The sequence below is a fragment of the Tympanuchus pallidicinctus genome, unplaced genomic scaffold (assembly GCF_026119805.1).
Source record: "Tympanuchus pallidicinctus isolate F22 unplaced genomic scaffold, pur_lepc_1.0 scaffold3, whole genome shotgun sequence".
Classification (NCBI taxonomy): domain Eukaryota; kingdom Metazoa; phylum Chordata; class Aves; order Galliformes; family Phasianidae; genus Tympanuchus; species Tympanuchus pallidicinctus.
This window is the reverse complement of record NW_026294747.1, coordinates 31,426,379-31,498,467: the sequence shown is the minus strand read 5'-3', so window position 1 is coordinate 31,498,467 and position 72,089 is coordinate 31,426,379. Positions and strand designations below refer to the sequence as shown.

General features: G+C 36.6%; 2 protein-coding genes across 2 annotated transcripts; both read right to left on the bottom strand.

The window, feature by feature from the left end:
* Positions 1 to 1,627: 1,627 nt before the first annotated feature.
* ACTC1 (actin alpha cardiac muscle 1) lies at positions 1,628 to 6,482 on the bottom strand. The gene is made up of 7 exons (XM_052693916.1): positions 6,372 to 6,482; positions 5,736 to 5,884; positions 4,560 to 4,884; positions 3,775 to 3,936; positions 3,474 to 3,665; positions 2,300 to 2,481; positions 1,628 to 1,948 (listed from the first exon to the last, which is right to left on the bottom strand). The coding sequence occupies exons 2-7, from the start codon at positions 5,862 to 5,864 to the stop codon at positions 1,805 to 1,807; spliced, it is 1,134 nt and encodes a 377-aa protein (XP_052549876.1). The 5' UTR covers positions 5,865 to 5,884; positions 6,372 to 6,482; the 3' UTR covers positions 1,628 to 1,804.
* Positions 6,483 to 22,248: 15,766 nt separating this feature from the next.
* On the bottom strand, positions 22,249 to 71,869 carry AQR (aquarius intron-binding spliceosomal factor). Its single transcript, XM_052693892.1, has 35 exons — positions 71,667 to 71,869; positions 71,172 to 71,228; positions 70,097 to 70,137; positions 69,203 to 69,238; positions 67,417 to 67,537; positions 66,487 to 66,627; positions 65,597 to 65,665; positions 65,008 to 65,108; positions 64,210 to 64,286; positions 62,298 to 62,362; positions 60,378 to 60,494; positions 59,348 to 59,461; positions 58,490 to 58,593; positions 57,879 to 57,981; positions 56,807 to 56,927; positions 55,767 to 55,908; positions 54,866 to 55,044; positions 50,185 to 50,352; positions 49,593 to 49,762; positions 48,774 to 49,015; positions 47,245 to 47,388; positions 46,537 to 46,606; positions 44,186 to 44,296; positions 43,047 to 43,156; positions 40,230 to 40,365; positions 38,765 to 38,974; positions 38,331 to 38,468; positions 37,337 to 37,408; positions 33,508 to 33,695; positions 32,917 to 33,088; positions 31,681 to 31,851; positions 30,891 to 30,976; positions 29,809 to 29,983; positions 28,671 to 28,784; positions 22,249 to 26,155 (listed from the first exon to the last, which is right to left on the bottom strand). The coding sequence occupies exons 1-35, from the start codon at positions 71,751 to 71,753 to the stop codon at positions 25,916 to 25,918; spliced, it is 4,392 nt and encodes a 1,463-aa protein (XP_052549852.1). The 5' UTR covers positions 71,754 to 71,869; the 3' UTR covers positions 22,249 to 25,915.
* Positions 71,870 to 72,089: the final 220 nt, after the last annotated feature.

The window sequence follows — 72,089 nt, the reverse complement described above, 5'->3', positions numbered from 1 at the left end:
CCTGAGATGACCTCATTGATCAGCCATATCATTCAAATAGTAAGCAAGACTAAGCAAGAAAATCTCATTTAATTTAATTTATGCTTGAACACTTGATTTTCTCTTGTTCAAAAATCTGGTAAAGTTCCTATATTTTCAAAACATATACTATTCCTCAATTATATGAATTTCAGCTTAATGTCCTACTCTGGAAACCTTGAAAACACTAGTAAATGTTGACCTTGCCTTAAGAGATTCACAGATAATTAATCTCTACCGCACTGTGAAAATTTCTGTTTGTAGAAGGATTTCAGTGATATTTTGTGCAGTATATTTCAGATTTATGTTCAAAATTTCATTTACATTTAACAATTCTATCCACCTTCTACGCCTAAAATCAAATAAATAACTAGAAGCAGCTAAATATTTCAGATACATTTCAGTGGTAGGCAACTACAGTAGTACCTAAGCCAACTGGCTTCAACTGCCTTCTATTATTAAGTAAACTAGAGACAGGTAGTAAACATGTCTAAATTAATCAAAAGGTAGGATCAGTTCTGATTAACCTCAGATCACACCAAATGACCAGTTTAAATGCCCTTGCAAAGATTAAGAGGTATGAGGAATAGAAAAAGTTTCTGTTCTTTTCTATCTAAACTGTCTATTATTATATTTTTTTCGATTTGCATTTGAATATAAAATTAGCATTAAATCTCATGTTTTTAACCACCTGCAATGGCCCTTAGCTGAGCATGTGCCTAACGACATGTACTAATTTGATACATACTTTAATTGATTTCTTCAATCAAGTTTGGACTAACTCCAGTCTGTACACAGTTCAAGCTGGGATACTGACTAGTTCCATTATTTTGATGAAAACCTCCCAGGTGATTCTGGTTCTTCGCCTTTTAGGTATTACTTTTTTAAAACAATGAGCACAGTTATAAAAAAGTCATGGTGAGGAACACAAAAGCCCATGGAGAGCATATGTAGGTCAGGTAATAAGAATAGCAAAGATTATGGATTAGAAACTGCCTAAGACATATGAATGATGATGTGCAACTAATCAGGGCAATAACAATTATATATTTACACAGCAACAGTTTGGTTCTTTGCATTAGCACAACTAAGGCTTCTGGCTTTAAGAAGAGGGAAGAAAATGAGTAAATCGTCAATTAGAAATAATGTTTTGTCATAAATATTTATAACCCACAGAAAACAATTGTATGAATCTCAAGTACTGAGTTAATTAGTTATAAATTGCTTTCTAGGTGTATTAGCATAATCCTTCTTGAGAGGCTTTGGCTTTCAGTAAGTTGATATTAATTTATTTGGGTTATAAGCAACGCAATGGAAAAAAAAAAACAAAAAACAAAACAACAATTCTAAGCCCATTCAGTCAGTGTGAGAGGTTTCCTTCTTGTTCCACTCCTTAGGTCTACCCTCAAGGTTACTTTCTTGTAAATGATAGTTCTTTTGTTTCAACTTTAAAACTTAATACTATTAAGTATGAAATATAACCTAACATGTCCACATCACTTAGAAAGATATGCATGACAAATTTGAAGGGAGTTTCCAAATCCCAGGTTATTCACAGACTCTTTTTTTAACCAAATAACACTTACAATAAAACAATCAGAAACATCTGTAGGTTGCAAGTCCCAGATCTTTATTTATAAAGCAATAAATATTAGAAGCACAAATAAATTGCATAAGTGTGTAAACAAACTGTACAATGACGGAGGAGTTCAGGAAGGGTTGCCAGAAGACTCCAAGAAGCATACTGTCATCATCCTGAGTGGGAAGTAAATGTAGGGAAAAGTGCTTAGAAGCACTTGCGGTGGACAATGGATGGACCAGCTTCATCATACTCCTGTTTGCTGATCCACATTTGCTGGAAAGTGGACAAGGATGCTAGAATGGAGCCACCAATCCAGACAGAGTACTTGCGTTCAGGTGGAGCAATGATCTAGGATGAAGAGAAAAAGCAAAATCCTACGTTAACAGTTACATTCCTGCACAACTAATCCAAATCATCAACACACCAAACAGCTAGGAGTTTTTTCAAGTAAGAATGTATGGTAACTTACTGGTCTTCAGCAGCTGGTAACGTAATATTCTTTAAGTAAATCTACAGATCAATTTTCCTGATTTGTAACAATTGATTCTTATTAATGTCATTATGTTAATTAATGACAATACATCTTATTTGCCCATCAGCTGATGGTCTCATTTATGAGTTGTTACTATATCCCAATTTAATGACATGGACATTTTCCCCCACCTTATTCATATTTTATAGTAGAGTCAAAGTCCTCACCTTGATTTTCATTGTGCTAGGAGCAAGTGCAGTGATTTCTTTCTGCATGCGATCAGCAATACCAGGGTACATTGTTGTACCACCTGAGAGGACGTTGTTAGCATACAGATCCTTACGAATATCAATATCACACTTCATGATGCTGTTGTAGGTAGTTTCATGAATACCAGCAGATTCCATACCTTGAGAAAAAAGAAGCTGATCAGTATATCATACAAGAGGTCTTTGTGAAAAGGTCACTATAAATATGAAGTTTTATTGTTTTGTTCTACAATTGCTTACTGATTACCAGTTGTACAGAAAAATACAAAAAAAAAGAAAAAAAAACCCAAACAAACCCAAAGCTATAGGACAAGCTTAGAAAACTAGTATTTTTGTTAGAAAAGCTAAGAATCATAATGCATGTACAAAGAAAAGACAAGACCTACAATAAGAGAAGAGTTAGACACATAAGATAAACTCACTTATTGTGAGTCTATGCCATTTATAAACACAAAGGCAAGACCAAGACATGGATGAAGATGTTACTATTTGGCGATAAGTAAAAAGAAACCAGAAGCAAATGTTCATAGGTTGCATTCCAATTTATAATTTTAACAGGTGCTTCCTGAAAGAACTGACACTAAATCCACAGTAACACATCAGCTGATGAACAACTGCATTTGTTGCTTGGGGCTTAGATTATAAGCATTTGCTGTTATCCGTCAGCTGCATCTACACACAGCAAAACCAGCCATCTTGTCCACAGCAAGATTTAATTTCAGTGTATGTAAATATACACTTCTTCCTTACATCTTTTTCTCTCCCACACACTTTTATTTCTTCATGGAACCAGATAGTGTTTGAAGTAGTGAAGAGTATAGGTGGTACAAATACATCACTGAAAGCTGTTCTTGACATTGGTGACTTGACAATATTGTCAGTGTATATTCCACCACTAAAAATTGTGAACTTAAAAGCTGGCCTAGAAGTAGCAACAGGAGTCCGGAGCTCAGCTAATTACCAGCTAGTAATCACATTAAGCACAGCTAACAGGGAGAAGAGAATCAAACTCCCTATTTATATTTGATTTTGTGCAAAATGTAGATAAACAGGAAGAGGAGTGGGACACCTTCTAGAACTTCTGATTCATTTGCACCTCCTACTGAAAGAAGAATTTCCTGAAAGCACTTACCAATAAAGGATGGCTGGAATAAGGTTTCAGGGCAGCGGAAACGTTCGTTACCAATTGTGATCACTTGACCATCAGGCAATTCATAGCTCTTCTCCAGGGAGGATGATGAAGCAGCTGTGGCCATTTCATTCTCAAAATCCAGTGCAACATAGCACAATTTCTCTTTGATGTCACGAACAATCTCACGTTCAGCTGCAGGTACAGAGAAATCAAATCAAGTTTTGGAGAAGCAAAATACTAGGGAAAGATGGGTTAAGGGAGACATGAGGATATTCAGAAGAGGTCAAGCTGAAGGACTGACCTGTTGTCACAAAGGAATAGCCACGCTCTGTGAGGATCTTCATGAGGTAGTCGGTCAGATCCCTGCCAGCCAGATCCAGGCGCATGATAGCATGAGGCAAAGCATACCCTTCATAAATGGGCACATTGTGGGTGACTCCATCACCGGAGTCAAGAACAATACCTGAAAGAGAAATGCCAGAAACCAGTTGGAATCACCTAATAAACCTTACAACACAGCAGTACCACAGACAACAGAACATTTTCAGGTAGTATAAAGCAGCGTGGTTCTATTTTAGCCAGCTACCAACATGCAGGTCTTGCCAACTCCTTCCGACATTCCCGTTTGGTCAAACAATCCCCACAAAAAACTGTCCCGTACAGACTTTTAATGAATCCATATGAATAGCCTTCCAATGCTACACTGAGCAGGAAGTGTACTGATGTAATTATGGCCTTGATCCAGTAAAGGGCAACTCTTAAGCCCAATTTAAACTCAAACTGGTGTAATACTTGTGTTAACTGCAGTGATGTCTCCTTGTTTGCATCATGACAAGCAGCAGGAAAATCAGTTCCTTAGTGCCTTTCTTTTAAACCAATGCAGACAAATTCATATAGTTCCATCCACAAACTAGCTTTTCTGCTAGTCAGTTACCTTTAATAAGCATAATCTTAAAAAAAAAATAAGCCAACAGAGTAGTTTTCTGTAAACTGGAATGCTGTTTTGTATGTTTGTCTATGTGTGTGTCTTTGGAGTGGGAAGGAGAAAGGGTTTGTGGGTCCTGAAAGGAAAGAAGTCTATTTTACCTGTGGTACGACCGGAGGCATACAGGGACAGGACAGCCTGGATTGCCACGTACATAGCAGGTACATTGAAGGTCTCAAACATTATCTGGGTCATCTTTTCACGATTAGCTTTAGGGTTCAAGGGTGCTTCTGTGAGCAAGGTGGGGTGCTCCTCAGGGGCCACACGGAGTTCATTGTAGAAAGTATGGTGCCAAATCTTTTCCATATCATCCCAATTGGTGATGATGCCATGTTCAATGGGATATTTCAAAGTAAGGATACCTCTTTTGCTCTGTGCTTCATCACCCACATAGGAATCTTTTTGACCCATACCAACCATAACACCCTAAAAGAACAAAATACAGGAACACATGACTTGAGAAAGAGAACATCACAGAACTAGATTTACACCTCGGTCGACTATTCTATTTTCCAGAAAGGTACAAGCAGTAATGCCACTAAAAGGTTGTTAAAGTTGTTTATTAAAATATTAACTCAATAGATCTTGAAGCTCTCTCGTGAAATTAATTTTCCTTTAATCAGATCAAAGGACTTCTCCCACTTTTTTTTTTTTTTTTTTTTTTTTTTTTTAATATATATCCTTCATTTTCAATTACCTCTTTCTGGACCAAAGTTCAATTGATAGTGAAAAGCATGATAAGCTTTTTTGTCACAGCAATTATAGGAGAAAAAGCCTTGTGTTTTCTGTGTTTTGAACAAATTGTGAGAAAATACAAGGAGAATGAAATAGGACCCCAGAAAAAGAGGCTTAGAAGGTGGTAAGAAGGCAGAGACAGACAAAAGCAGCAGAGGAAACGCAAGGGCTTTATATGTGGGACACTGGGTTGGATGGGTGGGATGAGTTCAGCCTATGGAGATGCCTTTGAACCAATACCAGAAGCATGTCTAGCTATCGGAATGGTGTGGGCAGCAGCTCTGGAGGAAAAAGCGTTTCCTATCTCATTATGGGAGAGAGGAGGGATACTGGTGAATTGCAAAGAACTGGTACAAGGGGTGACAGTGACAGAGATAAGACGGCGAGTCAAAGAGGGAAATGTAAGGAAGCAGCACAGACAACAGAAAAGGTGTCAGTAGGGTACAAGCGAAGAGAAGGCTGGGGTGGCAGGAGAAGAACAGAATTAAGGAGTGAGGCTGACTCCTGATGGAGCCTGGTTCTGTTCTTGGGCAGGAATTTACCTGGTGCCTGGGGCGGCCAACGATGGATGGGAACACAGCCCTGGGGGCATCATCCCCAGCAAAGCCCGCCTTGACCAGCCCTGAGCCGTTGTCGCACACCAGCGCGGTGGTCTCCTCGTCGTCACACATCTTGGCTGATAGGCACGGACCTGCAAGACAACGCGGCAGTGCATACAGACCCCTGCGGGAACGCAGGGCACCTGCCGGGTACACAGGAGACGAGTGGCTCGGAGGGTCCCGGCAGGTCCCGCGGGGTTCGGCCACGCTCGGGCATGGCTTCCGACGGGAGCCGTCGGCAGCTGCCTTCGCGCTTCAAAAGGCACCCAGAACTCTAACTTAGGGCATCACTAGCGGAACCATCAGGGCACGGATCAAAATGGATGAGCGAAATGGTATCTCAGAGTCTGCCGAGCGCACTCTGCCACCGGCAGGGCACAGCGCCCCGTCGAGCCGCAGCCACTCCCGAGGGGTGGAGAAGGGCAGAGGGAGGTGTCCCCGTCCCCGTGCTCGCGGCAGGAGCAGGCAGAGCGCCTGTAACACCCGCACAAGCTGAGCCGAGCAGTGCCTCCCGTCGGTGCTCCCCATCCATTCTTCTCTCTTTCCATCCCTTCCGTCCCTCCTTAAAGCACCACTCACCGGAGCAGCGCAGACAGCGAGCGGTTACTGAGGAGCGCCGGGGTGCCGGCGGGGCAAGAAGCTGCCGCTTTATAGCCTGCGGCGGGGCCAGGCGGGCCGCGGGCCGGGGCAGCCACCTTCTCCTTATTTGGCCGGCTCGGCGCCATGCCGGCGCAGCGCGGCCATGAATGGCGCAAGGCGCGGCGCGGCTGCCCGGCCATCTAAGGCAGGTGCGGAGCGGCGCTGTCCCGCCGCCGCATGGCCAAATAGGGAGCCCCCGGACGACGTGGTGGGAGGGAAGGCTTGGAGCTGTCCTGAGGCCCCCCATGGTCAGTCCTAGGCAGCGTGAGCCACCGTGCGTGGCCCCAGGTACCGGGGATCTGCCCGTCCCGGATGGCTCCTCACCGCGGGGCGTCGAAACCGAGGCACTGAGACATGGTGTAGGTGGCGGAGGACGTCGCTGGGTGTCCTTTCCCCCTCTTCTCGTTTTTGTTTCCAGCAAATACAAAAATCCAGTCTATCACCTGTGTAGTCAGTGACCCATGAGGCTCTTTTGGAAGCAGCAACGGAGGCGTCCCTGCTGCGCGTGGACAGCATCTGCACTGCCGCAGGAAGGAGCATTGCATGCCTAACTTCTTTTAAACTTTGATTAGCACATGCGGACCACAATGGGGCTCCTCTCTAATTTGGCTGACAACATCTACAGCACAAAACGGGAGCTGTTCCTTCACATTTATACATATACTGAAACCCCCCATTTTTGCTCTTTTAATGCACACTGGGTCGGTAATGCATAGTGATATGCATAAGGCAGAGGAGAAGAGATGGAGATAGCTCAGACAAAAAAAAAAAAAAAAAAAAAAAAAAAAAAAAAGTGTTATTAATGTAGTGTGGCAGTTGTTTTCCTGCTCAGTTGTTGCACGCTGATAATTTGTTCCAACACTGGAACCCAGAAAATCCATCTAACTTATTATTATTTTGTTGTAGTTAAAAATAGAAGTGTGGAAGAGGCGTCCCTTAAGTGGGCTTGGCATAGTATGTAAGGCAGAGTCCCAGAGGGACTGCACTGAAACAGCAGCGTCCTTTATCCCTCAGGAGCGCTGTGTGTAATGGCTCAGCATTGGCCTGCAAAAGGCACACCAGGAATAAGAATGGAGATCTGGTGCAGAAGGCAAAGAGGGAAGAGGTGAAGGAGGGAACCAAGCCAGCTGCATCAACTGCTTCACACAGGTTTAGATTATTGGTGTCACCTCCATGATATGGCTGTGCCTTCAGAGAGGTGGGAGAAAAAAGCTTGTGAATTCATCCCAGCCAGGAAGTGCTTTGCTGTGAGAGCTGTCTGTGCTGTGACTTGGCTCTGACAAAGGGTACAAAGCCGAGAACAGCCACTCATTGCTGAATCATGTCCAAAGGGGGTGTCAGAGGCTCCTAAACTTTATTTATTCTGAAATCAGAGATAGTGGCATCGATTTTCTCATCTCTAGCACAATTAATGAAGTGGTTAGCTTCACTCCAGCCCTGGTTTGTCTTGAAGTTGTGCCCAGTTGTGAATACAACTCTGAAGCAGATGTAGCAATAAACTTCTCGGCCTTTTCTAGCTCCTGCTTTTCTCTAAGTGCTCTGAGGAAACACAGTCTGTTTCAGATAAGACACTATCTGTGTGTAAAGGTATGTGTGTATTTTCTACATGTATGTACGTAGAAATATATATGTATATTAGCAACATGAGAAGGAGAGGTATAGGGCTGTGAAATACTCTGACCTAAAAAGGTCATAGCAGGAAAGAACTGTATGCCAGTGCTACTGCTTTAGGCAATCTTCAACTCTCAGTCTGTAGGTATAGATGAAAAATCATCCAGAATTAATGGTGATGGGATAAGGACTCCAAGTGAGTATGTATTTATTGAAATTGACATAGCTTAATAAAGAGTTGTAAATATTTTGGTGATGGCAGTGCCTGTTTGTGTAAGAATTCATGTATCTATGCCAGAGTGTATAGTATAGCAAAGGCTATGTGTGCAGAGAGTACCATTTCAAAGAAAAAAATCACACACTGCTTTCAATTAAGAAGAAAGAAAGAGAGGAAGAGAGAAAGAAAGGAAAGAAAGGAAAGAAAGGAAGGACAGGAAAGAAAGGGAATGAATGAATGAATGAATAAAGAAGGAAAGGAGGAAAGGAAGGAAGGAAGGAAGGAAGGAAGGAAGGAAGGAAGGAAGGAAGGAAGGAAGGAAGGAAGGAAGGAAGGAAGGAAGGAAGGAAGGAAGGAAGGAAGGAAGGAAGGAAGGAAGGAAGGAAGGAAGGAAGGAAGGAAGGAAGGAAGGGAGGGAGGGAGGGAGGAAGGAAAGGAGGAAAGGAAGGAAGGAAGGAAGGAAGGAAGGAAGGAAGGAAGGAAGGAAGGAAGGAAGGAAGGAAGGAAGGAAGGAAGGAAGGAAGGAAGGAAGGAAGGAAGGGAGGAAGGAAGGAAGGAAGAGAGGAAGGAAGGAAGGAAGGGAGGAAGGAAGGAAGGAAGAGAGGAAGGGAGGAAGAGAGGAAGAGAGGAAGAGAGGAAGGAAGGAAGGAAGGAAGGAAGGAAGGAAGGAAGGAAGGAAGGAAGGAAGGAAGGAAGGAAGGAAGGAAGGAAGGAAGGAAGGAAGGAAGGAAGGAAGGAAGGAAGGAAGGAAGGAAGGAAGGAAGGAAGGAAGGAAGGAAGGAAGGAAGGAAGGAAGGAAGGAAGGAAGGAAAGAAAGAAAGAAGGAAGGAAAGAAACATTTTACTCTGTTCTAACTTGCCACATCTGCTTCTTTTTTTTTTTTTTTTTTTTTTTCTCTAGCACATCTTTTCTACAGAAACCTTACAGTGTGAGGGATTGGCCAGCTTCACCAGCACTAGAGATTAGTTTACAGTGTTATCTCAGCTGTTCTTCCATGCAGAGGTGTTACAGTATTTACATAGAAGCTTGCTGCTGATAGCTGCATTGAATTCCTTTCCAATCAGACTCTCCTGTCACATCCTGCATTCCCTTTGGCTCGAGAGACTGCTGAAACTGAGACAGAGTAAGCTCTTGGCTGCAAAATCTGCACGAAATAGTCTGTATTTTCTTGCTTCCTTTGTAACTAAATATCGGCTTTCTCTATGCCTTCCTCAAGTTTTGGATTTCTAATCTTGTAGGACTCACATCCAGGATTCTGATGCACTTCAGACCTCATCAGTCTCATTTCTCCCTTCTCTCTCTCTCTCTTTAGTGCATACTGCAAGGTCAAACAAAAAGGGTAGCACACAATGCACATAAATCCAAAATCGCATTTGCTTCTTCACAGCCCTTTGAAAAGTCCCCTGATAAACTTATACCTGTGGCCAAATTCACCTTGTTTGCTGAAGAAAAGTGCTATCAGTGCTTCAAATAAAACAAACAAAGAAGCAAGAACCTACTGAAATGTGTTGCATGCCATCTGGGGCAAAAACACTCTAGCATCTGACTGGCAATGGTCCCACTTGCTGTATGCATTTCTCATGACACAGCTACTGGCAGCACTGCGGTGACAAAGGAATAAGCAGTAGTGTGGAGTGTGCAGGCAAATCTGCAATAAACCTGAGCTGCAAATAACTTGAAACAGCCTGAGTACTTGGGGACTATCTACACTGTATTATTGCTGTAGCATAAATGCTGTCTATGATACCAGGGCAAAGCTGTGTGTGTTCCCCAACTAACAAGACACTGCCAGGACTCAAGGCAGCAGAACATGAACAGGTTCTCTCTGCATACTAAATCCACAAATAAATAAGGTTACACGGTTTTGTGATTCCCTGAAATCCTCTCAATTGCTATTTTTTGGGTTAGAAGCAAACAAACGAACAGAGACGTTTAGCAGAAAGATAAAGCTTTGATTCTTTAAACACTTTGAAGTATCAAACTCCACTACCAATTTCAGATTATTTACAGTAGGTAACACTTCGCTAACTCAGAAAATGGAAACATATAGAATGATTCGTTTTTGTCTTTCACATTGTTCTTTTTTTTATCTGTAGATGTTCCCACAAAAACAATAAACTTTTCATAACACATCAACCATGGCATTATTTTGATTTAAAAGTACAGTGTATGTCTTAGAACGCAAGACTTTTTTTCTCACTTAAAATCCATTTTTTTCCAAATCCAATGAATCATGAGATACAAAATCTTTCCTAGCACAGAGCTGAATGTTACCTCTCTTAAGCCTCAGGCCAATGTAACCTTTGGAAGAAATTTTACTTTTTTAGAAATAAGACACAAATACCATTCTGACAGGTTTTATTTTGTCCCATGACAGCTGTTTGGAGCAATACATGCTTTAGAAATATTAGAAGCATCACAGTAGTCTTACTGATGGGCAGGAGGATGAGATGAGAATGTTAAACATACAACATATATCATGAATACCACTGTCACTACTGAGTCACTGTCACAAAGGTGTCGTGTATGGTTATCTACATCTGTGTAGCTATGAATGTGACTGCATGTGGAGACAGACAAAGAGAAGCATGACTGTTCTGCAGTTGCCAGCAACCTAAAGTTGTTCCCCATTAAGCCCCCAGTAGTACACTTTTACAATCTGAATTTGAAACTCCTACGTGAGAAATCTTTCTCCTCTCATCCTAGATGACAGTCTCCCAATGTAATAACCATACTGTCAGACTGACTTCTTGGGAAGTATCTGATGAATTCTCCTTTTTCTTTTATGTCCCATTCACCCTAGTTCATACTTAATACATTCCCTCAATACCTTCCGTATTGTCTCAGCATTTAAAGCCTTTGCATAGTTGCAGGCTATTGTTATCATCTCTCTGCGTCTCTTTCTCTCACTCACTTGTGCACTGCTGCACATCTATAATTAACCTAAAACATCTCAAGTGTGCTCTGAAATGACAGAGTAATGAGGTGGGCACTGGGAGTGGAAGATGTAGCTAAACCATCATGTTAGGAAGCTGAGAGAAGTAGGCACAGGCAACATCAATGGAGGTGAAAGGAATGTATGCTTGTGAGTTTGACCTTCCATAGTCATTATTTGCCACATGTCACTTGCAAAGAACAGCCAAGTCTCTCACTCCCATTAAATACCCTCTGCAGCAGAAAGAGGGCTCAAGGAGAGCCTAGAGACTCTACAGACGCAAGGCCAGCACAGGAGGAATTTCTCGCTTCCAGAAGTGCTGTTTTTCTCCCACAAGTCACAGCATAGCAGGCATGACAGGGGTAGGATGCCAGATTCCTGTGCTGCAGAGGAAGGCTGCTTGGAAGTTAAATGCAGCTTAGGAAAGCTTCTGTAGCATGGACTCCTCAGGCTGTCATTGGCACTAAGGGACACAGAGCAGTTTAGGAGGACAGAAATATGTCTGGAACACTTCAGCAGTTTCCAGCATCTCCCTATCTTGGTTGCTGATCCTGTGTAGTGTCTCTGAGAGATTACCTGCCTTCCACAAGAATGCTGACAGGCAGTTTCTCTAGCAGGCTCCATGTCTCATTTCAGCTGTTTGGCTTTTTAGTTAGAAAAATATCAGACCTTAACACCAGGAAAGATGGGACATGAAGAACATCTGTGTGTCTGTTTGTTCACTGTCACCCCATCATCATTAGTGAGTGTCTGGCTGTTAGCACAGCACCAACAAATAACAATTCCAAGGGTAATGGGTAATTGCTAGATGTACCAAAGCTGGTTTGAAGATCTTTTATAACAGGTATAATTTAAAACACAAAACGAAACAAACAAAAAAAAAAAAAAACAATGTTCAAGGCTATATTCTACCTAGATAATTTAATTATGTGGTTGTTTTCATTTAAACTACATTCCCTTGTCATATGTGACTCAAATTTGCAGAAAATCCAGCAAGCAGGTGTTTCGCTTACAATATCAGTTATGTAGATTAATGCCTACATACTTAAAGAGGTCAGAGAAGATCAGTTAAAGACAGAAAAAGAGAGAAAGGAAGAAGAGAGAGACTCCAGAAATGGCAGCCAAGTACACTTCACTCTGATTTATGTCTTACTCCACCTTCAGTCTCCTCCACAAGTATACTGTGCTCTTGTTTCTTCGCCATAGATTCTGCACCTGTCCTGGTCTAAAGAAAGTCATCAGAACTTCATAGTCTATCTGTGTATTGCTTTTCAAATTTAGCATCACAACTGCTACCAGACCAGTGCCACTAGCAGAGGCAAATGACCCCTGATATCAATGAGCCCATCTGGTGGCATTTCTAGCACACTACTATTGCCTTTAAATATAATCTGTTTTTCTGCTGTGAGCTACTTGCGAGTCACAATCGCCTATAATGATTTGAGTCAGTCAGCTAAGAACTACTCAGACTGTTGCATACTAGGAATTGGATCTTTTCCCTTCTTTATTGCTTCCCACATTCTCCTTCTTCACGTAGTTCCCTTATTTTACTTATGGTTTACATACATCTCATTTTCTATTTCATCACTCTCCTCATGCAATTCCCATTCTTGTGTACTATTTGTAAGTCTAATTCAAAAGAAACAAGAAACAGCCTTGTTTCCTTCCCCAGATAACATGTAGTTCTAAGAAGATAAAATCTAATGCATCTTTCTTGTCTTCACTGGTATGTCACCTAGGACTCTCCTTGTTTATAAGCCACCCCTTTGCTTTGGTGTCACCAATCTTCATGAGCTCTCATTTGAAATCCACTGCAGTGAGTTCAGTAACCTGAAAGAACCTGAATCTGCCAGCTGCTGCAAAGCCTCGTGTGCTTTTCCAGATTGTTTCTCAGCTGACTTCTGTTTTTCAGAATCAGAGACAGATGTCCCAGAATTATAGGAAAAGGAGCAATTAAGCAATCTATTCTAATTGCATTCTAGCAAAGGAATCAACTTTTAATGAATTTGTTCTCAAATATGAATATGTAGGGCTCTCTGAATCTGTTGTGTACACAGAAACACTTAGTCACAATATATCCTAAGAAGTATCATTTTACAAGACTGGCAGATTCTACTGTTTTTGGTAGGCATACTAAGATACTTGATGAATATGACAAAAATGTAATGACCCCAATCTACAGTTTTGCAAACTTGTAAAACAATTCATATAAAAACATGAATTATTCACAAAAGATAGCTGGACCATACTATGCAGAAAACACCACAGTAGTCAGGGAACTAAAAAGCAGGAGTGGAGTATGTGAGACTGGCTCAGAAGTATTTGGCAAAATTATTTTTCTCCGTTAAAAAACAAACAAACAAACCAACCAACCCAGATATTTCTTTTCAACACAGAAACATTTCACTCAGTTTTTTGAAGAATGTTTTTAAATCAGCTCATCCCATTTTCCTGTGGGCTAAAAGAAGCAGCAAAGAAGGAAAGAAAGAAGGAAGGAAGGAAAGAAAACTATATATTTAGTTTTCAGAAAAAACTGTATCTGAATTATGAACAAAACATTTTAATTGACAGAAATGACACTTTTTTTTCCCCAAACTCTTTGAGTACTTGTAGCAAAATTTATTAGAAAACTGTTTTTATCTAACCTTTTAAAGAATGAAGAAATTCCCTCACACATAGCAGTTTATTAATCAAAGCTAAAACCTTGTCATCAAAATGAAGTTTCTCTGCAATCACTCTGGCCACTAGAATCCCTTGACTGTAAAGAGCTAGACAGAAGTTTGCAGGGGTGGAAAAAGAAACTATATATATTTTTTTTTCCTCAACAAATCAGCTTTAAAACAGACTTTATGCAATATAAAACACACACACAAGGGTAAACATATATATTTTGACTACATATCATGTTGCAGAAGTAAATTTTATCTACTTTTAACAATTTATTTCTTATTTCCAATTGGAATTGAGAGTGCGAAAGCTTCACTGAAAAATCTAGACTTCCCAGTGAAGACAACAGGTGCATATATTGATTAAATGTTCTAGATTTTCATCAGATATTGGACCAAACCCTGTAATGGTGCCTTCATAATATAAATAACATTTTTGTAAATGTAATGGTTGGGATACTTTTCGTCTACAAGTTTTTGTGAATGGTTAGTTGTATTTTGTGTTTATAAAGAACGTACAAATCTTTCCAGAAATAGTTTCCTACAATGTGTTAAATATCAGTAATATCTTCATTTCAATCCAACACTCTCGTAATACATTCCCTACAGTTAAAAGGAGTTCATAACAGACTGACATTTGCCATTTTAGCAATAAAGTATGTGACACAATTACAGTACTAGCATGTGCATAACATACTTTCCAGATCTCTGAGAGTGTTTACTGAGCTAGTTCTACTGCATACACACAAGGTAAAAAAAATACCATACAGACAAAACAGAGTCGAACCAAAATGAAAATAACAAAAACAATATTGAACCATTCTGAAATGCCTGGTGATGGAAAACATTTGAAGCCTTTAGAAGGGAATTACTTCTAGAATTTAATAGTTTTCCAAATAGTATTCTAGAATAACATTGGGGAATATTATTTAATAGTATTATTTTAGCTACTGAAGAAAACAAAGCCAGGGTCTACTTTATTTATTTATATGTTTATTTGTAAAGAAGCTCTGTTTTGACAAGGCTAAGCACTTACCAAGGCATTAATAAGAAGTTTTTACTGTCTCTTACATACATTTCCTGTAAGCAATCAACATATTTCATTCTTTGCTTAAGATGCTTCATTAAAATAACAGAAATGTTTTGTAGCTGCATTTGTGGAATGCTTGATTTCAAATCTATTAAAATACTTCAGTTACTGCCATCCTTAAGATAGGATGTTAATACATAGTAAATACTTATGCTTGATACCAGGGTGGGATCTGGGCTTATTTTGTCTCGCACTCAAGTCCCTTTAGCTTTTCATACTGTCTTACTTAAAATAGAATGACAATTTTCCCTGCCATTCAGCTGACTTTAACAAAGATGCAGTGATGCCAATCAAAAATGTGGACTATGTTCTTTGTGTTACTTGTGAAACATATTCCTTCACAGAACGTTTTGAGAGAAAATGTTTGAAAGATGCTATAAAACAAGAGCACTGTGAGATATTACCAATGTGACAAGAGATACTGAAGAAGATACTGAAGAGATACTGAAACACTGAAACAACGAATCACATTTTCAAGTAATACTCTTGTATGCTTCTCCTGAACAAAGTTTCTCAGCTAACTTTTTTTTTTCAATTTATTTACAGACTTATCCCAACTTACTATTTTTTCTGAATTTGACTAGAAAAACATTCAGTGGATCAGCAGATCAGATTCATAATTTTTCATACTAATTTCTTGATGTTGAAAACAAATTACACAGAATATTTGAATTTCTTCATCCTGACTAATTATACATTTTATTTTAGCATCACATTGTTTGTCTAGTAAATTATTCTTGAGCTATAAATAGACTAGGTAGGTGTTAAGATTGAGTAGGACCTGACATTCAATAAAAAGAAAATAATCCTAAATTGTTTAAAAGTCAAACATAAATTAGCATGTCATATAAAGATGCTCATTGTGTCCCAAAGATAAAATTGGAGTTGTAGATAGCAGCAACATACTCTTGCATTTAAAATACCTTTCAGGCATAGCTATAATTTGTATTTATTGCCATTCTTCCTATAAAGAATGGTCCCGACAGAAACTGTCCTGAATTTGGAAAAACTGTAGGTGTGCGACCAAAATATTAAAAAACCTGAAAGGACTTCTAAAAAGGAAGGTTAGAATTAGAAAGTTAAATGCATATTTAAATGACAGGTCATCTACCTAAAATCTCAGCGATCCAACATCAGAGAAATACCAGATGGCATCAGTGAAACTCTCATAAGCAAAATTTCACCATTTAAGTCAGTTGGGGAGAATGTTGCTGAAAATACAGTTTTAGTCTGTTGTCTGAGGCACAGTAGGTGTTCAGAAGAACAAGTTCATTATGGTGCTTAGGATGCTAACGTAACAGTTGAAAAGAGCACTGAACTTTTATAGAACATCTCAGGAGACTATTCAAGTCTCAGAATTGTAACAAAGGGGGGAAACACTTATTTCCTCTCTACCTTCACCTCCTCTTCCTTATCTCGGTGCACCTAAAAAGACAATCCAACAGAAACAATAAGGAGTAAGTCCTTTTTAGATTCTCAGGAGGAAATGATACAGATTATCTCTTCAAGAATTCCAGGTGCTGACTCCCAAATGAGCAGACTGTAAATGCTAGCTGCACCAATTGATGCAAACTAGCTCCAGAAAAGAATGAGGTTTCAGATGTGTCCCAGAACTTAGTGCTAAAGGTCTAGTCATTACTTCAGCTTTCCTCTGGCATGTTCCAGTGCTTAAATCATTTTATGTACTGATGACTGCTATAAGAATTACCTACACTATTTACCTTACTGCTGTACCCAGCTTTGTGAAGTTTCTAAGTATCCAAACAGAGGAAAGATTGGCATTAACTATAGAAGTCCAGAAAAATTGAAAGAAAGAACTGAGAAGAAAACAAGTATACAAAGGTCACACAGTAACATTTGTAGTTGTTTTCAAAAAGCTTATTTCTATGCAGGAAAAAAATACACGTCCGTAGACAGATATGTCAGTATTGTCAACAAAAATTTTGATTTTTATCTCAAGTTTATTTCAATACTTTTTGATTATGTGGAATGATAAAGAGAAAAAATATTCAAGCAATTCTGTTTGTGCTGAGTCAAACACAAAAGTACTCTTTTGTCCTACCACTTGGAAGGCTCCTGGAGCCCTACATATAGTTTTAGGGTTTGAAATTGCATTTTTTTCTCCTTCACTCTCCATATTCAAAACACATATCATGGTCAGTCTGAATCACATATTTCCAGCTTTTACCTTAAAATGCACATTAGATGTTAAAACTAATTCATACATTTCAGCTATGTATTGTGCCATAGCAGAACTCACAACTTTTGTATTCAATGATGATGCACAGCAGGAGTTAAATGTTTCAGAGAACAAAGTTAGGGGAAAAAAAAAAAAATCAAATCTCCTTAGTCAGCAGTGTTTTTACTCTGATCTTGTCCTCTAACGAAAGAAGTTCTATATATCATCACCTAATTTAGCATAAGATGATGCTAGATATTTGAGGCCAATTGAGGACAAGGGTCTTTATGAAACACTATTCCTGTTCAAACCACAGGTCTTCTTGTTTATTAGCTAAGATTCATACCCTGAAACCATCTTCCAAGGGCTCAAGCCTCTTGCAATTCTGATTGAAAGAAACAAATAAAAAAGACTTCAGTTATTGCAAACTTTACGATGTCTTTTTTTTTTTTTTTTTCCTTTTTTGTTTTTTTTTTAAATTGCAGTAGCTTACTGGTAAACATTATATGTAATCTTCTTCTTTTCTGAAAATAGCAAAAGAAATTATCCATCATAATTACATGTCCCTATGTCAAATTGCAAATGTGTAAATAATGGAAAGATTGGAACTTCTCAACAAATCAGCTGTACTTACATACCCTTACAGCACACATTCTTTTTTTCTGATTTCATTTTCAAAAATAGCTATATAATTTTGGGACTTTCCAAAATATCCAACCTCAGATATCTCAATTTACATTTTACATTAAAAATCTCTGACCAAATGGTTAGAATTTTGCCAAAACTATCTTTTACTGTCAAGGCCACTTTCCAGATGCCACAGAGATCCATGTCATCAATCAAAACTCTTTAAGCTGCCTTCTAGGTTCTATCACCTTATAACACTTGTGGAAACACATAGAAAAATGTAAAAATCACTGTCACACCGTCAGCTGGTCACTATAGTTTATATAATACCTTTTGAAGGAAGAAAGGATACTACCTATGATAAAAGGATAATAACTGGCAAAAAAGAAAAAAAAAGAAAAGAATAAAGTAGGAGATGCTTCAGTAAGTGTGTTTACAGAAGTTCCTTATTTATCTAATGTACTTGAAAATCAGTGCAGTGAACATACATCAGCAAAGTTGTTCCACTGAAAAACCGCTGTTCAAAGGAGATTAATACAAAGTGAGATCATAGAACAAAAGATCACTAAGGTTTTTTTTAAAGGAAAGATAGTAAGAAAGAACGGAAACAGGTAAAAATGAAGAGATATATAGAGACATCAGAATTTCACATCCCTTACTATCGAATAATGTGCACTGTAGAATAAAATATTCACAAAAATAAATTTCCAGTTCAAAATCCACTTTTTTTTTTTTTTAATGGATTCATCAAACCTGTTATCCAACAAGATTATTAATAGTTATCTTCCCCAATGTCTGAGAAGTGTTGTGAGCTGTCTGAGCACTTTGTCTTTGCATTGTTCATTTTTTCAGTTGTCTGGGAAAATACAGATTTAGTTATACATTTAAAAATGGAGTGCAGTCCATAATACAACTTAGCATTTCCAGCTAGCCTTGTGAGATGCAAAGAAGCTGGATAAATCAAGAAGAAAAAAAAGGTAATGAAAAAGATAAATTGACTATAACTAAAACATTGGGCCATTTCTCCTGGTTTTACTTGTAATTATTTTTTAAAATATAAACTGTTTATATACTATGTAAATTCTTTTACAATAAGCATTTACTACCTGCGTTTATAAGAGGATCGCTAATCACCCATATATATGTAGGTGATAAAGTGAATATAACCACAAGTTAGAGTAGTGAAAAGTATTATTATCTGCCTAGTGAGCGATCACTCTGCAGGGGGTAGAGTATTACTGAGTTGGAAAGCTTGCTCTAATTCAGATGCTTATAAAATAAATGAGGAGTACAGCAACAAGCAGTGCTTTCAAACTGTGAAAGAATAAGCAGTGTCATGAGAAATAACCAAAACAGTTCAATTTACTTAGCAATGTTTTGTTTCAAAAACATTAAAATATAATCAGAAAGGATAAAATAGGACCAGAAATAATGTGCTCTTGAATAAGATAACTGTAGGTAGACAGAGCTGCTCATCGACTAATTTCATACTAATATTTCATGCTCACTGTGACAACAGCAAGACACAGGACAGGATGGCATGTGTTTAGTTGCTGAATTTATGTTGCTTCATGATATTGTACTGAAAAGCATAGTATTAATTAACAGCAAAACCAGAAAAATACAGATAACAGCCTTACCTTTAAATCATAACCATGGTTCATTGAATGATCAGATTTTCTCTTCCAGGCATTCACTAAAGCAGAAAATCAATACGAGCACATTGTTTGACAAAAGCCCTTTTCCCCGCTTGAACTTGACCAGCCTCTGGTAACTGACAAGGCTTCGACCAGTATCTTCTATCTTACATGGAATACAGTGGAGAACAATGCTAAAAATGACAAAACACCTTCCACAAATTCAGGTACTCCTACCAATGTCCTTCCCTCTCACTTCTTACATCACTTGCCACTTGGGTGAATTTGCTGTGCAAAACCCATAGAGGAGCAGGGCAGGTCCTCGGGGCTGCACATCAGCCACCTCCTCAAAGCAGACAATTCTGCTTCACCAAGGCCAACCTGGCTGCCTCCTCACCTGGTGTAGATCCTCTGCTCACAGAGATGGAAACAGAAAACAGATGGAAAAGAAAAAAAAAAGGCTTTTGAGACTTTGCTCCTACCTACCCCTGTCAGGTTTTATGGGAGACGTTGATGTATGTGGCCTAAATTCAGAACTGGGCAGCAACAATAGGTTACCAGCAGCTTGGCAATTTAGGCAGATTATCTTAATACATATTTCTACTTACATGGACAGTGACTTTCATATTACATCTTTCACAGGCATACAGTATCGGGATGTGTCTTTCCCTTCAGCTCTAAACAGCTAAAAGTTACTGAGTAGAAAGAAAAAGGTCCAGTGACCAGTAGGCTGTGATCATATACTCATGCCAGATGATGAAGAGCAGAGGGAAGATTCCTGCTTAATACTTAACTGGCAGACTTGAGAAAGCCAACTTTTTTCTTGAATGAGCATAAGAAGTTATGAGCAGTAGTTTGTTCTCTACCTTCTTATAGGAGAAAGGCAGCCTGAAGGAGAGACAGGTGCCACAAGGGAAGTTATTTGATGAAAGCCTAAGGGTATCCATAACAAATGAATGCACTAATGGAGATCCCAGGATTCTTGCTGTGTTTTTAGCATTGAGTCCCTCCAGTACTCTCATGGAATTACTGTAGTCTTGTAATTCTTTTGAAGCAGATGAAATAGCTACAGACTGGACCCTGAAATCAGCATTTGAGACATCCCATACCCAGATAAAGTTATATCTGTATACAAGTAACCTGAGCGCTTCTACCTATGGCCTAGGAAAAGTAATACAAAAATTCTTGACTCGGTTCCTCATGAGTTTGGATGCAACATGCTCTCCTCCAGTACTTACCTCTGTTGGTGGAATTCAGACAGGTTGCTCTCTTAAACCTTCCCCAACACTGTACAGGATCATCAACAATAACTTACACTGGCTTTTCATTCCATTATACTTATCTTGGAACACTGTAAGACATCATTGCTAAATACAGTAAAACAAATCCAAATAGAGGTGTTTTTTTGTTTTTTTTTTTTTAATTTGAATTTTGAATTTGCAGGACAAACCTATACACAAGATCTCATGTGTATTCCACTGAATTCATCTGGAGCATTTAAACCCACGTTTGCTAAGTTCTTCTGTCCAGTTAATAAGGATACGTATTACAGCTTGGTGTTGCAGGAGGTGACTGTGCATAGGATCAAGAACCAAGCAAAATGAGTCAGAACCAGCAGCAGTCCTTTGTATCTCATTTCATTGCAGAGATCAAAATGATAGAGCTGGGAGGTGAACATCACAGGAGCAAGGAGCAATCCAGGACAACAGCCCCATCACTGAAGTATCTATGTATGTAGGAACAACATTTATTCATAGTATGTTAGAGATCAAGAGAGTTGAAAAACAGAGTCTATGAAAACAGAAGTAGAAAAGTCCTTGACTGTATAAGCACTGCTTTCCAACAACTAAAATCACCGGTGTGTTATCACCATTCTTTTCATCACAGATACTTAACACAGCTTCATATGAACATCTAGAGAGAAAACTAACCCTATCCCAGCACAAGCCATGACAAACAGTAAGACAACTCCTCTACTCTTGGGCTTTTCTTTTTCCTAAGTCTTGTTTCAGTGCTCTCACATGAGCCCTCAAGATAAAGAGGATTACTGGTAAGGCGCTTTCTCCCCTCTGACTCAGCATACATAACACAGAATTTCTCATTTTAGAAAACATGGTATTTCCCAATAGAACATGATTGCTGCTGCCAAAAATCACTCCCAAAAATAGGGCAAGTCTGTACTGCTGTGGATTAAGGTCAGAAACAGAATCTTAGTGTCTTTGTACTGAGCTTCTCTCAATCCGCTTCTGCTGCCCCTAGACTACTTCCTCTACAGTAGTTACAATACGTTACGTCCCTAATGACTGTCCCATCTAAAAATAAGTGCTCTTGACATGCAAGAGATGTCAGACTAGTGCAGCAGGATGCTGAAGCGTCTCTGGATGTGTAGCAGGGCTTCTCTTACACAGGACTGTGGCAATTTAGGAATTCACAGTTGATAAATGCAATAAAGGCGGCTTCTTTTTATCTCTTACAAACAGTGCCAAGACTGATATATTCCTGACCCTTATTTGGATCACTAGCTTATTCTTTTATGGTATTCACTGGAATGGCAAAATTCTAATGTTTCATTAGGCAAACATACACTGTAGCTACATATATAGCTTATATAGATAGATTGATATAATATATAGCTTATATAGATAGATAGATATAACTATGTATATACTTTTTCAGTGACATTACAGATGAACTATATAATTGACAACAGTCAGCTCAACGTTTTGCTTACATCTACATTTTCCTAAAAGTTAATTATACATGCATACAGAAGCATACTCTGTTTGTTCTGATACTGTTTTTCAAGCAAAGAGATAATGCCTGAACTTTGGAAAGTTTCTTACTCATAGCTAAAGTAACTCTTATTTGCTTTTATCTTTTTTTTTTTTTTTTTTTTTTTTTTTTCCCCAGACATTAACAGTAAAGCAATGGGCTTCTCTGCATTACATTGATGTTATTACTTGATTCAAAATCCTTGTCATTTTTTCTTTTTTCAAGGTGAATGAAAATCATGATGGAAGCTAAATTAAATGCAACTGTTTTTCTCAATAGCACTATATTATGTGACCTCTGATATGGGCTAGATTAAGCTGATTAAAGCCCTTCCAGAGCAAGGCCCTAGAGAAATAATCTGCCCTTGTTATCTACTATGGGAGGGAGGAAAAGATCATTTTCTCATTCCAATACTGGCATTTAGTTTTCTGAAACAACTACTTACAGAGAGCAAGTAGCATTACAGGTATTGATTCTTCCTCTTGCATCCATTTTAGGTAATGATTGCGTAGATACGTCTATGAGTAAGGAAGAATTTAATTTCTGAGAGCTGAGAACTGTACCTTTTCAGAATCTAGATAAAATTAGGCAAATAAATGGATTTAACAGAGGATGCTGAGTTTAAATCATTTAAGGAAGTTATTTTTAAATTCACAATTTTAATAGCTTTATTTTAAAATGTGTTAGTACTACAGCACAGAGATTTTCTTTCGTCAGGTACTTAACCAATCAATCCTGAGACTCTAAGAAAACTACACAGAAAAGCCATGTAACAGGAAACACGTAAACAGCCTCTAAAACTCCCCTGAACTCCTCCTTTTCTATTGATTGATTCTGCAAGGCAGACTACCATGTTTGGCAAAGGAAACTACACTGCCATATGTCTTAATGGCATTCAAAGATTCTTGACTGCTGTGGGTTGTGATTCATTTGTTGGCTAGGACATTTACTTATATCAGCTTGCTCTATGACTTTCCAAGTGTTATCTAATTCTTGTTTCAATAGAATTGTATGTCTTGTTTATCCAGTAAAGTGAACAACATCGACTGCCTTTTTTTTTTTTTTTTTTTTTAAATGTCTGATTTCAAAGAATAAAATGACTCTTCCGTCAGCAAAGTCATTCTGTCAGCAATCTTAACTTCTAGTCCTCATCAGGATACCTTCCTTGAGGACTGATATCCTTTTATATCTGATGAAACAGCAAAGACCCTTTCTCAGGAGGTGAAGTGGCAGGATGCTTTTTTACCTTTTGGAAAAAGTTAGAACCTTATCCAACACATACTGCGGAATTAATGCAAATTCTGAATAGGCTAGGAGAAAAAAAAAAATATTTTTTTTAAATGAAGTTTATGATGTCACCATAGTGTAAACTGCTCGTTAAGACCTCTGGCTTGCATTGTCTTTCCCCCCTTGACAAACTTGTAGGTTTTTTAGGCTGTTTCACTTCTCCCACCAATTCTTTCTTGTAAAGAAGAGTCAATAAAACACCAAAACTAAACATATTTTGGTGTGAAAGACAATTCATCCTTTACCAAAAATTAAATGCAGAACATCTACAAATAAAAAAAAGCCACATCACTTTACCAACCTTGTATTCCACAAGTACAAAGAACTTTCTAACCACTGCTACATGGTAAACATGACTTCCCACATTCGAAAACGCTTTCCATCACTGAAAAGTGTAAAGTTCAGTACACGGAAAGTAGCAGCAATGACCTGCTCAGCTTAAGCCAACTCAGCAAAACTTTCCATCTCTAGTATAGGCAATGCTTGGTCCTTCAGAAAAGTATGTATTAAGGCTGTAATGTTTTTGCTATTGCTTTTGATTCAGTTGCTTCTGCTTTCATGCTAGTCAGCAACGAGCTCCTTTACAACACCGCTCACCATGTTAGGGCAACACATTTGATGACTCTAACTTGGCTGTTCTAAGAGGATCCCATGAGTCAGAAGGGACATAGGCTTGCACATGGAACACAGTATTAAACAGGCTAGGTGTGCTCATACACCAGCAGAAAGATTACACTGCAAGCCATACACAAATCTACATCTTTACAGTCTCTTCTAGATTTGGTTGCTTTTTCCCTGTAGTATTGATGGAATCCTTGTCAATTAAACCATCCATTTTAGATTTAAAAAAAAAAAAAAAAACCCTCCAGAATCCTTTTCTAATTTTTTTCCCCAGAATTCTGAAGTATAATAAATGATTGCCTGGCTCAAATATCTGTAAAAATGGTTTGGAAAACAGAGATGACAGACATCAGCTGAGCTTGTTGCATGTTGCTTGAAGGCCCAGTATTATTCTGCCCTGTTTGAACACATGAATGTTACCACATAAACTTACCATCCTAATATTAAACACATTGCTGTTTGTTCTCCAATGGCAAAGAATTTACATCATCTTCCACTCAGAACAAGTAATGAAATAACACAGTTTCAGTCAAAAGAGTAGTTTTTCTTTTTTGTGTGAATAAGAAGTTAAAAAAAAAAAATATTCAAGATCCCTCTAGGTCTCTACAACCTATTGTAGGGTATCTGCTTTAGCAGGGGAGTTGGACTCAATCTTGAGATCCCTTTCAAACCCTGCAATTCTGTGATAAAGATCGTCAAACATGGTAATAAAAGCTTGTAAGCTAATGCATTTCTGATCAATTTAGTGAAGAAATTCTTCTGGAATCTACAAAACTGCAACATTTGAAAACTAAGTATTTTCCCTTTGTCAGGAAAGATGTTCCTGTTTTGTTTGAAAATTAAATTTGGGAATTCATAAACCTTCCTGAACCACTGGATAATTTGCAGTTGACAGATATTCTTAATAAGCTAGGGAAAAAGCTTTCACTAATCAGTTTGTGAAAGATGTATGTTTAGAAATCACTCCAGAAAACATACTCACCCATTACATCTCTAATATTGATATTACATATTTTGTGAATCCTGCCTTCACCAAATTCCTTTCATTTGCTTTCCTGATGGGGCTTTATCCTGTTGTTCTCTTAAAAATGAAATAGATCTTATTTCAAGATTCTAATTTAAAAAAATAATGCTGTTTAGAAGTTGCATCCTTACTTCTTGTGTAAGGGACAATCAAGTAGCAACAGCAGTGGCAGTCAACAATGGAACAGTTGCTACAAGTACCTGCACCTTATTCTGAGAGCTTGTTAAACTCCCAGTTCAATAAAACTCTTTCAAAATTTCAAAGTGCCATGGTAATTCCCATTTCTCAAACTTGCAATTAAGTAGCTTACTAAACTCGAGCCAAAACCCACAATATCATCTCAGTGTATATAAACACTGTTCCATGTAAAAAATTCTCCACTGCAAAATATTAAAGAAACTACAGTGTCTGATCAATACTAAATATAGGTACTCAGTGAAGGTAATAGGTAAATACCTAAGGTATACCTTATACCTTATAATATAGGTAACCAGTGAAGCTTAAAAGCTAACTCATTAACTGAATTAAAGGCATAAGAAAAAAATTCCAAATTTGTGTAAAAGTATCTTTACTAAAAAACTTACGTATATCATTTGAGTTGAATAAGCAAATTACATTACTGATACTGACAAGAACTCAGTGAAATGACTGCCAATTATCTTTTTTGCCCAGAAAGCATTCAGTGATAACAAGGAAACAAGATTACATCACATGTGGAATCATTTAAGAAAAGTCAATGTAAAAATAGCAATCATATTTCTAACTGCATTTTCCCCATTTGTTTTCCAGAATAAGTAAGAGTACAAACATCACTTGGATCACTTTTCATTCTCATCCTCAGGTTCACTGTCTTCACTATCACTGTCTCTTCCAGGGTGTTCTGGCATTGTTCGATGTTCATCCACTTCTGACACCTTCAATTCTTCCTTTACCATTTCTTCTTCTACCTTATTTTCTTCTGCATCTTCCTGAATACCCTGCACTTCAACTTCTGCTTCAGACTCTTGAGTTTGAGTAGTTTCAGGCTCTTCAATCATGGCAGGTGGGGGTAATAAACGCTGGATGATTAAAAAAAAAAAAAAAAAAAGTTTTCAGTTTTTACAACAAATATATCGTTCTGGCATTTATTTCTATTTTAGCTCAAGCTGTTTGTTCACTTTAGATTTAGGGCTTTGCATCAGGTAAGTTTAAGAACTTAAAATTTAGAAGACTTAATCATTTGTAGGCATTTTTCTCCTATACACATAAAATGAACCATCTTGGCTCACACACGAGTCTTATTCTTTTTGCCTGAAAAGCAAGTGTTAAAACACAGTACTTTCAATTCAAGGATATCAAACACGTTTCATTATCCGAACAGCCACTCAAGTAATGGGACTACAGGGCTGCTGAAGCAACAAGCTCATTTCTACCATAACCTCACCTATTACCATTACAAACTCCTAGATAAGCTGGACTTATCTTTTTTCTTATTCCAGTAATTTCCCCTTGAAATATCTTATAAAATCTTATATGCACATTATCTGTATTTATATAAGTTTCACCCACAGCTCTAAGTGTAGAAAAATGTAACTCCAGTAACAGATTAGGTAATGCTTAGATATTTTTCACATAATACTTCTGTAGAAGTATTTTAGTGCAAAGTGCAAACCAAGAACCTGGTTTGCTAGCAGAAAGCATTACAAATAGCAGTGGCAACTACTTTAGACCTGGAAAAAAAAAACCCCAACCAAGTATACAGTATGCAGAAGATTATGATGAAGCTATTCAACCTCAGACTGTATAGAAATGCTTATACTTCTGCCAGACATCATCTAATGACATGACAGATATTTCCTTAAAATATTTTAATGAAATAGAAGCTTGATAAATCTGCAAGGATGGTTGTTTAGTTACATTTTGCTTAAAGGCAACTCGGTTTCACTTGACAAATTAAGTGTTTAATTACAGTAAAGTCTTATCTTCAATTAGATGACATTAATATTACAAGTTTCTGACAAGCATTGGGCCAATCTATGCAAAAATTGTGACTACCAGCAAAGAAAAGCATTTTTTTCACAGACTTTGAAGTTATCACACTAATCTCCATAATCCATTTACTCATGGAAAAAAAGAATAATTAAAAGAGCTCTGATTTTGAAACAACAAATATATATATAAAGTATAGAAAAGTATAAAAAGTGAGAAAGTCATTTACCACTACCTCTTACATACATATATACACCTCATATGTAAGTGTATGTATATATATATATATATATATATATATATATATATAAAACCTCAAAGTATGAGACAAACTCAGATTTTCTGTAATGCAGCTAGATTCATGCTGTGCTTTGTGACTACTGTTAAGACCAATGGAAAAAAAAATACAATGATGTAAAAATATCAGAAAGGATAAGGAAAACTTCATTTTTTGGCTTCTGCTGTAGTAGTATGATTCATTGCCACAGCAGGGAACCAGTTTTTTTTCTTTTTTTTTTTTTTTTAAACTAATTTTAGCTAGCAACATAAGACTAGGATGCTAAAAAGAATATCTGTTTATAAGCCGAAGGTTCAGGTGCACATTCAGTTAAGGAGTCAAATAAACCTTGCATTAGAGAACAGAAACTAGATCTCTCAGACAAATGGAATCATGCTGATGCTCTCTGCACAATCAGATGGCATTACTTTTACATCAGTATTTTCCGCCTTGAGAAATTCTTCAGAAGAGCAAAAACCAACAAGGGAATAAATACTAAGTAAGAGTACATTATAAGTAACATGATATACCCAGACATTAAATGGAAGGTGTTCCAGTTCAGGAATAGCATTAAAGATCTCTCTGGTTATGCTAACTGTCAACTATCTCTAGCCATCCGCAGATCCAAATACACTGACTAAAAGCAGATCTCTATATACTACTTAAACTGTTTTAAAGCTCTGCTTACATACATAGTAAGGACTCAAGATCCCCAATGGGTTTTGAATTCTGCTCCAGGGATTAAGCAGTGATACAATTAAGTATAAAAAGTGAGAAAGTCATCTACCACTACCTCTTACACTGTACTATTAAGTGACATGCTGAACCAGTGCTGAAAAAAAAATATTCTTCCAGACTTGCACACACAAGTACTACAGCTGCTAACCAGACTGAATAATGCAGTGAGCTAACTCGATTAAAATGGTTTGAAGGCAAGGAAACTCTAAAACTCTGTAGGCTGCAGCCATGTCAAGAAAGTATCTATTACAAAATACTATTCCACCAGGCAGCACTTACTGAAATATAACGCACAAGTTTACTTCAATTAAACACTGGGCAAGCTAGTTCCCTGGCATTAACAAAGAACTTTTGCACCCAGACAGAATCACGTCTAGCATTTTTTAACATCTATTTAGGGGATCTTAAATTGCATCCTGAGTCACTTGCTACTGCAAGATTTTAGAGATTTCAATATTCTCCCTCTCAGCTTTAAAGCCTTCTTGAATTTTAAATGTAACAGTAACAGTCTCAAACCACAACAGCACTTCCTGTTACCAAAATAAGGCTTATTTTGTATGCACACCTTTGAATAGTTAGAAGGTCCTTACCTGTTGGTAGTGGCGTGTACTCTGTATCATGTGCATATACATGTTGTAAACAAAGTTAGCCATTTGAGGCATATTCTTGATAACATGTATTTGGTGAGTCGGTGGTTCCCCATTCTAAAGAAGTACAAAATGTAGAAATTCAGCAAGCAAACACAACCATTATTCAAAAAATTATTTTATTGTATTAGGAAACAACTGAAGAAATTTTAAAAAATGCTTTCTAAGAAAGAACTAGCAAAATTCTTTCAAAAGGCAAGAAATACAGGTCATGCACTTTTTGGCAACCGTTATTTATCATGATCCTGAAGTCCAATGAAGAAATTCAATTTCAAAAGGACAGGCTGGGTTCCAACACTTAATCTGTAAATTATATTTTGGATTCAAGGATGATTTAACTAAAACTTAACTAGTTTCAGCTCAGATTAGTGTCAATGACTACCAAAGCTCAGCTTCTCCTTGCCTACACTCACACTGTTCTTTGCTGTAGAATGCAGCAGTTTCAAACAAAGGGCTTTCTTCCAAACTTGTTAACAGCACTTTAGACCAGGTAAAGATTTCTAATGGAGTTTTGGATTCACGCAAGTACCCGTCTCCAAACTCCAGGTAGCAAAGCAGGTATTCCCCATCCATTTCTTACTTGTTTAGCATCCTATTCATTGCGAGTCTTGTGATTAAGTGCTAAAGATCTAGTGCAGTATTAAATTTTTTACTTAGGCATCTAGTTCAGCAACACTTCTGTTATACTGAATTGCTCAGCTGAATGCTATTTAACCTTTAATAAAAAGAAACTAGCTTTGTACTTCCTTTTTGAGAAATGACATTTTGTTCTATAATAAGAAAAAATACATAACACACTGCAAAACCTTACTTATTTATCCTGAAATAAAAATACAGCATCACTTCCACAGGCAGAACTTACAAATAAGTAGACAAAACTGACCAGTTACAGTGGTAAATTAGTTTTGTTGAAAAATCAGTTAAAAGCAGCTAGTGTAAAACGATCTAAGTTAACTCTAGGGATATAATTATCCAAGAAGCAGTGGTTTAAAAGCAAAGACACTGCAGTTCATGTCTTGTAGCCCACTCAAAAAAGACAAGCAAAAAGCACACCAGTGACATTCATAGCAGTCGTTCCTACCTGTCTTGCTGCTGGAAAACATTCTGTGGGAATTATATGGAGGTGAAGTGGTCTAGCTGTGAGTTGGCTGAAAGCTGGAGTTAGCTCAAAACAGTTCTGAAAGAGTGATACTCTAGCAAAGATATAAAGCCCAAGCCTGGCTCTTGACATGGCAACAACTAATCGTCGGACATCTCTTAAAAAAAAAAAAAAAAAAAAAAAAAAAAAAAAAAAAAAAAAAAAAAAAAAAGCCAAATTAATCATATACTTTTTCACTGATTCCATTGTTTCAGTAAAACATGAATTAAGACTTCAGCATGCTTCTTTTAAGAAAACATGAAGTAATCTTAAACACTCTTGTCTTAAATTTTTCTTCTACATACTGCTACAATAACTACTAAAATCCTAAAACCTTCATATAAAAAGGCTTACTATATTGTTAATTATATTAAAATTACCCTTTATCTCTGAAGCCTAGAAAAACAGTTATATTTTACATTGGGAACAAATCACAATAGCCTTTCTGTATCCCTGAATAAGAAAACATAGGTTCTGATATCATCTTACTACTCCTAAATAGACAAGTCTTACTCCACCTTACTCCAAAGCTGAAGTGCAAACATTTTAGACTACAAATAACACAACTTACAAAGTGTCCAAACACTTCTGATACAAAACAAATAAAGCTCACTTATAGAAAAGTTCATTTATAGAAAGTTTAAGCCTGCATTTATTCAACAAGCATTAATTACATTCCTCTTAATCTACTAAATTAAAATTCAAATTCAGGAGTAACTATCCAAGACTACCTGTTCAACTACCTACTATTCAAGACTACGTGCAATAACATAAACTTCTTATAGAGTACTAGTATAGTATGTAGAATATAGTATAGTAATATAGAGTAAAGGATAAAGTGGTTGCAAAGAGAGAAGCAGAGTGTTGTAAAAATAAACCAGGTTTAAACTTCCTCCAATGCACAGCATTAAACTTCAGTTCCGCTACGTACTGAAAGAGTTGAAACTTTGTGCAACATATCAAACATCTTTCTGATGTGGAAAATGTATACTTCAGCAACTATGCAAGAGTTCTTTTCTACATACCTAAGGTGGCCTACAGCTTTGGTACGCACTAATGAAAGGAGAATATAATCATTTTGTTGACCTTGAAATCTGTCCACAGTTGTTACCTAGAGAATAAAAAACAAAACAAAAACCACCATAGGTTAAATCTTTGCCATTTTAACTACAGCCTGACATCAAAATTTTAGCACAAACTTCTGATTCAGATTGTAGTAAATGGGAAGACAGACGAAAATATTTGATTCTGATTTAATTCACCTTTAACTAAAAGACATCAACCTACTCTTCCTGGGAGAAGCTGAGACTATACGTACCACTTCTTATTTTTACTTAATTCAGACATAACTCTGGCAAGATAATACCAAAAGTTTGTGGAAAACGATCAAATTCTGTAACACCATATTTTAACCTGTAGACACCAGACTTATGTAAATACATTTCTGTATGTTTTATAATATTCTTCATTATGCATTTTACCAAATCCAAACCATATCCACTCTAGGTGAATATATTTATTTTTTAAAAGGAGGACAAAATATATGACAAAGAAAAGAATTTTTCTGTCTCATATAGTCCGTGACATATCAAACTTGACTGATTTCACAGTTTCTTTGTACAACTAGTTTCAAACACGCGAACAAGATGATATGACTCTGTGAAATAAAATGTATGTTGACAAATACATGCTATACGTATACATTAGTCAATGAATACTTGCATAAAAAGTAGGGAATGTATTTAATCACTTGTATAATATGATAATCATGAAAAAACAGAACCACTTCAATGCCCAATATATTTTTTAAGTCACCTTGTTTGGCCGTCCAATCAATGGATTATTTCCACAACGCTGGTTAATGACATCTCGGATCAGATGTTTCTGCCCGTTGTACGTTGTCAGGATACTTATCCTGTCTGCAGGATAACCAAGCAGGCACATATACATGAAAAGTGCCACAACATATTCTGCTTCACCAAGATTCTGAAAGGACAGAGAAAAAGAAAGTTATTTATTTGCAAGCTTGATAGGCATTCATTGATGCTTTCTAGTATCTACAAGAAGTACTGTTTTACTTGTTAAAATCTAAATATTCATTAGCCATAAAATATATTAATATTTACTTGTTTGAAAAATTTAAAATGTTCAGTGTCTGAAATATTCACACCTGAATGTATTTCTATACCTAGAGCTGTCTGCCCAAAGGAATGTCATCTTATTACAGCATTACAGAACTCAACAAGTGCCAGTACACACAAAACCTCATCTCTTATGCAAAACTGTGGAACCATAATTTGTTAAGTATTAAAAGTTGACAGTGTAGAGATATTAGAATTTAAAATTGAAGGATTTAAAAACAGAGAAATGAAAAAAGAGCATTGCTTAGCGCTAATTTAATAAGGCTCAAAAAAAAAAAAAAAAAAAAAAGTTGCAATTAATCACTCTCCAGTATGCTAAAAGCAAAAATTGAACTAAAATAATTAAACTTCTTTCAACTCTTTTTTTTTTTTCTTTTTCTCTCTACAATTAAAATAATAGTCCCAGATCATTCTTCTGGATGTTGGAAGGTTTCATTATTTTATGAATGCAGTTTTATAAAATATACAGATTTTTAAAATATACAGATGTTTATATACAGATTAAATCAAAACACTGACTCCTCAAACTCAAGTATCCACCACAGAGCAAACTTCGATATTTTATACAGTAGAATTCTACCATTTATTTCACTGTCATGACAATACAGCAGAACTAAACATCTTTGCCATAGGCCAAAATGTTTCATAATTAATTACATATCAAATCTCTCTCCCCCAATGACTTTGAGCAAACGGAGATAGCAAGAAGAATCATTCACTTGGAGCAAAAGGGCATAACAAATTATCATCCTTTTCAACATTCAGATTGATTACAAGGAGAAAAAAAATCATGTATATACACAACCAAAAGTCTGAGAACATAACTATCAGCTTACAGAATTTTGATTCATTGCAGATTAAAAAAAACATATCTAGATAAAATAAAGTATACATTCAGTATTTCTCTTACCTGATAGAAATAAGGATTGGGTTCAGACTCTCCCACACCATTGAAGTCTTCTACATTTATAAGTTGGAAGTCGTATAAAAACCCAGCGTTGGCTGTTCTGAACTCTGGCATAAGCTGCACATGAGGTAGATTACCCAGATTTTTATAACGCCAGTTGTAGAGGTTACATAAACTGCCCGAAAAACACACAAGCAGTTAACACGGGTTTTTGAACTCAACACTCAACATTTTATTATTATTGCTATTACTATTTTAGTTTTTGATTTTTGTCCAGTTGGCAGAAAACTCAAAAAAACTGCTGAAAGAACCATAGTATACTCCATTTTTCAAATTGAGAACAAAGACACGAACATTTTAATTGTAAAGCTTTCAGAAAGGATTTCGGCAGCGCTCCTCAAATGATGCAGCTACCACAAACTTTGTTTGTGCTAACTTGCCTCCTAGTCTGAGCTGAAATCAATGGCACAAAACAGCTAAATCTTCACTTTGCACAGACTCTTGTCTTAACAACCCAAAGTTTCCAATACTGTAAGTTTGCTTCTCCGATTCTTAACCTGGCACTAGACAAACATGCAGTTTTATTTCACTCACCTTGCTCTTGCTCTTCCTTGTGCATCCAAATCAACAGTTGGAACTCCGACACGAACAAACCGTGTGAAGAGGGACTGCTCCATGTTGGAGTATTTTTGAAAAGCCATGTTCTTAATGACTGGTGGCAACTGGTGATGGTCACCAATCATAATCCACCGCTTCAAACGACTGAATCCATCCTGAGGGTTCTAAAATCAATTAAAACAACGGTAAGTACTACAGTATAATCAAGGCATTCAATTAAAACACATAAACAGTCAAGTGGTTCACCCAAGAATTAGAATCCTGAAGGTTTCTGCCTGCCAGCTCTACAGTTCATATCTAATACTTTCCCACAGGAGAACTACTTGAGAGAGCCTGAAGTTCCTTCTCTTGACACTTGAAGAGCGCTGAAGCCCTCTCTAACGAGGGTGCAAGGAAGGAAAACTGAACTCTGTCCACCTCATCATGACAGAAGATACCCTAGTAAGAAAGTAAAAGGATGAAAATTTGGAGAAGTTCAAGTAACAAGAATAATTTGCTCTTATCAGTAGTTTCAAGCTCAGACAGCAAAGAGCTCTCCAAATAATTTTGTGTCCTTCTATGATGGAGTGATAGCATTGATGGACAAAATGAATGCAACTGATGACACCTACTTGGACTTCTGCAAGGCCATTGACATGGTCCCCCACCACATCTTCATCTCTGGATGAAGACTGGAGAGATACGGATTTGAAGGGTGGACTATTAAGTGGATAAGGAATTGGTTGTAAGGACACAGCCAGAGGTCAATGGTTTTATGTCCAGGTGGACGTCAGTCATGAATACTGTCCCCCCACAGGGGCCTGTTCTGGGACTAGTACTCTTTAACATGTTTATCAGTGACAAAGAACACGAGACATCAATCTGAGTGGTGCAGTAGATACAGCATAAGGAAGGGATGTCATCTAGAGAGACCTTGATAAACTTGAAAGCTGGGCCCATGTGAACCTAACAAGGTTCAACAAATCAAGCACACTTTGGTTGCACTTGCTGAGATGCAATTAGTGGTCCTGGTAGATAAAAAAAACTTAACATGAGCCAGCATCGTGTGACTGCAGTCCAGAAAGCCAACTATATTCCAGTCCACATCAGAAGAGGGGTGGCCAGCAGGGTCAGTAAGGTGATATCCCCTCTCTGCCCTTGTGAGGCCCCATCTGTAGTACTGTAACCAGTTTTGAGGCCCCGACACAGGGAAGAGGGTTCAGATTAGGGCTACAAAGATGATTAGAGGCCTGGAGCACCTTTCTTACAAAGACAGCCTGAAGGAGCTTCTCAGCTAGAGAAGAGAAGGCTACAAGGTGATCTCATTGCAGCATTCCAGTACCTAAAGCAAGCCTACAAACAGGAGGAGAATCAACTCATTACAAGAGTAGATAATGGCAGGACAAGAAGAAAAAGTTCTAAAGCTGAAGGAGGAAAGATTTAGGTTGGATATCAGGGGGAAGTTCTTTACCAAAGGTAAGTGAGGTGCTGGAATGGGCTGCCCAGAGAGGTTGTGGATGCCCCATCGCTGGAGGTGTTCAAGGCCAAGTTGGATGGGGCTGTGGCCAGCCTGGTCTAATGTTAGATATGGAGGTTGGCTGCCCTGCCTATGGCAGGGGGGTTAGAGCTTGATGATCCTTGAGGTCCCTTCCAACATAAGCCACTTAATGATTCTATGATCTACAAAAACCACAGTAAGAGCCATGCAGGATTTAATCATTTGTTACACAGCACCTTAGCAGCATTCAATTCAGGACTGAGAAAAGGCAAAAACAACATCCTAGAGTAACTTACACTGGTCTTCAGATTTAAATAGCCTAAATATCTAAAGACCAGCTTCCATTAGAAGTCACCTAAACTATAACTTATGCCTATATTCCCTTCAGGCAGCTAGAAGCACCTAACTAAGCAAAAAAAATAAAAAAATAAAAAAAAATCCTTGTATTTGCAAGAAACCTCATTGAATTTGTTTTCTCTCCAGACACTCCCAAAATAACAGAAATCTATGATCCTGCTCAGAGTTCAGGCCATTTAAAATCTATGTGTTAATTAATTAGTTGCCTATTTGCTCTGAGTTATCAAAACATGGTAGCCTTTACCACAACAAAAAGGTGATAAAATGCAACACTGATGTTTCCCAAACTGAAGAAAGATATCAACTGAGCTGGGAAAGCATGGGCTTTACCAGCAGCATGATTCTTGGACATGTACACTGTCTTGTACACTAAGGCTTATAATGAATTAACTCCTTCTAACTGTATTTGATACTCTATTGTTAAGGAGCTATGTGAGAAATTATGAGCTGTAATTAAAATATAGAAATCTTTCATGGAGATTCTGTTAAAATTCTTTGGATATGGCTTTCTAGAAGAATTTAGATTGTTCATTTTCAATGAAAACCACCACCTTCAAACAAAACTTCCAGAAAGGAAAGTCACTTTTAGAAAATGAGCAAACACAGACTGTATTTTTCAGAATCCACTAGAGTAAGAATCAAATGAACAACATAGGCTCTTAGTTTCACTAATTTCCCACTTATTATTTTCTGCTTAGCAGCTAAACAGTTCCGGAGAGAATCCACACTTTACTTCCAATGGTGAAATTTCATTTCATGATAATTTGAGATACAGAAAATACTAGAAAGCTGATTTAAAACTTGAAAGTCATTTAAGCCACAGATGTGCAAGAAGCACAGCTTTCTTTTTCCTGAAGGCCTACAGCTCTTAAAAGAAGGAAGTGATGCATCTCAAGCTGAGGTCACTAAAAGCAATCACAGAACTGGACCAGCAATCTTCACCTGAGGCACAACAAATTCAAAGATAGGCTAACTAAACACAATGAGTTTGAAAAAATCAGAGTAAATGCTTTTAGGAAAAGATACTTATTAATCAAAGAATACCCAGAGTTGTACAAAGGTCCCTTTCCAACTCCGTTGCAACAAACAGGGACATCCATAGCTAGGTCAGGTCACCCAGAACCTGATCCAGCCTTGCCTTGAAAGTCTCCAGGAAACAAGCATTCACACATCTCTGGACACTCAACTGCAACTGTAGCAGCATTAGCTGCTCTATTACAACAATCCCTTACCATCACAAAGACAGGGGATAAGACTTTCATTCAACTGTATCACATGTACATTACTTATCTACCAATTCTAGGTTTGAAAAATACAAGCTACAGATGATTCCAAGCTAGACATTTGCCAATGCAGCCAGATAAAAGTCGCTTAATTATTGGTCAAAAGTAGACAAAAAAGAACCAGTTTCTATTCCTCCCCTCTCACCTGCGGCAGTGTTGTAACCTCAGTTAAAATACTTAATTTCTACCAGGCTCTAGTTTTCCTGAAAGTTGTAGGTAACAGACATCCACTTAATCTCTCAGTTTTAACTACAACTGGCCAAACAAAACTGGCAGATGAGATGATAGAGAGCAATTATATAGGCCTTATGCTCTTGGGAAGCAGTTAAAACAGTTATTTCACAATAACTGCCAATTTAAAAAACTGATAAAATTATTAAAGATTTAACAACAGCTATGATATGGCAAAGAATAAAAGTAAAAGAATGACAAACCAAGGTACTAGTTCACTCACATTTCTTCACATTTTGAAAGTGAAACCCTGGCAGTCACAAACACTCAGGTCAAAATACAAGATACACAACTAATGAAGAAAAATGTGAAAGTTCTTAGTGTCGGCAAAACAGGAAATACCAGTTTTATGTTACCTTCCACACAAGATACTTTCCTTTTATTATTCTATATTATTCAAGAACATGGACTTTCAATTTTCATTTTTTTGCAGCATGTTTTATAATATAAGTCTAACCTGTAACAGGAGAGGTATAAAGGTTTCTATTTCCAGAATCTGTGCAGACTCTTCCATTAAGATGTTGTCATACTGAGAAAGAAAAAGTATACAGAAGTCCATCAGTCAAATAATACAAGTTAACACTGTTATTCAATCTACCAAAAGGGAGCATCAGTTGCTTAATTGGGGAATTAAAAGTTCTGTTTGTTTGTTTCTTTTCCTTAAGTAGGACAGTTACACAGCAGGATTTTACTCTATAAGCAAAATGCCAATAGACTAAAATCAGTTTCAGGGGGTGAAATCTTATTACATCAACAGCAAACCTATCCATACCAATCAGTCCTCAGATCTAGAAACAACCTGCATCTGAACTACATTATACTCTTTCCATACGCCATAATTCATCCTCAAGGGAAAAGCTTTCTGCAGTGAGGCAAACCAACTTGGTGTGAAACCAACTTGCAGTGATAAGTTGCACTTCTGTGATCCAGTGCATTATAGGAGAAAAACACTGAAAGAGATGAGGGCATCTGTCAATTTTTGTCAGAAATCTGCAGTAAATGAATCTCAGTGCAGAGCAAAAACAGCACTGTAACACAGTTCTTCTCAAATTGCTCCTTTGTAAAGTAAGCAATGCTGTAACAAAAGTGTCTTTCCCAGTTCATCCTTTCTTTTATTACCCAGTCATATAATGGCAGTTCACCTAATATGACAAAACTTTTTTTTTTATTTTAAATATGCATGCACTTTCAAGCATTTCAATATGTGCAACTTAAAATGTTACCATCTTTAACTTCTGGTTCTGTTAGAAAGAGTTTTCTTCAAAAAATTACTATTAGAAACATACTGGTAAAAACACGCAACTCAAAACAATCCAGTCACTTAGATCTAGGACAGATGAAAGGTCTGAATAAGATGGCCTAGGAGGGGGAAGGAGAGGAAGTGACAACATCATAAACAACAACAAAAATCTAGAAAACATGATTAGTGTTACTATTACAAATATAATTACTTTGAAGCCTAATTCAACCAGGTCGTGTCGTTTCAGAGCGGCATGGGTACAAGTCATAGCAATGATTTTTGCCTCTTTCACCAACAGGTATTTGGATCTATCCAGGCCACTGCGGAGAAGTTCAAATGCTCTGAATTCCTGCGATAGAAAAAATAATTGAATTGAGAGAAAATTTATATACAAACTTACAAAATGCACATAAAATGGGTGCTTCCTAAGCTCAAAATAAAACAGATTAGACTCTTGTCCCTATTGCAAAGTATGTCTAAATTACTTGAAGGGAGAAATGCTCACCAGGACGCCTTTCAAGCTAAAGAAGTTGCCTAGAGGTATATACTACTTCTAGGATTTAGGACAAATAAGAATTTTAGAACTTTATGAAGTTTCTTTAGGATTTACCAGAATTATTAACCTTTAACAGATACAGGTCTTACCTCAAGCTGAGTGAAGATTTTCTTTAGATGTCTAAAACACCCTTCAGCAATCTCCATATCTTCTTCATAGGATCTGCCTCTGAAAATTGGTTGAGGAGCATTTGCAAAATACTTATGAAAGGGAAAGAAACTGGACACATCTGTAACATCTGGTAATTTTCCACCTTTAACTTTCACTTTGCTGATATATTCTTCCCAACGAGACATTACCTATGGCAAACAAAAGTATCATACAGATGTATTTTTATATAATGAAGTCACTGGATACGTGTCATCTTGTATACCTAGTTAAAATGGTTATTTTTATTAAATCAATTCTCTTAAGTAACTTTTAACCACAAAACACATGTCTAAACTAGCACTTAATCTTGACACAAAGTAGGATGTATGAGGCTTTACTCTTTCATTCCCAGCTATTCTACCTCCTCCACACTCCTCATAAAGAACTGTTCCAGTATACGCCCTTCCCACAGAGTACAGTCCTTCAGAAAAAGACTTCTTGCCAGGAGCCTGCTCCATCATAGACTCTCTATAGGCTCCAGCTTCCCTGAAGACACATCCACTTGCTGCAGAATGTGCTTCTCCACAGGGTGCAGCGTGGAGATCTGCTCTACTGTAGTCCTCCATAGGTTGTTAAGATAAAAACTGCTTCACCATGGTCCTCTTCTCCAGAGCTCCAGAGGAACTTCTGCTTTGGCACCTGGAATCTCTTCTCCTTTCCCTCTTTATTCACTGACCTTGGTGTCCATGAGGCTGTTTCTCTCACATTATCTTCCATCTTCATATTTTCCTAATTATCTCTACTTAAAATACTTTTGTTTAAATACTAAAATGGATTCCTTCAGGAGGAAATTAAAACAGAAGATGAACTTGATCAGTGCTTCTATCGTAGTACACATCAACTCCTTTAATGTTTGGAACCATGCTACTGCTAACCCAAGGTAACTTCTCTCAAAACATATATGGTGTGGAGATTTGTTCCTAAGTACCACTCTACAAGTCTGCCTAAGCCATATTACTTGCTTAAGATGACTCTGTGTCTACATCAAACAGAAATGAGGGGTAGACAATATACAGAAAAATCATTGTTCTGTAGACTATGCATCTGATTTCAAACACAAAAGCTGTCTATAGGAGCAGTAAGTAGCAGCTGTAATATTTGTCCAAAATACAAAGCACTCCACAGATTTTCATAATTGAAGGGAAAACTCCAGGTTTGAAATCTTGTCAGTAGTAATAAAGCGTGTTAGTCTTATAATTAATATGAGTCAGGAATTAAAACAATATTAAATTAAAACAATAGCAATCTAAATAAATAATAAAGAGGGCTTTAGACATCTTATATTTTGAACCACTAAAGAAAATGTTTTTTTTTGAGACCTGATTCTGAAAAATTCTCTAATTTTCATAGTGTTTCATAACACACTGAGGTCATAAAGTCTCTGTAAAGTATTTCAATCCTTACTTGGTATAAGAAAAAGTGGCCAGCTGTTTCACAAGTGTAAGAAACATCTCCTGGAACACCAAGACTCTCTTGCAATCGCCCAACTTCTCGCAGGAGTTCAAGTCTTCGAGCCAGAACATAATTCACTCTTCCATACCTACAAAAATGAATTAAGGTTTTACTTATTTTGTATACAGACTTATTTAGTTCCAAACTGGTTTACGTAAGAATCAAAAAGAGAGATCACAAACACTTCTCCCAAAACCACAACTATGAAGGCTGCTCCAAAAGTAATGCTTCCTATTTTATTATAATAGACCACAACATCAGCAGAGGATGCTGGTGGTGTGGTATGCTGTATGGTGTAAAACGTGCACGTGCGTGTGTGAATATATGGATAATCACAAGTGAAACCAAACTGATAACCCAAGCTTTTGTGCAAGTCTAACTTCCTTTGGCAATATACAAAGTGCCTTGCAATAATGCTCAGCCTATCATAACAGACAGGTCTGCATCCATACATAGAAGGACACTGTTCTACTCAATGCTGCTCAGGAAAAACCTTGTATGTTGTTTGGGTGTTAAAAAACTGTTGTTGGGCTCTATCAGAAGAGGGGTGGCCAGCAGGGACGGGGAGGTAATTGTCCCCCTCTACTCTTCTCTTGTGAGGCCCCATCTGGAATACTGCATCCAAGTGTGGAGCCCGCAGTACAAAAAAAGACAGGGAGTTGTTGGAGAGGGTCCAGAGGAGAGCCACGAAGATGATTGGGGGACTAGAGCACCTCCCCTATGAAAACAGGCTGAGGGAGCTGGGCATTTTCAGCCTGGAGAAAAGAAGGCTGCGGGGTGACCTCATTGCAGCCTTTCAGTACCTGAAGGGAGCCCTCAAACAGGAGGGGAATCCTCCATCTGAAAGGGTTGATAACTGCAGGACAAGGGGAAATGGTTTTAAGTTGAGGGAGGGGAGATTTAGGTTGGATGCCAGGGGGAAATTCTTTACAGAGAGAGTGGTGAGGTGCTGGAACAGGCAGTCCAGAGAGTCTGTGGATGCCCCATCCCTGAAGGTGTTCAAGGCCAGGTTGGATGGGGCCCTGGGCAGCCTGGTCTAGTACTAAATGGGGAGGTTGGTGGCCCTGCATGTGGCAAGGGTGGTTGGAAATTCATGATCCTTGAAGTCCCTTCCAACCCTGGCCATTCTGTGATTCTGTTGTAATAAGAAAAATAAAAGGAAATCCCTGGGATCTCAGTGGCTTCTACTGTCTTATTTACAACAGTTTAAAAAGTTAAAACTGGTGATTTCAATTTAGAAAGACACAACTGAATGCGGTATTGTTCACAACCAAAAAACCAACTTTCTCAGGAACTGTGACAGTCAAAAGCCTTGTACTATTAGATCTTTTTTTTCCCTTCAGCAAAACTAATTCATCATTATTACAAGTTACTATAATCAGTTTTTTTTCCACGCTTCCAGATGTGCTATTGTTTTTCATGATTTAATAAGAACTCTCTGCTTCATTCATTCATTAATATAGGAATTTTCTTTAGCTGAGATCCTCTTTATTCTTAAGTACCAGTTTAAACAGTTCCTCTCCACCTTATGTTGTTAAAACTCCCAATATTTCTGTGTCTGCAGAGGGAGCAAAAAGTGAATAAGAAGCTTGCAAGTAGTCAAAATTCTTCAAGCAGCACCAGCTCTCTAGAGCAGTCTGACACAGAAAAAAAACCACTCTGAAGCAACATTAGAAGAAAACAAACAAACAACAAAAGGTATATAGGAAATAAACTTCTCCCTGTAGTACATTCCTCACCACAACTCTCCTTCTCAAACTGCCAGAACCCACAGAAATTTGCAGTACTGACCTGTAGGTCTACAATTACTCTGAAAGCAAATGAGAATAGATAATAATAGAAAATTTCATTTAATTGTGAGCATTACACTTCCAGGAAAGTGGAAACCATAGATTTTACTAAAATACATATCTACAATGATATCCTTTCACTAAGATTTTGGATACCAAATTTCTGGAAAAAAAAAAAAAGAAAAGATTATGTTCAATCAATCAAATCTGAAAAAAATCCCGAGGATTTCTTTTGCTAAATGAATCTCAATAACGTGTACATGATTAACTTCTCATAACTAAATAAAATTTTTACTGCATCTTTTGGAAGTCTAGGTATTGCTATAAAATCAAGTACTAGACAATCCAGTTATTTCCATTGCATGACCCTTATATCTCCTGCTTGCATTTATGAATGCTTGTAATCCCACTGACGTCAATTGGACTGGCATGTAACGTAAAGCATAGAAGCATTTACAAGAATAGGTTCATAATTCTTTGTACTGATGCACACTTGATAGCTTGCCTTACAGATGCATTCTTCAAAATATATTACCAATAAAATAAGTAATTTTAGTACTATTTAATATTCTGAAAAACTGGAAGCACAAAGTTTTATTTCTACTTTATGTGCATACAATATTCAGGAACAAGTAGAGGTGATATATTTGCACAAAAATTTCTAACTGCAAAAACTTTATTAAACTTTTCCCATAAAACAGATTAACTTCATAAAATACATACATGCCTAGAACATCGTAAGCTACTCTTATTGAAGCAGCTGAATTTGTGAATAACTGCCAGATCTGCCTTTGGATTCTCAAGGGAATACTTTTGTTACTGAATAAGAATCAAAATTACTTAATTCTATTCTGAAAGTAAAACTGCATTATTGGGATTCAACACTATGAAAAACTTGCCAAGCAGCTCCTTGCACATTTACAACACACATCTTAGCTATAATACTTACATAAACTATCTTTAGCACCTTCTTTCTTACCTGCTGAAGTCTTTCTCTGTCTCCAATTCCTCTTCTCCATGACCCAGGCGCAGGAGGTGGCGCTCATCAATGTCTAGAGCCATGATTTTTTCAAACAGCTGGTTCAAGGCCTAAAGATTGACAAGAACAGGAGAAAAGGTAGTTTTTAGAAGCTGTTGTAGAGAAAACCAAAGAATGACTGATAAACCAGCTAAGAAATAACATATATTATGGTACAATGAAAGCCAAAGAAAACATGGAGTATATGCTTAAGTTTGATTGTGTTAATCTTGACATTGGCAAGAGACATCAGTCTACTGAAACTCCTGTTCATGTGCTTCACAGATTTTCATTTATTCTGATTAAATCACTTAGTTTAAAAAAACAAACAAACAAACAAACCACTAGTTGATGAAGCTATCAAGCTTATCAAATAAGATAATTCTTAAAGAATTACATTTTGCAAACATAGGGTTGGTTGTTTTTTTTTTTTGTTTTGTTTTGTTTTTTGTTTGTTTGTTTGTTTGTTTGTTTTTAAAGATTACTTTGAACTAATTTTGTCATTTAATTTTTACTGTAAATTAGAATTGGAGTGCAATCTGGTACTGATTGGCAGGAACCATGACTATTCCATACGGATAAATGAATTTTGCTGAACTTCAGGGTGAGCTATGACTGATGCCTTAAACTCTTCAGCTCTCTAAAGCTTAGCATTAACCGTACAAAGTTTTAAGTACAGGGTCAAAGTATGAAACTAAGAATGAAGTACAAGTGGAGCCTGCTCATGCTTATTTCAACTGGAAAACATGCAAACACATTAAAGTATGGTACTAAAATACAACTCGTTATCTGAAGTCAATTCTAGCATGCATATGTTTGTGACTGTAAAACTCTGCATAAACTTTTTTCCCCTTGAAAAACACTTCCTGATTTCCAATCTCTTAAACAGTTAAATACCTGAAAATCTCTGCTAAACATCTTAGACTTACCTGAAATTCAAAAATTTCATCTACCATTTTAGCTTTTGCAAAACTGCTCACAAGTCATCATAAGTTTACACTTCTAAGAGACAACTGAGGCTTCAAACCTACTGATCTCAACATATGCTGCTCTTCTTGATTTTAACCACGGGAAAATTTCATGCATTACTATCACCTTACCTGATTAGAGTGGGTAACTATAAGAGTTCGTTGTTCTGGGAAATTATGATAGAGATTGGATATTATCTGGACTGCAACGTCAGTTTTCCCTGTACCAGGTGGACCTACTACCTAAAAACAAAACAAAAAAAATAAAGTAGTGAAATACAAAAAAAACACTCAATTTAACACAGTATTCCACAGCACAGAAATTTAGCCTGCCAGGAAGAACAGAGCAAGCTCACAAGACCTCCTAAGAGAAAAAAAAAAAAAACAACCAAAAACAATTCAGCCTCAAAACAGGCTACATATACAGGAAACAACAGGAAAACATAACTAAAAAATAATAAGGTAAGGGAAAGAATAGAAAACAGACTTCACTCTTCTCACTTACTCAGAAAAATTTGTAACTAATGATACAATACCAATAATTAATGTTTTCATAGGCTCAATTAGACTATCAACTTTAAGAAATTTTATACATAAGACATTTTAGGTATTATAAACTACTTCAAAAATTTTTTTCAGTAGAAGAAAGAATAGATGTCACACATCTACACATAAAATTTATAAACCGCAAAAAAAATCATGCTTGTTTTATTCAGACAGAGCATCTCATTAATTGTTAGACTTTAAAACAAGTAGGATTGTATTTCTCAATCATATTTGACAGAAACAAGTGGCAGAAACAAAAAAACAAAGCACAGGTTTATACTGTTTAACTGTAGCCTGCTTCTACTCTTCACAAAATATCACAGATGTTTTAAACAAAAAAAGAAAAACCGAAACACTCATAGAAACAAAAATGGCTTTGTCATTGTTTTTCCCCTTTAGACCACCAGACTCCGCCCTGTGACTCCTTTTAAAAGAAATCAACAAATGATTTTTTAGCTGTAAACTTAGAATTCTCTAAAAACCATCTTCTCAAAGATTTATGCTAGGTGTAGTACATCATCATTTCAAAACCCACTCAAACATGACACATGATAGATTATGATGCATTATACAGTTGCATTAGAAAGTCATTTATAGTCAACTAATACTAAGTGAGAATAATAAACAGTATGCAGTGCTATTTAAAATACAATCAAAAAAGACACTAGGTGATGGAAATATAATCTTCCCCTTGGTCCTGGTATTTTGTGTTAATTAAATAGTCAATAATGGTAGCAAAGACTGTAACTTCTGTCTTCTTTCTGTTGACAGTACAATAATGAAATAAAACTATTAAAACACTCCTATTCATTCTTGTGCATTCTTAAACAAATACTCAAAAAAAAAAAAAAAAAAACCACACCCTGTAACATTGTTAAAAAATCAAATTTAAAATTTATCACTGTGGCATTTTTACAGCATTCAAAAAAGTGACTTTTTATTTGTGAATAAACCTAAAATCAGTACCCTATCAGGAAACAGATAGTTCTGCTGTGCTGTAATAGAGAACGTACCACACTCAAAAACACTGTGAACTCAGGAACTTTTATGTACAGTTCAAGACAACACTAGTTTCAGCACATCTAGTCAGGCAATGACAAAAGGCGTACAACAATTCTACTGAAATTTGGTTTTTCCTTTGAGCTGCATTTTTTGTGCTAGCTATGCCGTGTCTAGAGTGTGGTAAAAACATGAGAATATGAAGGAGGAAAAATATATACAAATGAATACTACTACTACTACAACAAAACAAACAAACAAAAAAAACCCCTCAGAATTAGCATTAATGCCAATGTAGTCCAAGAAGAGATTAACGGCATTGAGCAGAGAAGTCACATGAGTACTCCACTGAGAAATCACTGCCAGGGTAATCTGTACTTCACTGGAATACAGGCACTTGTAGTCAGGTAAGCCTTGGAGACCGCTGCAGAATTTCACTGATCAAAAATTACTTTCCCAACAAATCTGCAACACTGATTTTTTTTATTTTTATTTTTTTAAACAGCTCCTTATATCTGTAAGTCAGCAGGATATAAAGGATAGTACATTAAATTTCACAGGACAGTAGAAAAAAAACTCCATAGGGATAACTCAATAACTTTTATTTCTTTTAACGCAGCTGTATCAGTTTTATTTTGATCTAAGTAATTTAAAGTGGTTTAAAAATAGCAGACATGACAAAAGCTAGAAATCTAAAATTATCAATCCAACCAATGAAAAAAAATTCAGTTGTTGAGTAAAGTCTTCAGTCATTAAGAGCGGATTCAGCCAAATACAGAGATCAAATATGAAATATTTATATATTATTTTCTCTTGTTCTAAGTTATTAATAAGTAAGAACTCTCACAAAGGCTACAGAAAAAGGCATTATGGGTGTTTCATTTAATGTACCTAGAAGCTAGAATCAAACAAACAAGAGCAGTTTAAAATATTCTTACCATAGTTAGTCCAGGTTGCATTCCTGCACGTATAGCTTCAATCTGAGTATGGGTAAATTGAATAGTATTGCTGTAACAAAGCAAGATAAAAGATCAAAAAAACCCACAGATTTTGCCAACGGTTTCAGTAATACTTTAAAAACAAATTTGCTTTAACTTAATTGGCTACACATTTCTCCAGAACTTCATGCCTCTAAACAAGACACTAAATTATATTGGCCAAATCACTACAAAATCACCCAGCTAACCAAAGTCTTTAGTTATTATCTACTGAGAGTACTGTAAAATTATTTAGCTATATTTCTCCTTTTTAATTCTTGAATAATACAGTGACGTGTTGAAATACCAAGTTAAATGACATTATTAGATTACCTGAAAATAGAGAAAACTGAACTACTTTTTTCTCCCTTCAGTAAGGAATCTCACACAGGCCTGTCAAAAATTCACTTCCAGGACTACCACAAGCAAGACGAGTTTTACTAAGGCTCTACTCTGCATGCTTTAAGTGCATGCCAGTATTTCTCATAATACTTTTCTATTTTATTTATTTATTTATTTATTAATAGAGATGATAAAAACACCAATGAAATACTCCTATATTCAACTCTTTTGGTAATGAAATCACAATTACATTTTTTTAAAAAAAGTATGTTTAGTTATGAAAATGAACTGTTAGCACTTTTAACCAAATTCACATACATCTATTACCGTTTTGGTTGATTATATGGATATGGTCCCCTGTTTGGAATGATGTGAGGCTCTACAATCAATGTTTTCACTTCTTCAGATTTTTCTTCATTCCCATCCTCTTTTCTTTTCTTTCCTTTACCTCCTGTTATTGGGAAAGTTATCCTGTAACATATAATTCAAATCTAAGCTTCAAAACATGCACCAGACTGTCTTACAAGTTCATACAGAAAGATTTCTTTTGTCACTGTTGAGTGAAACAATCATAATATAGATTCAAAGTATAGATGAGGACAAGAGAAAGGACTCTTAAGCAGACTAGGAGAGTATATTTGACAAGTACATCAAAAGTGTACTTTACGTAGCTTGAAAAGACAGGAGCAGTGCTTTAAGACAAGTGAAAGAATGCTGATAGCAAAGAGTTCAAAAACGAAACTGGAAGGGACAGGAGTCAAGATAGAACAGAAAGCCACTGGCACTGTCTGGTCAGCTGTAATAACCTGATTTTGTTCTAGAACTGATGGACACCTTAAAATGTGTCAATGCTCTAAACAGTTTCAATGCAAGGACTTTCATTCTCCCACTACAGCTTTACTTTTATAGTAAATGCTGTCAAGCATCTATACTTTAATTCAGCAACAAATTACGGAGGAGGAATTCCAGTAACAATCCAATCATCATGATTCAACAATGGAGACATTTATAGCATCAATAATGTTTTAGTCTCTTTATAAGACAAATACAGCAATACCTCTTCATATAGAAAAAAAATGTGAAAGTTAACAATAGTTCACCACAGGAAATTGCACGTGGTATGTATATGCAACTTCTTCAAACTACTGTCATAGAAATGACATACTGTTATTGCCTTCTCCACATGTACTCTACATGCAATGTTTGAAAAAAAGCTGAAAAAGCTACATACACTGAGAAATTCAGTTGCATAAGTATAAAGAAGCCAACAATGAAGAACATCACTTTCAAAACTAAAAATTAATCACTAATGTTTTGGACTGGACAACGACACCACTGAAACAAAACATGTAAATCTCATTTAGTGTTCAGAAAGGTAGGCATCTTCTTTCAGAAATAATTCCTAAAATAAAGCAAGCATACTAGCACATCAAACCTGATTATTTGTTTTTACTGAACAGTATTTCCACAAGCTCAAACTTTTATGGATTATGAAACTGCTGTACTGTTTTTTGCTTTAATGTGACCTAAAAACAATTTAACTTAAAAACTACTAGGTTAAACTTGGAGAGACCAGATATCAATAGAGGAGTGAATACTACATGCCTTTATTCTATTTTACACTGTTCCTTTCCCCATAAATGCAATAGTGTAATTTACAAGCAATGCTGTACCATATATATCATAGTATATACTAACTATATGTATACTGCTATACAAGTAAGTCTCGATATTAACATATGAATATATTTTCCTAAAAGAAAGAGCACCTCCCTTCAATCAATGAACTCAACTCCATCTGACAAGGCACTGCAGCAAGAATAACAGACCACGAGTATTTGAAATCTTGAGATCACCTGAAGGGAGGTACTTGTAGTTCCGGATTGTCAACAGTCACTTTAATATTGTACCCAGGAAAGCTAGCTTTTAAGTGATCAATAGACAGGAAGGTGTCATTAAAATCTAGAGATGCAATCTGATTTGGCATTTTTGAATAGTGTGCACTACTTGGGTCTCCATATCCAAGAATGATGTCATGTAGCCAGTCAGGAACCACACAATCTGTGTTCATTAGATTTCTAATAGTTTCCAGAACAGCCTGAAAATGGGAAAAAACAGGGAAAAAGAAGATTGGAGAATGACTTTTTAACTAAGTAAATATAAAACACTAAAGACTAATCAAGTTATTCTAAGATACTAATATCTATCAGTCATCCACTTATGGGTATTTGGTTATGATCCTGCAGTTCTATTTATACAATAAGTTACCAGATCACATCAATAGCTACAAATATTTCTGCTCTGTATTCCTCTCCAGGATTCTCAGACAATCCTGTCTGTATTAGAAGTTCTGGATGTCTATGGAATAGGAACATAAGCAAGGCTTATATTCCACATATTACCCTGCCTCTAAAAGCCAAATATAACTACATTGTAGGCCATCTGGTGAAAGACTAAAATTATAAACTAATGTTTCATTTTCTTATTATTACTTGAGTTAGTTTCTGATTTTCAGTTACTCTATTACTTAGCTGTAAGCAGAAAATTATCACTTGCTGAACCAATCTAACTCCGCTTGAAAAGCCCACCACACGCAATTAAATTGAATAAGTTTCAGTAATCTTTAGGATAACAGTTCACCTGTATGGCTTAAGTGTTGATGAGTGGTACCTTACCTTGAAATTGTTTTCTTTTGGTTTTCTTCTCATTATTATATTAAAAGTCTCGTATACATCTTCTGCTCCATTTTGGATCGTATTGGTCATGTCTTGTTGATACTGGTTTGGGTCCAGAAATACTCTGTATGTTCTACAGTCGCCTTTAAGTCTTGGTTTGGGTTCAGGTCCTGCTCATAATGAAGCAGTAAAAGAATTTAATATAGCACAAAAGCAGATTAGTACTCAAATAAGTCATCCATTATCTTTCTTAAAGCAAATTTTAGACACATTCATATAATGAAATTACTGTATGGATGGTATTGTTTCATGTTTTTCATTGCATTTCTACGAGAGTTTCAGAATATACCCTAAATCCTAAAAATAAAGTGTGCTAAATACCATTTCATTATATCAACTTGTATAAGAGGTAAACAACCTCTCAAGGACTGCTCATCAACTTAGTTTGTCTGTTTTTCAATTAAATAATAACTCATTGAGTACCACTCAAAAGAGAAGCAAGTGAATTTAAGCTGTTAGCAAAAGTCAATCAATCAAAACAAAACAAAAAATACCCAAAAACCATATTTCAAAGAAGATTGGTGTATCATACCCTCTTCAATAACACGTCCCTTCTCATCCAACATGCCCTGGATTTCACAGCCTCTAACATATACCAGGCCAGTTTGCTCAACAAAAGGTCGTCTTCGGTCAAACTTAGTGCCATAAGGTTGTGTGGGACGCACCGTCACCAAAAAGCAGACATCGTGTTTCCGTAGACCTGATTCCAAAAAGGAACATTCAGTAAATTGATAAAATGCCATTTTCAACTCCCATTCTTTAAAAATATACACAATAAAATATCTGACTTTTTAAATTTAAAAAACATGCTTACTTAGACCATAATGTACTCAATTTCAAAATATGCCTTTAACTCTGAAGATACAAAACCATAGGAAATGTTTTTTTCTTTCCCACTACTCTTACACACTAGAATCTGCTACAATCTCATGTACAAAGAAACAATTTTTTTTCATAACAACAAGCTTCTGCATATCTAAACCTATATTCTTCCCAATTGTTTTCTAAAAATGTGTGTGCCTTGAATTAGGCACAAAATTCCAAAGTCAGTTATTTAGTAGGGTAGAAGGCCACTTACTCATGTTATTTGCTATATTGCAGTTTATAAATCCCAGTATGACCTGATAAAGTGTTTTTCCTTCAGTAGTAGCATATTGAACTCAAACTCTTTTCCTCATGCACAGCTACTGCCTAATAAATTATTTTCAAAATGCAGCGAATTTTCTTGCTTAAGTTTAGTATTTTCTATTCATCTCTTAAATTACACTCTGCTTTTAAAAGGTCAGTTCTCCAATTCATTGTCACTTTGAACATCAGTCCTTTCTTCCAGTATATCTACCCAATTCACACATTTTTGAGAAGCTTCCAAAATTTAATGAATATACACAGTACTCCTCTATATCATTAACAGAAATCTCAAACAGAGTTGAGAGAAAAATCCTTCCAGACCTAAATGGATCATCATCTTCTGAGGCAGATACTTCTCTTGTTGTTCACTGAATACTGTTATCCCTCTTAAGTTTAATAGAATCATGGAATTGCTCAGGTTGGAAAAGACCTTCAAGGTCATCAAGTCCAACCTTAACCTAACTATACTACCCTAACTCTAACAACTCACCATTAAATCACGTCCCTGAGCACCACATCCAGACAGTTTTTAAACACATTCAGGGATGGTGACAGAATCATCTCCCTGGGGAGCCAATTCCAATGCTTAACAACCCTTTGTGTATAAAAGCTTTTCCTGATACCCAACCCAAACCTCCCCAGCGCAACTTGAGGCCATTTCCTCTTACCCTGTCACCAGGGAGAATAGACCAGCCTCGCTCTCACTGCAATCAGCTTTCAGGTACTTGAAGAAGGTATACGAAGGTGTTTGAATAAGGTCATCAAGACCATCAAGACAATTCACAGGATCACAGAATCGCAGAATTGTAGGGGTTGGAAGGGACCTCCAGAGATCATCGAGTTCAACCCCCCTGCCAAAGCAGGTTCCCTACAGCAGGTCGCACAGGTAGGCATCCAGGCAGGTCTTGAACATCTCCAGAGAAGGAGACTCCACCACCTCCCTGGGCAGCCTGTTCCAGTGCTCCATCACCTCACTGTAAAGAAGTTCTTGCACATGTTTGTGCGGAACTTCCTATGCTGCAGTTTCCAGCCGTTTCCCCTTGTCCTTAGATATTTATGGACCTGGATCAGGTCCCCTCTCAGTCTTCTTTTCTCAAGGCTGAACAGACCCAGTTCACTCAGCCTTTCCTCATAGGAGAGATGCTCCAGGATCTTCACCATCTTCGTGGCCCTCAGCTGGACTCTTTCCAAGAGATCCCTGTCTTTTTTGTACTGGGGAGCCCAGAACTGGACGCAGTACTCCAGATGAGGTCTTACGAGGGCAGAGTAGAGTACAGTGGACAATTATTTATCCACTCTTCACCTCAGTGTTGATTCAGCAGTAATTTTAAAAATTTACCTACCTTAAAGCAATACTGCTTTCAAAATTAATATAATATAGATAATATCTATCTATCTATATCTACTTACACTGGTAAAAAAGAGCCATAGGAAAGATATTAGCTACTGGAATATTTCTATCATCTAACAATATTTAGGACAGAATATGTTACTGAATAGCAGAGTTTTACTATCATCAATTAAATACTTATTTTACTATATTTATCTTTGTTTTTCATGTATAACTGGAAAACACTGGAGAAATGAAACTACACTGGAGGCAAAAACTAGCTTTTTGGAATATGCAGACACAAAATTCCTTGGTGCTAACCCTATTAACAGGATTAATAATTGAATAGAAAAATGTATCAGAGTCATTTAAACACACAACCTAATCTTAAAGTGCTTAGAAGTATATAAAATTATTTTGACACAATAGCAGGCTAAGAAATTACATTACAATTTTACTGACAAATATGGACCTAACAGATAAAGAAATGAATGGTAAAGGAGCGTTAGCAACTTACTATAAACCTTATCAAAGCATATGAGAAGATTGTGTTTTCAAAATAATCATAAATTAGTAACTATAATTTCTATCATTCTTATAATGGAAAACACAAGGATAGTAAGTATAGAAATAATAGATTACTATCAGAGAACACTGTTTACACTGAAGGCTTCCATGAAGAAACAGACCAAATGGAAGGGATGCCATCCAATGGGACCTGGACAAACTTGAAAAGTGAGCCCACAAGAACTTAATAAGGTACCAAGGCCAAGTTAAAGGTGTTGCACTTGGGTTCATGGCAATCTCACATATGCAAACATGCTGGGAAAAGATCCCATTGAGAGCAGCCTTACAGAGAGGGATGAAAAGTGGTGGATGAAAAGCTTGTGTAAGCTAACAATATGCAAGCATAAGCCCAAAAGGCCAACATAATCCCAGGTTGCATCAAAAGAAGGGTGGCCAGTAAGTGAGGGAGCTGATTTCCCCCCTCTACTCAGACCTTGTGAGGCCCCATCTGGAGTAGTGTGTTCAAGTCTGGGTCACCCAGCAAAACAGAGACATGGAGCTGTTGAACAGACCCAGATGAGGGCCACAAAGATGATCAGAGGAGTGGAGCTGCTCTCCAGATGAAGAAAGGTTGAGGAAGCTGGGCTTATTCAGCTTAGACAACAGAAGGCTCCAGGAAGATGTCACTGTGGCACTCTAGAACTTAAACAGGAGAGATACTGACTGTTTACACAGTTTGATAGCGTTAAAATAAGGCAGAATGGTTTTAAACTAAAAGAGCGGAGATTTACTTTAGAATTTAGGAGGAAATTATTTACTCAGGGGGTGGTGCGGCACAGGAGCGGGTTACCCAGCGAAGCTGGAGAGAGCCAACCCCTGGAGGCATTCATAGCCAAGGTGGATGGGGTCCTGGGCAGTCTTATCTAGTAAGTGGCAACTCCACACACAGCACAGGGATTGGAACTGGATCACCTTTAAAGTCTCTTTCACACCAAGGCATTCTATGATTCAGATAACATATCAAAATACAGGAAAATGTTGAGAATGAAACTGCAGAATAACTATTTTAAAACACTGCAAATTCTGGGGACTGGCCCCAAGTTCCATACAAATTCTTTAAGTGCTCTGCCAACATATGTAAGAAGCTGGATGCCTGATTACGTTAAGGCTGAAGATCACTTTGTTGCCACTGATTACTCTGATAAAACCTGGAAATTTTTAAAACCTGCCATTAACTGCCTTCAGGATAGCGAAGTCTGCTTCCATCCTCCATGTGACAACAATAATCCTAACATTACTAGTAAGAAAATATTTTGTATCTGTTTGTTTATTACATGCTCCAGCTTTAGCATTTGTGCTATGTGATCTGACCACATTGTACCACAATGTGTACCACATTGTGTAGCTCCAGCACATTTCACCAATGTTTCTCTAGAAAAGAAGAGGAACTGACATTTACTGATAATCCAAGTACAGGTACATGCTAGTATGCCACTTGCCAACACAGTCAAGTAAAGTTCAATTCCTCAAGCAAAAAAGCATTGCTTGCAGATAAAAACACTACTTGAAAAAACATTACTTACTTGGTATAGTCAGCACTTCCTAAACACATTCAAATATACTGAATATTACTAGCATGTACCCACTTAATGAAATGAAAATCTTCATCTTTCACAGAATGCTTGAGGTTGGAAGGGGCCTCTGCAAAAGTTACCTGATCCAACTATCCTGATCAAGCAGGGCCACCCAGAGCAGGTTGCCCAGGACCACGTCCAGGTAGCTTTTGAAGATCTCTATAGAGGAGACTTCACAAGCAACCTAGGCAAATGGTGACAGTGCTCTGCGATCTGTACAGTGAATAAGTGCTTACTGTGTTTTTAATAGAGAGATTTCACATTCTCGGCCACTTCTACAATAAGACATGGTTAGCACGCATGTTAATTTCAAATGCTAAATTATCTTTCCATTCTGCCTCTCTGGTGTAGAATTTCAGTTACCAACTGAATAACATCATAATAAAATGGTATTCTACCCCCAGTGTAAGTGTAAATATTTCAATAATTTTAATTCTGCATTCAGAAAAGGCTAAATTTCTTAGAATTGGAACTTGAATAACATGCTTTTGAAGCATACTAAGATAGACAAGTCTACCTCAGACAAAATCTTTCTTACAGATAAAAATCAAGGCAAAGGACATTTTGATGAGCAGTTATTTTGAGCATCTTATTTTACAGAACATGACAAGTACCTTCCCATTCATCTTTGATGCTATCTCTAACATTCAAATTAATTGTGACATCTGCTCGTACTCGCATGGGCCAGTTTTCACCAATATTGGGCTTTGCAACCTCCACCACTGTGAAAGACACAATGGGCTGTGCCATTCTGGCCCATCCACCAAAGACCACACCTCCATATTCTGACAGCCTGAAAAACAAACAAGATATAAGAAATCAGTTTCGTTAGTTATTATCCAATAACAGATTTGTTTTTTAAAGCGTGAAAAAATTCACCTCAAAGTCAACTCAAAAAAAAGTTAATTTTATATGCTCATGTAATCCCATATTTTTTTCAAACTGTATAACATGAACTGATTTTTTTTTAAATATATTTCAAGACATGAGGATATGAGGATATATGCCAATGTTATTAATAAAACTGAAGGCAGACAGAGAAAAAAGGTAACAAAAAGCAAATACTGAGTATAAGAGATGCCACACCAAATGATCCCCTTGAAATCTAAACAGGATCAAAACATGGCAGATTCAAGAATAGGCCATAAAACACTTTATATAATGGAAGAACTAGAGGTAGTGTTTCTGTATTTCATAAAGTCAGACAATGTTCAGTGCTTTTAGAAAACCACCACATAATTGATAATATCACAAACATTGTTTGTTAGCATCCATATCTAGCATTAAGTCTTTCAAGTTAAGACTACAGGTATACTTACCAACTCATTCTTGCAACATCATCCCACAGAACAGAAACACCTTGCATAAGAGGTTAGGACAAAACACAGCATCTTACAATTTAAAACACATTACTAGGCATTTAGTACACACTCAACATTAGTAAATCATTCTCAAATGCTCTTTGTTTACAGTTCAAGCTGAGTTGACTGGTTCAGGTCATTCAACAAATATTACCATGGTTTCATCCTACTGACGCTATCTTCAATATCCTGTCTGATCTCATAAGTCGACTCCAAGCGAAAGAGATTGAAGTTCCTTAGCAAGTAATCGTGAAGAGTCAGAAACTGTAGATTCAGTTTGGGAAGTGCAAGACAGCCTAAGGAAGGGCAGGAAAAGTGTTATTTGATGAATTAAAAAAAAAAAAAAAAAGAAAATGAATATTTTGATTCCACATAATTACAAGTACGTAAACACATAATATAACTGCTATAACTGCTGGAGTTCTTACTATAGGAGCTCCCAAGGATTTCTCTTTTTGTAGATATACTTTACTAACAAATGCACATTTCCATCCTTTCCTCCCCTAAATTTTCAAATTCTCTCTAGATGAACCTGCACAAGATTAAAACAATTTTCATCCTTCGGACAGAAGAATTTAGCTGTCTTAAAGAACACAGAAAAGAAATATAATGCTGGAGAATACATTGAGTTTAAAAAGGGAAAGAGTTCTCAAGAACTCTCAAGAGTTCTACCAACACACAGATAGCACAATGTTTCAAACGATCTGTTTCTTGCCAAAATTACATTTTGCATTACATTTCACATTAATAAAAATTCTATAAAGGATTATTTAAGATTTACAAAACACCACAGAAACAGGTGTAATGAGATGTTCCACTCCATTTCTTACCTCAAACGCAGTAATACATAGTGATTAGTGCACATTTATATACTTTTTTTTAATACACTTATATATATTTATTTTTTATATTGTATATATTTGTGTGTGCGTAAGATCTGTGATTAGTATACACAAGCACAGCATGTATATCCAGGTGACTCCTGCACTGGTACTGCTAAGAATGTCATACCTGTTACAGACTATAAGTACAGAAGTGGCTTTGCATAAACACAAACCTTCAGATTTTTATTTAAGTACTCTATTCATTATAAAATGCCTTATAATTGCATGAACTCTGAAGACAGAACGAGCACAGGATCCCTTTTTGGGCACTTACTGCTCCTTTCAGCCTTCAATAAATTGCTAATCATACCTTCTCCAGAATAATATTCAGTTGGGACAATGTTTTCATCCCAAATAATCTTCTCTGTGGGATAAAGAGGCATCTGATTGAGCTGCTGAATTTGAGATATTCGTCTCTCATGACGGGAAACCTAAAGGACGCATTTGAAATTTCTGTAAATCAAAACATGAAAATAAAGCTATCTTTAAAACATATGCATTAATCCAGAAGAATGCTGGTGGTCACTTGCCATGTCCTCTGTTTTAATAACCTCTTTGTTCTTTTTTCCTCCAGTCAAACACAACTAAATCCACATAAAGATACTGAAAGATGAGTAAGCATATATTCCAACTATCAGTCATTCAAAGTATCATCTGTTTTCTCAACTGATGAAAAATGTTTGCTTGTTTGTTTTTGTTTGGTTTGATTTGTTTTGTTCTGCACTGCACACATTTTCAGTAGCTGACTGAAACACTAGTCATCCAGTAATAGCTAATCTTCATTTCCCCTTTCGGAGAAAAAAATCCACCCAATACTACTACAGAGTAAACTGGACAAATATCTGTTTATGGTATCAATAAGCATCATATTACCACCACCTAAATCTTATAAAATCATGCAAACAATTTTTGAAGAAGGAACCACAAAAAAATTTATGAAAGACATAAAAAGATTAGATGCCTAAAATGAGCGTTATAATTGAATAGTTAAAAAAGAAAAAAAGGACCATCTTGTGCAATAACTGGAATTACAAATAGGCTTGAGGAACCAAACAGACACTGAACTTTTTTTTTTTTTATTAAAGAAAAAAAAAACAACAACTAACAAAACAGGTAATTAAATAAACAACAGCTTTTCCCAAAGAGCTCAAAACTGTTGCTGAGACTCTCCTTATTATGCCAAAAATACATATACTAGTTTCTTAGGAAAGATTTTCCAACACTTCAAGATTTTCAAATACTTAATTTGTATCTTTTTGAGCTCCAGCTTATTATCCAAATTATTGTTATAATGCTGCTGTGGTTCCCACATGGTTTACCAAGGTTCTAAACAGCTATTTTAGGACAGTGTAGGTGCTAAATTACATGAATGATGGTTTTACCAGCAGCTCTAGCAGAAACTCCTTCTCATAGCTGGTATCGCTTCCTTCTGGAAGGGAAGGCAGCAAGCAGAGGTATGATGCCACCTGGTGGAGTACATTTGAGCTGCAACAGTACAAAATAAAAAAAAATCCATTTTTAATTAATAATTACATTAAAGTCTGTGAGAGAGATTACAGTTAGTTCTTTTTTTTTTTTAATTAAAGAAGTTCAAATGTGAAGTTTCACTAAAGTACTAGAATTTAAAAATCACTGCAGCAGTAATTAACTTACAATAATTAAAGTCTAATTTTTAAAAGCAGCTAGCTATTTTCCAGAAGTCTACTGCTTTTCATGCTCATTAGCAAAATAAAACAATTTTTCCAATGCTGGAACTCCAGTAATTCACTACTAGTTCGTACCATTCTACTGTACTAATGGGCCCAAACTCTAAACGTCTCTGTATTTTCAACAGATACAAAGGCACAAAAAAAACCAACCAAACAAATAAACCATACACCCTAATTTCACTGACATGAGAAATCAGAGAAAAATGGCTAGATTTTTGTTAAATTAAAACACACTGAGAACAAAGAATAACAATTTTATGTTAAATGTAATTCTGATTATTTACCTGAGTGGTCCAAATAACTTCACCAGTGCATCACGAGTATCTACTGCAGCTACATTTGAGAGTGCAAAGTCATATAACTCTGGGAAGTGTGCAAATGCTGCTCTCTATAAAAGATCCACCCCAAAGAAATGGAACTTAAGCACATTAATGAAACAGTTTAATCACAATCTAAGCATTTACACAAACTACAGTCTTTTTGTATTTCTAGTACCCTGCAGGCAACTCCAGGATAGAAATAAAAAACAGGTACAATCACCATTTTTCTTAGCACCACCTATTTAGTACTCCTGTGTTTCTGATGTACTGTTTTTCTGATAGAGCTCATATTAGTACTTGTTCTACCATTAAAACAAAAACGTAAAAAGACAGACGTAGACTTTTAGTCAACTAAGTAAAGTTTTTAGTCAACTCGGAAAAAGTTTATTTTCACCATGCTTCCTTGATTTTTTTGTTAAATCTCATGTGAAAAATCCTGACGAGTATAACTATCTTTATATAGAACAGATGATGAGAACTTCATTTTTTATCTCTTATGTACAAAGGACAACTATTATCATGCATATACTGGTCTTGATGAAATGGTGCCACCTACTGCATAACAGAATTAAATTCCCTTCTAAATCTTACACAAGCAGTTCACCTTAATCTCAAAAGTTGCGTTGTTTTACTAGAGTGCATTATTTTGCTGCAGCCACATCCATAAATCAAAACTTTCCAAATGACATAAAGAGTCAAGTTGCAACTACTCCTGATAATGAAAATGAATAATAAACAGCATGCTTTGGGAAATACTCTAATTTGTATACACAACAGTTTTAACAGCAAAACCACATCCCTTCTGTCCTGCAAGCACGTTACCTGTAAAGAAGTAATTCTGTCATAGTGAATTGTTGTCATCTCATTCTCTGTCAAAGCATTTCCAGTTTGATCATTGATTTCAAAGCCAGTGTAGAATTTAAGCATATCTAAAAGCTGAGATAACACACATATAATTAAGTCAATTAACAATACCTCTACTGCAAATGTAAACACTATTTAACACAACAAATCCATGCACAAACAGTAGTTTGTCAAAGTACTTAAAGGAATGAATCAGGGAGTAACATCCAAGTTTGGCTGATGCATGAAATAGTGTTGAAATACAGCCACAGAAATTACAGCACAGCCAACAATCATCACCATTTTTTTTTTTTAATACATCAATTCTAGAAATTAAGTATATTGCATTGACCTAGGAAGAGGTTCAGTGAGATGCCAAATCCAATTTATGGCTTTCTGCTACCAAAAGGCAAAAGTCTTGCTGACTCCATCCCTCTCTTATGCCCACCCTAGAATTCTTCGCACTTTTCAATGACGGGATGCAGCTTAAAAAAAGAAAATTAAACCAATGAGCTTCAGGCTTTCTGTTTTAACAACAAAGACCCTAGGAGAGACTGAAAAAACACTAGAGATAGGAGACAGTAAGCAGCAAAAAAAACGCAGATGAAAAGAAGAAATCTTCAGATCCTGCTGTAAACAACTAAGTGTCTGTGGCTAAGTAAACTGAAGGAGATTATTGATAGATAGCACCCTTGTAGAACTGTCTGAGGTTAAAATAAAGGAGAGAATGCACTGGTAACATCTTCTGTTACACCTGGGATAAAGCAACCCACAAACTACACCACTTTCTAGGTTCTACTTTTCAAAAATGCACAAAAGTCAGAAACATGAAAGCAGGCACATATAGGTATAGACAAGAAAAGACTACTGCCTGAAAGACTTTGATAAACATGTAGTTTGCACTCATCAGAAATATTCATAAAAATCTCTCTTAACTACCAAATGTGAAATAAAACAACTGCAATATTTAGAATTGCAGAATGAAAAAAAAAAAAACTTCTTATTTCACCTGGCAAAAGAGATGACCCTCCTTCTCTCTTTTGGCAAGACTTGACAAGTAACAGTGAACAACAAGATGGGAGTCATCCAACACTGTATTAAACCAGCGTCGTGTGGGAAGCAAAGCCTGTGGTAAATAATGCCATATTAGTACAAACAATTCTTCAAAATTAAAGAAATCTTGGTTTCTCAATTTCTCTCCATTACATGAAGGCAGACAATGATAGATTGCTGCAGTTATTAACTTATCTAAAACCCTAATAGAGGTCCTCATACTAAGGCAGCATTTGTGTGCTAAGACCAGGTTTTATGCAGGAAAGGTGCTATGAACTTCTACTAGTCTGGCAATGAGGCATAAACTCATCATGAGTGAGATTACACCCTGTTAGCAATAAAAGTAAATTAAATAAAGCAACTGTTCCACCAGTAGTGTCTACATAATCCTTGTGTGCCACACATGATAACATCAAACTGCTGCAATACTGTTTTAAATGTTCTACACTCATTTCAGTCGCCTTGTTTTGTTTTTATATTAAGCTTGAGCTTCTCAGAACTGAGAACTCCCTTTTTTTCTATCTACAGTACTCTATCTTCCATTATTCATAAGGTATGTACAGTAGTTCTAATATTTTTTCAGTTTTATTACTAATTTCAAGCTTACAAAAGCTGAGACCACATTTTCAATGAAAATTGTTCAAGCTGCTTTACAAATGAATTTAAGCTGTTTCAAAATGAGTTGTTCCCAGTGGAACGTACAGATGAATTTAGAAAGTCAAAAGACATCAACGTGACATTTAAAAGTAAGATAAAGATAAGAAAAGATTTTACAGTAGAATGTTAATTGTCACATACAATCACCACCAAAATAAGCAAACTCAATCAACAAAAGAACTTTCTAAGAAACTGTTCCTTCTGACTTATCAAAACACTAAGTTTCTATTTTAGAGTACAAACTTTAGCTATACTGAGGTATCTATTTCTATTAAAAAAAAAAAAAAAGCCAACGTTAAAACAATACATGCCACAGAGGCAAACAGACTTGAATTTACAGCTAATTTCTCATATGCTTGTTTTTGTCATTTAGGCTTCATAAACTTTCTGAATTCCAACCTTCCTTTAACACTTAATGACAACATTAAATGTACTGCCTCTAAGTGGTTTGGCCAGAAACAAGGTTTAAGCTTAACACCAAATATATCAATCCGTTACAAAAATGTATTACGTCCATAGGACAACAACCCCTAATTTAAATGTGCTTAACAATTCAGCAAATCGTCCTATTCCAGAATGTCTTTTCAAGCTGAAATTACTTTAAGTCGTTACTCATGTGAGAAGGTATCAATTAATACCTTATGTTTTATCCTGGTACTGCAAAGCTTTAAACTGTCCCATTTTCTCAGTATCTGCAGATAAATTTCAGAGAACCTCACTTCGTCTCCTACTATTATTCTGAACCAAACTCAGATCACCAGAACTGTTCCTTGTAAATAATGAATTCTAGTCAAATAAAAAAACATTGTATTTCAGAACTACACATGCCTTCTGGGATTATAATCTTCAACACAAAAGATACTTTACGTAGCCCATGGTGCTTTGAAAGGAAGCTTCCTAGATTAATCCTAATGGATTAAAGCTTCACACATTTTCTTCAATTGCTGAAATTACTACTGCTCTCATTAGGAGTCTTCACAGAGCAACCTAGGATCTTAGACTTCTCTAATCATTTATAAATCAGATAAATGCTCCATCAAGTCCCAGTGTAGCTGCACTGCTCCAACCTCTTATTTACAGCTGGAAAACCACTATTAAGCAACCTTATGCACAGCTGTGACTTAACTACTTGTTAACTGGAATAAGTCTAAAATGACATCTTTATGATAAAAAGAAGTAGAAAGCACATCTAGAAACAGGCTGAAACAAAACAATTTACCTCAAGATCGATCATGAGTTCAATGAATCTCTCACAATAATGAACTTTGTCCATAGAAACAGGACCTAGATAGGAATAAAATATTTATAATTGATCCACACCACAATATATTTTTAAACATACTAGAATGTTGATAGTACATCAGTATCAGCTTCTAACAAGGTTAGAAAACTAACCAGGACATTCTTCTTCTCTTTTTCCTCAAACAATCCTTTCCTTCACTATGAACCAGAACATAGTTGGATATAAGAAGTAAAAGAAACTAGAATCCTAGAAGTCAATTTTTCCACTGAAAAACACAAACAATATGCCACACAAAAATGCTCACTTTCACATGACACCAGGCCTGCTACATTTCTTAAAAACTTTTCATGTCAAGTCCTAAAAATAAATAAAATTAAAAAAATTTAAAAAAAAAAAAATATATATATATATATAGATTAACTTTTAAAACTGCAGTCAAATCAGCAAAAGGCTGTCACAAAATTCAAAGGTACTGAATGCTGCATTAAATCAACCTATTTTTTTTGCATCCTAAATGGTCAAATGGTCTAACAGTGCATATACTCAGGTAAAGTGTAGTATCTTTCGAACATGTTTGGCCCACGAAGATCTCTTTCCACATCTCACCCCATTCCCACGAATGTCTTTTCAGCTAAAATATTTTTAGTATGTATGTGGCACGTGTGGTCAACTGGCTGAAAGTCCTTAGTGACTGTCCAACTGCCTGTTATATTCCCTTGGAAACACTCAAGTCTAACTGGACAAGGTCTGGAGCAACCTCCTCTAAATAACTGTGCTTTGATCAAGGGGTTGGACTACATAACACTGAAGGGTCCCTTCCAATCTCAACTACTCTGCAACCCTATGAAAACATTTAAACGAGCACTCTTAAGAAAAAAAATACATAAAAAAAGAGAAATGTGATTGATGTGAAGATTTTCTTCAAATAAAGATCTAAAAAGCATGAAAAAAAAGAAAAAAATGACCTAAGAACCAGTACTTCAATCAGTACCGGACCCACTGAAACATTACAAAATGTATCATCAAGGGCTTCGCTACAATGTTGAAAGCAGCGTATAGTTTAAGTGGACTGCTGAGAAGCTAAGAGGATCAAGTCAGAACACAATACGAAATCCGCTTTAATGAATGTCTATTTCCAAAAGCCTTCAGCATACTGTTAAAGCAAGTCTTTAGAAACCAGTCTTTGCACAGCTGGGAAGCTGGATGAGTTAGGTACCTTTTTTGAAAAAGCCTTGATACGCAGAAATTCTCCGTAAAGCTCACAAACTTTGCAAGTTTTAGCTCTTAAGAACAAAAGCAGAATTCTAGCAAGTGACGTTACCTAAATTGTGCTTGGATTATAAGCAGTTTATTTATTTGTCAAAATGCTACTATCCTTCTGTAGAAACACTTTTTCTGTTCTCAATCAGGCAAGCATATAATTTTTTCTTGTCCAGTACGACTTCTCATAAATCATGAGTAGTCAAATTTCACAGCATTTAACTTCACTCACGTTTCTGCTTTCAACATTACTGACAGAATATGACATTACTGACAGCTTCATGATATGCATTTATAACAACCCATATAGGCATGCTTTGAGATGTTTTAATATTGTATGGAAGATATAAGTACACAATTAAAGTACCACTATCCACAAAATATTTTGAAGTCCACATTGAACCTAAATAAAACATCTTTAAAAATGAAATAGTGGAAAGTTACTTTAAACCAGAAATACAAATATTAACTTTGACATGAAATCCATGCAGACAGGCTTATTACCAAAACCCCGTATAGATAAGGTCTCCCACCTCAGGCTGGTATCCTAAGTAGTTATGCTTCAATACAAGAAAAGAATTTAAGACACATTAACAGACAACAAAATAACACAAGAACCAGGAGTTACCTGAGACAGGTATTGATTTTAGCACAGAAATGAATTTCTGAATGAGCTGTGAAAGAAATCTTCTCTCTCGATATGCTCTAAAATCAAATAGAGGACAAAAGAATTAATATTCCTGAAATGAAGACTAGAAATCTCTTTCACAAGTACGAAGTCAGCTGCTTTCAGACATACATAATGGTAATGACTTGTTTTGAGCCATTCCTAAGTTCTTTAGATGATAAACTTTCTTCCACTCAGGCAAACAGATTAGCAGAATTGGTTCTTAACTTATAGAAAAAAAAATGGATTAACATCCCATACTTCTACTAAGTAAAAGAGAAGTATGATACCACCTACACTTTATCACATTATAATACAAAAATTATTTGAACATTTAACTTCTGTAAGATACACACAAGTTTACTTAAGCACTTTAATTCAAGTGAGAGTGAAGACCTTTCCATGAAAAAAATACATGAGCAACTATACAATACAATACTGTTATATAGCCCTTATCCACTGGCTCTAAAATTTGTAATCATAAACTCACTGATCAAATAAAATGTTAGCTTCTGTAACATTAATTTACATGAAGATTACTGGAAAACAAAATAGTTTCCAAGAGAGAAAACACGATCGATCCTTATGTGTGAGCTTTACATGTTGTTGATTGGCTTTGCCAACATGTTGATTGTTTGGCTTTTGCTGTTGCTTTTTAATTATGAATATTATTATTATAACAACTCCACTTAGTTGAATTACAATGGCCAATACATCGGCCACTGGATTTAAATGGAAAAAAAATCTGTTGTAACATACTGCACTCTTGCCTCCTCATGCATTTTCTCATCATTTTTCTTAATTAGATTCCAGAATTTTCTTAGCTTTGGTGTCTTTTTCAGCTCTTGCTCCAGTCGTTTCTGAAAAGGTAAGAAAGTCTTTCTTACAAGAAAAGCAAATAATGAAACTGAATAATACCAAGTAGTAATTCAGAAAAATGTCTACAGAAGTCACTGACACATCTGCATCATCCATCTATTTAAAAATTATTCCCTCAGTAGTACTACATACACCCTTCTCAGTTGGCTTTTTGGTATTCTTTGCTTTCCTATTTCACTGCTTCCCATTTCTATAGCAAGTCAATTTCCCAGTCCTATAGCATTTTCATGTCCTAGCCTACAAACAATACTTCAAAAAAGCATAGATCAGTAAAGCTTAGATTTGTGGAGAGAAAAAAAATACAATTGCAAATGAACATAGAAATTTGCAACTAACAGGAAAGAGTTTACCAAGCACACAAAAATACAGATCCACTGTAATGCAGACCGTTTCAAATACTGGACAGTCACTATACAACTCACATTGCAGAACTTGCATTTTGCCTAGAAGGTTACATTATTATGCTTACAGGTTGTAGAGCCATCCACATCGGTAAGGAAATGAGCTGCTGCACCTGACCTCTTATCAAATCCACTTCCTGTCAGAAAGTTAGAGATATAAAAAGCATTTTTAAGGACGTTTCTACTTTCTGATGTGCCTGTATTGCAAGTATAATCTTGTAAAATAATCAATGGACATTGCGATCCACATGTATGCTGCTGTATTAGATTTCACAACTTCCTAACAGGAAATTACACAACATCACTCCCCAGTAACTCTTAGAACTGTTCACTGCTTGTGTAAACCTTGATTTTGACTAATACATCTTGTGTCCAATATATACACTGACAAGAGAGTTAACAGAGACATATTTCATATAACATCCATGTTGTTTTTCTTTTCCTCTCTACACTTGCAAATTAGAATCTACAACTGTGTACAGATTAAGAATAATCTGGTCATATGGTTCCTTAGGACTAACATATGAAAAGTGAAGACAAGTATAACCCAAATTCTCTTTTCAAAGGTGAAAAAACTCCATCATCTCTCTTAATAATAAAAATCATAACATGCAGCAATATATTAATAAAAATAGTTCTATGTAATTTTGCAACCAAACAAGAGAGCTGTAGTAACAAATTCATTTAAGGGTAAAACATATTTTTTAGTAAAAATATTTTTAAGCACCATTTGAAATGTAACTGAATATATGTCTCTAAATTCATTACTTCAAATCTTGAGTCTCTTGCAACTTTGCGTGTAGAGAGAAACCAAGCCTCAAAAAGAAGGGTAAACACCATCCATCATCACCATCATCTATAAATGAAAATTCTGTCTCCTAAAGAATTGCTAAAACTGAACTGCTGCTAAGAGGGCAGAACCACACAGTAAGTATTGTAAAAGTTGCACTTAACATACCAAACTATTGAAGCAATGATCAAGGAAAAGTAGGAGAACTGTCTGTTCATGTAGAGAGAATTCATCATCATCCTCAACCAGTGATGCTTCCAGAATGCATTTGAAAAAGAAGGGAAAGTGCTCTGACTTCTTTTTGAATGTCTAGGAACAGAAAAGGAAGTTAATCTTGAGTCAAGGTGATACAAATTTCAAACTGCAATCACACAGCATAACTTGAGATCTCCAGATTCATTCAAATGCATAAAAGGAAGAATTTTTTTTTCTGACATTTATTCTTACTAGGCAACACAAACACAGTCTTAATGACATTCTCCTGATCAGGGATTCCCCAGTATGTGGGAGAACTCTTAAAGAGACTACTGCACTATATGTGCCCTCTAACGTAAGTGATACACAGGACACAGACCATGAAAAGTGGACCATTTGTAGAAACGCAAAAACATTTCTAAAGCTACTACTAAACAAAACAATACACAGAAGTAGCAATAAGAGATTCAGTTTAAAATTTCATGCAATATAGCCACAAAACCATTACTCACAGGTTTCAAGGAAAATAATATTAGATAAAATGTTAGATTTTCAGTAGTGCCTTCTCATATGCACAGATATAAAAGTTCTTTTTCCTATTACTATCAGAGAAATAACTTCTCTGCACGTGCCAGACCTTTTCAAGTGCAAAAAAAGTAAAGTGCCGCTGATAACGAGGCAGCAGAACAAAAGACTCATGCACAGCAAAAAAAATTATCAGGTGATCTTTCATCCATGTAACATTCTCTAAATCACACTATATAATATGAAATATTCCAGCAAAAGTACCATTTACTTTAAACACCGCAAGCTTTGCTACTTTCCATCAGTATAAGAGAACACACTGCAAAAACTGCAATTTCTATATAAAAGTCAATTCTAGCTGTAATTGTAATTGGTTACCTCCCACGCAGGGACATTCTCTCTGAACTTCTCGTTCACCATACAGCAGATTGACATTAAGTATGCCTTACTGGACACCTCTGGAGAATAATTCATCCATAGGTAATTTTCAAGGTACTGGCTTTGAAAAGACAAAGAATATGTCATTAGTTGCTGCCACCCACATAATCTGTCACTCACACAAAAAAGCAATTATTCACAGGCAAGGTTGGTTTGTCATCTTTAAAGTTACTGAGCAGTTCCTGAAGCTAACTCTCAATCAAGTCTCTTCAGCAAACTTGGTAATGGCAGATTCGCGTAACTGCTACAAGAGACAGATGATTTTCTCATCAGGATGACAAACTGATAAGAGGGGTTTAAAAATGCCCTAAGTAGCCACAGCTCAACACATAATCAGAAAAAGAATTCATACTGATTATCCAGAAGGAAAAGAAATTCACTTAACTACAGAATGTCAGATGCAGCACTTCCTAGCATAAGATGCAAAGAACAACTACCATGTAACACTATCTGAGTAATTACATAACTGTTACCTTATTAAGTGAATTCAAGAAATCTGAAAAAATTACTGGACTCTGGGAAATAGCAGCTATCCAGCAGCAAGCACTGCTTCTTCATTAAGATAGTACCTTTCTCACAGAAGAATCTCTTAAAACTAGCTTAGATAAGAAGCAATTTGAACACAGAGCTGCCTCCCTCTTCTAGCTACCCCCTGAAGCTATGCAGGATAGCTATTCCTTAGGAGAAAAATCTCTAAATCCTTTATTTTCAACAGTGTATTTGCACCTTATGCCTCCAGTAATTCTTGTTTGTTTCTAATTCAGCTGCTTACTTATTCTCATCTTAATGCTGGCTCTAACATTCTTTTTGCCCTTTTACGAGCCCGTTTTACTCATTTACTTTTCCAATAATTTGAGTAAGACAAGTACCAGGAACAGTGAGGGGAAAAAAAAAAAGGAAACAACAAAACAGCAAGGGTTTGTACGTATATATAACCAGGAGCAGAAGTCTCAATAAGAGTCAGATAAGGATTTATACTTCCTGGTGGCTTATTCCCCAGATGATGTTAGCATCAGATAAAGAAAATGAGAACTTCAGACATACAATATGGGATGTATACTGCTTCCAAGGAGAAGGAAATTCCTCCATCCTCCCGCAAATCCCGCAAAGAGGGAGCTCCATACTTCATTCCATCCAAGAGCTCTAATAAACTTCCAATGCATTTTAATAAAAATATTTTTATGTTCCCAAATCTATAGGATTATATAGGATAAATCTATGTAAATATGAATGGAAAAATCTCGTGTGTGAAGGCAAGAGAGCCTGAGGGACTGACAGAGGAAAGGAAAAAAAAGAGAACATGACTTACAGGATAAATGGTAGCAGATGTGAATATACAACAAAAAGTACTTAAATCACATTACAAACTTATAATATTATGAATGTTCACAAAAATGACTGAAACAGTAACTCCATGGTATTACTCTGTCTCTGTCAAGCCCAAAATGACAGCTTACTTTTTCTCTTGCGCCTTTTCTAACAAGGAAGCAGGAAACAATAAATAATAAATAAATAAAAATTTATCCTATTTTTCTAGCTAGTGCTACTACTTACATATTTCAGCCTCTTCAAGCAAAATCTATCTAATTCTGCCTGCTCATAAGACTTGAGATAGAAACAGAGCAAGTATATAAACTTCAAGCAGATTAACTGCTCTGCATCTGTTTCTCCACTTTTATGAATTTCTACAGAAAATAGACTTAAAATTTTACTCCATTTAGCTTACCTGAATTCAAGAAGCATTATCTTTCTAATTGCAAACCTAAAAATGAAGAAAAGTAATCAATTAGCATAGCAAAAAAAGCTTTCTGTGCACAGCTGCACAAAAAAATGGTTATTTCCCACCCTTGTTTTGTTGCATGCAGTGAGTCCATCCAGATCTTCCAGTATGGGGACTATTTTCTTACAGTCTTGAAGACATAAATTGGTAGAAGCTAACAGCATGTTCTGGAAAATTATGACTATATGCTAATTCAGTTTGTAACAGCGTTGCTTCTGAGTTAACGAAAATGCAAGTTTGCTCTGATTCTGCACGGCAATTTTAGATTACTTTCATAAAGCAATTATAAACAATATTGCCTTCAACATTCAAATTTGTCCTGAAGAGCTTTCAACTTCTATTGTTACCACCTATTTCTATACACACAGACGTAAAAATAAGAACTCTTCTTTTTCCTTGTCTACCTCATTCATTGAAATTCAATGAAATAAGATTCTTGCTTTAAATCTGGTTACAAAAACTAGGGAAAAAAAGAAAATAAATAAACAAACAGATAAATAAAAAGCAAAAAGCCAGAGGCACTACAACTAGCAATAAAGAGATCAGCCTTCTATAATCATCACAAAACAAACAAATCACAATACAGTGCCAGACCAAACAAGAGCTGTCCAACACTCATATACAAGGAGTATGAGTTCATGAACTTCCTTTTTGTCACATTTGAACTTTGAAATAACATAATTATTATTATTACAACTATACTGCAATGCATTTATATCATTCCCGACTGCTTTCAATATACGAATGTATTTCAAATCACTCTATGAAGCATCAGAAATAACTGCAATACACATAATGTTGAAATGGTTGTCTTTAACAGAAAGTGACCAGTGTACTTACTTTGATTTGACAATTTCTTTTGCATATACATCTTCAATAACCTATGGGTAAGAACAATTTAAAAATTATACATCATAAAATTATTGAAAATGTATTCATATGTTTTATGCATTCCGAGTTACTGTGCGTTAGTTACTCTCTGATTAACTGTATTTGGTTAAATATATCATACCAAACACATCTCATCTCTGGTCAGACCAAACGCTTCAGAGATAAAGAAGAAATTACCTAAGTCTCACTCAGAGTTTTATATAAAGTCAAAATGATATTGATATGCAAGTCTTTTTCACCACTAATCTTTGTCTTATTGTTGAATTTAAAATAGTCCTGAAGAGTCTGCATCAACCTGGTCATCAATTGTTGCTGTGTTTTTTAAACAGCATCAAACCAAAACCAGCCATTCTTACCCAGCTTTTCCACCGGGAATAAAAGAATCTACCTGATGCAATATGCACACTTTGATATTGCATCATAAAGACTTCTAATTCAACTGCTTATCTTCATCCTAGTTCTATCAATCACATACAAATCCTGTCACCAACATAGTACAAAGATCAAGCAGAGGCTGAAAAGGGAGATTAAGCCAAATAACAAGGGAAAAAAACATCAGAGGATCCTACACTACAGGATGCCAACGTAGAACCAAACATATACAGTTAAACTTCAAGCATTAAAAACAAAGATATCAATCACAACAGTAATAAAGCTTTCCAATCTAAACCCTCAAAAGAAACTTTTAATAAGCATTATCATTCATTTATACTTATCCTTCACCCTTCATGAATTTCTAAGAGTATCCCCATCCCCAAGATCCTTTTCCTGGCAAATTCTTGGCTAAAATAAACCAAACAGGATGCAAAAGAACTGCACTGTTGCAGCACATTTTCATGGCAATGCCTCTATTTTAATACTTTAAAAAAAAAAAAAAAAAAAGATAACCTCTAACTACAGTGTGGTAAATGATGACCTTTCAAGCAGCTTTCCACACCCTTTTATGATACAGGCACCATCAGAGGTTAGTGTGTCATAAAAGGGTTGGTCAGCATCCCACTACAATTTAAATGGAAGTATTTACCTTTGAATCAAAAGGCAATTTTTTCTTCGCATGGGGAGCCCAATATTTATTTGCTAACTGTATGGAGAGACAAACAAACATGGTAAGCATACACACTTTTTAGTAATGACATGATAGCTCTACAACAGACCCAAAGCCCACGTTTTATTACACTAGTTTCTAAGTAACTACAATGTTTGTACAACAGTGCTTCTCACTGCTAAAGTTTCTACACCTACACGTTTTCGAACTGAAGTGCAATTTTCTGTGTTAGTTTTAGATGCAGAGGCTGCTATATAACACTTTTAATTACTGCTGTTCTTAAGCTCCCTCTAGCAAATCCCTCAAAGCTACAACACATCCTTTCAGGGGATGCAAAGACCCCTTGAGACACCTGACAAGACGCAAAGACAGCTCACCAAGACCTGCTATTTTGTGGCTGTGCGCTGCAGCCTTAAGGCCCACGCCTCAGATTCCCGAGGACGGGAAGGCCCCGCCTCGGCACGACCAGCCCACCTGGGTGACGAACTCCGCGTTAATCTGCGACACGGTGGGTGCCACGATCTTCTTCGGCGGCGTCGCGGAGGTCGCCGGCGCCGCCATCACGCCTCGAGCTCCAGGCAGCCCGGCAGCCTGAGCGGCCCGTGCTGCAGCGCGGGGCCCGCTGCGTGCCGGCGCTGAAGGGAACGGAAAGGCGCCGCGCCGTGAAGCGGTTCCGGGTTGCGGGGCGGGCACTGACGGGGCCTCCATAGCGGCGGTGGCGCCACCTGCCGTACCCTCCCCGCCTTGCAGGCAAGGCTGGAGCAAGGGGAGGCTAAACGTCAGCGTTTTGTTGTTCGGAGCGCATGCTGCGGTCCAGGTGTTGCGGACCCCTGCTCTTGCTGATACCGCACTGGCAGCACCCAGAGCCAAGCACAGCTGTAGTCTGCCTGCTAGATA

What these genes read in the sequence shown, in the direction of transcription:
- ACTC1 (XM_052693916.1), bottom strand. Translation starts at nt 5,864, where the DNA reads ATGTGTGACGACGAGGAGACCACCGCGCTGGTGTGCGACAACGGCTCA. An exon ending in ATTCCAGCCATCCTTTATTG is followed by an intron (nt 2,482 to 3,473) that starts GTAAGTGCTTTC and finishes TTTTTTCTCAAG; the next exon opens with GTATGGAATCTGCTGGTATT. An exon ending in CTAGCACAATGAAAATCAAG is followed by an intron (nt 1,949 to 2,299) that starts GTGAGGACTTTG and finishes TCTTCATCCTAG; the next exon opens with ATCATTGCTCCACCTGAACG.
- AQR (XM_052693892.1), bottom strand. Translation starts at nt 71,753, where the DNA reads ATGGCGGCGCCGGCGACCTCCGCGACGCCGCCGAAGAAGATCGTGGCA. An exon ending in TGCAACCTGGACTAACTATG is followed by an intron (nt 44,297 to 46,536) that starts GTAAGAATATTT and finishes TTTTGTTTTTAG; the next exon opens with GTAGTAGGTCCACCTGGTAC. An exon ending in CCAATCCTTATTTCTATCAG is followed by an intron (nt 31,852 to 32,916) that starts GTAAGAGAAATA and finishes CTGTCCTTTCAG; the next exon opens with AATCTTGGTGAAGCAGAATA.